This window comes from Hakea prostrata, chromosome 5 (assembly GCF_041222555.1).
Source record: "Hakea prostrata isolate BN-2017 chromosome 5, UWA_Hpros_2, whole genome shotgun sequence".
Classification (NCBI taxonomy): Eukaryota; Viridiplantae; Streptophyta; class Magnoliopsida; order Proteales; family Proteaceae; genus Hakea; species Hakea prostrata.
Window position 1 is genome coordinate 1,524,087 of NC_142604.1, and position 60,948 is coordinate 1,585,034.

Consider the following 60,948-nt stretch of genomic DNA (forward strand, 5'->3'; position numbering starts at 1 on the left):
ATGCATCAAACTTTCAATTACGAGATAAGGGCCAATTTAGCTAAAAGGGTCCGGATAATAGTTTTCTTAGTACCAACTGATTACTCCAAACATGTTTTACTTGTAGTCCCAAAGTCTTCGCAGATTTGAATCCTTCTTGCAATCCAACTAGTGCAACTTCAAAAGCATCTTCAGTATTAATCATGCCAAAATTGACAGACTGTATATGTCCATATATCTACCGCAATCCATCCAGCCGCATTCACCCGTTTGTTAAAAATCCTTGCACACATTAATACAACATAAATATTTGGTGGGATAAAATGACATATTTGCCTCTGTATTTCATCATGTTGTGTTTCATTATAGTAACAGTCTATTTGACTCTCCCCTTGATTCCCATACACATGTGATTTCGCTTGAAGCAAACCCACCCAATAATTGATATGAGCAATAATCGAAATTGGATCAGGTTTTTTTTTTTTTTTTTGAAAAAACAACGCCATTTCTTTCCTGCCATATGACATAGCAAGAAATGATGAAGACAGACACAATCAACGTGGCTGTTTTATTATCCATTTGAGTATGAATTTTTTGACACATCCTTAAAACTGATGTATCGACCTAGTATTCAGGTCTTAAACTTGCAGGGCCAACCGCGTGGATTCTCTTTGTCCAATCATAAGAAATCAAAGCATGCCAAATAGTTTCCCTTTCCCTCCCGCAAAACACACAATCAGATTGAATATTAGTCCATTGAGCAATTTTTGCTCGCACAGGTAACCCATGATTCAATGTACACCAAAAGAATATGAGGAATTTAGGGTGGATCAGTAATTTCCACATAAATTTCCACCACCTAGATGCCATAGCGTTCATTGTTGGTGATCTCCTTTTTTCTATTGCAGCAAATGCTAATTTGACTATAAAATCCCCCCTTGAGTTCAATCTAGATACCCAGCTATCATCATCGTCAAATAAAATAGGTAGTCGTGGAAATATTGGATTGGGGATAGAAACATTATTCAAATTATTGATGTTGGAAAATACTTCCCTTTCACGCATTTGTGCATTGTTGACGATGTCTGCAACCGTACTCTGCCTAGGCCACAGTGAGAAATCCTAATTAGTTGATAGCATATCATGTTGATGTGGTAACCATGGATCAAATCAAAACGAAGTTTGTGTTCCCTTCCCAACCTTCCGTACAATCATTGATCTTAATTGTGGCAGTATATTGGCGATTCTATTCCACGTCCAAGATCCTCTCTTTCTTCGAACCTGTGGATCAAAATGGATTAGTTCTTGAAATATCTGGCTTTCAGAATTTTCACCCACAATGCTTGTGGTTGGGTAAGCATCGTCCACCCTTATTTGAGTAAAAGTGCAGCATTGTAATCCTCCATCTTCTTAAATCCCAGTCCACCTTGTTCTTTCCGTTGGCAGCATTTCTCCTATGAAATCAAATGCATGTGTCGTTTCTCCCTTGGTTTCGCATTCCAAAATCTCCGGCATATTGCATCAATTTTTGTGCAAATACCTTTTGGGTATCTAATGCTTTGCATTTGATACAAGGCCATTGATTGCAATGCGGATTGCTTAAGAACCCCTCTTCTAGCATATGATAAATTATTTGATTTACATCTCGCCATTTTTTTTTGCCATTCAATCCAAAACTAATTTCAGTATTCTTGTCTTTCCTTTCCCTACTAACAAAGTAGTTCCCAGACAAGTGGTCTCTTTCTTGATTTCTGGCACTCGTAAAATAGCCAATGTACAAGCTCTATCTTCTTGTGAGACACTTCTACTGAAAAAAGCCTTGCTCTTTTCCAGATTAATTTCTTGTCCTGTCATATCTGAAAAAATTTCTAAAACAGCTTTTAAAGCTAGAACTTCCTCCCATCATATATTTAGTTGATGAGGTGAGCATTAGCTGTACAAACCAACCTCAGTTATTTTTTTAACTTTGAAATTCTTACCATCATAACTGCTAAGTTTCAAACAAATCCAGTAAAATTAAGTCTTATATGATCCCAGAAACTACATCCTTGACAAGATTGAATAATTTACCCATAGAAACCACCAAAACTTATACAAGTGTTTTGTTTACTCTGAAAACTACCCCCTTTCAGTTACTAAAGAAAATTAATCTCGGGACCGTTTACTATGAAATAGAAAATGGCCATCATGAAGCAGCTGGTTGATGTTGTATTTATTAATATTACAGTGCTCCCCTTTGATATCACATTGTACAAATTAATAAACAATCTGTAATACCCTCTTACACAAGGACAGCCTCCCAACATAGATTACGTGCAAATAATTTTACACAAGAACTGATCTCCTGGAATAGAAATGTTGCCAAATGCATACTCAAATGATTAATTCTATGTTAACTCTAGTGATTTGCACTTGCAAAGTAGCCACTGGCATTTGCCTTAAAACTGCTTGAATCTTTGGCGTTTTTGGCAGTACTGTTATAAAGACATGGCATATAGCGGCAGCAACAGAAACGGAGAAACCTTATAGTTCTCATCACATGTTAGAACACTGGCTTCTGACGGAACATTCATGAACCAAATTGATCAGTGGTTTTTTTTTTTTTTTCAGAGAAAACTAAGACAAAGGTAAATCAGTTCTAGGTTTATTTCCACTGAGCTCATGAATCCAAAAGGATACAAAGGTTATCTTTCACTAATGGTACTTCAGTAGCAAGGTCTGTATTTCTCATATGGATGTGCTCTATTGTTCCTGAGAGCAATAGTCAATAGAGTACACAATAAAAAAGATTGTCACAAGTGAGAATGGTTAATTTTCTCCAGTCGTTTTGCAAATTGGAAAGTTTTTCTTGGTTGTTGCTTCATATTAGCTGTTACAGCAGGACCTGATTTTGGAATATCCAGAAGGTTGCATTCTCATATGTGAAACCACTGTAAGTAAGAGGTTTGCCTTTACCCAAAAAAAAAAAAGAAAAAGTAGGAGGCTTGCAGCAACGAGACTGAACAATAAAATGACAAGTAAATTTAGAATGAAATTGAAAAGAAAAAAAAAATACACATATTCTTAAAGCAAATCATAAGAATAGAATCACTAACCTGACCCCTCGGTGTCCCTCCCCTCTACATTTCTAAGGGGGCTTACTCTTAACGCTAACAATAAGCTCCCTTTGAATATATGGTGATTGGGGGTCAAAGTAGTGTTATCAAGTAGAGGAACTAGGCTCAAAAGAATAGACCACTAACCATGGTAAGCAAGTATAACAACCATAGTCAGACACCCAAATAAAAAAGAATGTCTAGGCCTTAAAAATTTTACAATACTTTTGTACAATTTTGCTTCAGTGCTGCCAACGGTCCAAATGCAGCCACGAAGTCCAATTGCATAATTAGTGTTGATTTTTCCAATGTGAGTTGTTTCTTGTTTTAAGTGAAGTAACCGGTAGACCGATTTGGCTCAACTCCGTTTTAAATCCAGTTTTGAAGGAACGAACCGAGGGATTTCAAAATAGGCAAATCGAGGGGAAAAGCCTCTTCTTCTTCATTCTCTGAAGTGTGTTTGAACGAGAGAGAGAGCCTGAGAGACACAACGGGAGATGGCTTGGTTCAGAAGCCTCCTTCATGTTTGCTCCATTAAGTCTTCTTCAATTATGCACAGATACTTGAACCCATTTCCTATCATCTCCTCATCTTTGTTACAGCACTTTTGTACTAAATCAACACTTCCAACCCCATCTCCAAATGTGCACCACTGCTCTGGTCTCGGGCCAACTAACCCCCGCGAGAAACCGATTTCCTTATCCATTTCCTGTTTCCTTGTTCTGTGTTGAAATAGAAAGGATCGTTTGTTCTTTCCCTAGCAATTGGTTGGTTTTTTCAGCTTGTAAAAAGGTTCTGGAACAGCTTATTCATCAAGATTGGGTGGTGGATTGGATATGATACTGAACTTTGTCGTCTAATTAATCTTGCTCGCTTTTCTTGAAAGCCTTCTACCTTTATCACTTCGATTGATATCTTGTCCAGGGGATATTGACTGAATCGAGATAAATTTGAAATGGGGGGACTATAAGCCTTTTTTTCTGAAAAAAATATAATTTCTTTATGAAATTGAAGGTGCACTGAGACCCTAAAGGATGGAGAGAATATCCTGAAGCCTTGGATGATAAGTTAGTTATTGCAGCAGGAGCTGAGGCTTGAATTTTTGGAATCCATGGTGTGAAGGAGCATGCCATCTGATGTGTCCAAAATATGTTCAACCTCCAGATCCTTGAAGTTGGCTTGCAAAACAGAGTTAGACGTAGCCCGACCGTATGGTCGGGTGCCACCTCCAAAGGGTAAGTTAGAAAGTGAAGCATTACAGAGCTCTGATGAGTTGCAGAGCTTGAATTGAATATAGTAATGGAGGGAAATGATTCAGATAACTCAACTGTGTATATGCCCACAGTTTATATAGGATTTACCTTTGATTCCCGACCGTTGGATTCGCTCATATCTTCTCTTGGTGGCCATTCAATCTTAGGGTTTTTTCCCCTCTTACGGAATTGAGGGTAGTTACTTGGATTAGAACGATCGCCCACCTCTCGTTGGTGTAGTTACCCATTATGGCCCAATCGCATATCCTGAAATATATGGAACCACGTTTACTTCCTTAAGCGTAGAGTTCCTTCACCCTCACGTAATTGATGGACTTGAATCATGAACCGGTCTCAACCGCAATTGGATCGTACCCGACTGGAGTAAATGACCCGACCATGGTAAATCCCGGTTCGCTGCTATTTTACCCACATCACTATCTTTCTCTTTTCTCTCATTCATAGACTCTCTCTCGTTCAAACACAGTTAAGAGAGAAGAGGGCCTTTTCCCTCGATTTGCCTATTTTGAAATGCATGTCCTTTAAAATTGGTTTGGTTTAAAAAACCAAACCAGTCTACCGGTTACCTAACTTAAAACAACCAAAACTCACATGAAAAATATCAACTGTTATTATGCAATTGCACTTCGTAGCTTAATTTGGACCGTTTGCAGCTCGCATTGCACATTAAATGCGCAACACTGAAGTAAAATTGACTTTTGCATGCTTCTAAGTCTATGCTCAAGAATCACAAAAGATTACTTTCCCAACAAACGAGAAAGAGAGAGAGAGCAATGAAATACTTGCACAGGAGACGAATGTTGTTTGTAGAATTGAGCAGCCTCCTGAAGAACATCATTTCCAATACTCTTACAAACCCGAACATCAGTTAAGCAACTCTTGATACGAACCCAATTACTATCATCAACTACATGTTTCTGCAACCAATTTGAATCTCCTAGCCTATAATCGCTATACCCTGTCCCTACTACAGCTTTCGCAGCCCCCTTGTTTGTTACAACAATGGTGAAAATGGTGAAAGCAAAGAGGCCCCATAAAAGAATACAAGTGAAGAACAGATAAAACCCGAGCAAAAATGAAACACCACAACAGGAACGAACCAACCTAAAATAGACAAGAAAAACATAGCTCCTCCCAAAATCAATAGTGGGGTTTCAATCAATCTATGGCATTCTCGTATTGAGCATTTTCATGCAAACGAAATAATTTTTTGGAAGCATGCCTTTCTTCGTAACCAATCTTAAGAAGTGGTTCAATTACCGAATGGGAAACAAACAAAGGGGTTGTGCGGTGGATTTATAAGATCAAGTACAATAGTGATGGGCCTGTAGAAAGATACAAAGCTAGACTTATTGTCACACCCCACCTGCCGGTATCGGTCCCATTCGACAATCCGTGGGTGCAATCCATCACAGGATCCACAGTTTTATCATCAATAATAATAAATGCAAGCAATAATAATCAAAAGCAAGAATAAATTTAAATATTCAAAAGAAAGGTATTACAAGAGTCCAAATACTCCAAGGAGAAGAATCAAAGATAAAGGAAATAAAGTAATCAAGTTCCAAAATTTAACGAGTTCAGTAGAAGCCAAAATAATGAAGGGACTGGGCAAGGACCTTCTCTTCTAACTTAACAATGAAGGGAGCCATCCAGCTCTCCTCCACCGACTTCTAGAAGTGTCGAGCTATCTGTCTCCTTCTTCCTTCAACGAGTGCTATAACCGCACTCCAAGCATCCACAGAGAGGCTTCAAAACATACACCTTCATCTCCCACCGACGCCGCCACAACATCTTCACAGAGTCGCTCCAATCATATGGAACTTCTCCTGGTCCAAAGATACCCATCTATATAATATAATGTAATATACAAAGAAAATGAATGAGTTCCGACGAACTTAGTAAGGAAACACATCTCACATACATATCAACAAAGATATCAAAATAAGCACATGTATAAAGAATGATATGAAAGCATATGGATGTGGCTAGAATCTAACTATTCAAGTTTCTAAATGGCGGACATGCTTTAAGATATAACACTAGCGCTCCTCTAAGTAGGTCTAGTAACTTTGATCCCTCACATACCGGTTACCTCTCTTGGGATCCTGGGCAAAGGGGTTTAGTCCTCATCAATCAACCATGGTTGGGGTTTAGGTCCACACTCTCTCACCACGACCATTGGTATGAGTACTGGCGCATGCCGAGGTTTCTAATGAAATGCGAGGTCATATGGTGGCATACCACATGTAGTCCAGATACTTCCCCTATGGCACCAACCAACTCGGTTTAGTATCCTTCTCTACCTAGGAATGAGAATCCTCACGGACTGGCTACCAATGTTGGACCCTATTCCCTAACCCTATGGTCATCCACATATTGTTGGAGCGGATGCTCTCATGACCCCTTACAACTCCCGACTGCTTCTTGGATGTTCATGAGACCAAACCCTAACATATGCAACCCTATCAATGCATGATCAATAGTGAACCACTGAATCTCTGTACGGACTAATTACCGTTGTAGGATGAAACAAATTCACGTCCCTATTATCACGAGTCATTTAGCTTCAATTCCCTTGTCGAAAGGGTAATAGCATGTATGGGTACATAGCCATGCAATCTAGACTCCCTAGTTATGTCATCCAGCAACCATGATAGTGCTGAGGACATCAGTAGGTAGTATCCCATACCACAACCCCTGATATCCCAAGCAATGGATACCCAAGAGCGTACGAATACTCTCCACCATATCTAAACATGATCCACATTATATGTTCAACTACCAAACATTAAATCATTCTATTATAGCAGATTATAAGAACAATGAGCATGTAAAGATTAAATAGTTCATCATAGTTCATATCATCGCATATATATAAGAGTGTGTTCTTACCTGTAGATATGTAAAAATTAATGAAATTGCAATTAGACCTCACCCACAACAATTCCAAGAAACCTCAAAGATCACCTAAATATAGATTATAAAGTTACATTAAGTACAAGAGTCAAATCAGAGCAATAACCAACTTCACAAAGCTATTGTGACCCGCCGGTCGCTTGGGGCGCTTGGTTGGCGAAGCGACCACCCATGTTCCAAACTACTTCTAAGTCCCAAATTTTAACATTTGATCCCCCAATTTTAATCCAATTTTGGGATGATCTAAATCCAAATTTCATCTTTAAGGAGCCTACAACACAAGCACAAAACAAAACCCTAGAATTCTAATGATTCGATCTTCACATCATCTCCTTCAATCAGATCTATCATTTATTCGGATGCAAAGATCCATTCTCGGACATGATCTAATCAAGATCACTAATGGGAGAATAGAACCATCTCAATTAACTAACCATCACATCAAGGATAATGGATCCACACCAATCAAAGAGATGATGAAAGAATATACTGATCTGCGAGATCACTTACCTCCACTTGATTCGCAAAACCGACAAAGGATTGAATCTACTTCACAAACCACGCTTTTCTCACCTTCCAAAGACGTATTCCCCGCTCCCTAACGTCCTCAGCCGTGATTCCAAATATAATAATGAGTGAAAAGGTTAGGATTTACTATATAGGAGACTGCAGGAAAATAGGGTTTAAAACCCGCAGCGGGCACTGTGCGGTCGCTGGGGGCAATTGATTGGTCAATCAACCACCTTAAGCAATCGCCCCCTAGTACTTTTCAAGACTTGGGGTGCTTTGCTCAGGGGTTGATCTCCAACTCAAACTTAATCCTACACAACATGTGGGGGATTTCTTACCTTGATTCCGGACATCTTCAACTACATATTGACTCCGACCGGTGATCCACTTTCCCAATCCGTCGTGAGGTTTCTACGCATTCTTCTTCGAATTCCCAATAAAGCTAGTTATTCATCAAGCATAATCCGCATCCATGGACTCAAAGTATGGATCATGGACTTTGATCCAAATACTCCACAACTTATTCTGGCTGGACCTTTGGGTTATCGAACTTGGAATACGGATCCCAAGTTAGGCTTACGGGGTTGTTACACTTATGGCCAAAGGATACACCTCAAACCTATGGTGTTGACTACAAAGAGGCATTTGCTCCTTGTTGTAAAGATGAACACGGTTCCGAGTGTTTATATCTATGGCCGTTAATTGTGGATGGCCAATATTTTAGATGGATGTAAAAAAGGCATTCCTTCATGGAGATTTAGAAGAGAAGGCCTATATGGATCTCCCACCTGGTCATGCCTTGGAACATCAAGATGGAATTGTGTGCAAACTCAAAAGGCCATATATGGTTTCAAGCAATCTCTTCGGCATGGTATGGAAAACTTAGCAATGCTCTTATCAAATTTGGCTTCAAAAAGAGGAGATTTTGATTCTTCAATATTTGTTAAAACTAATGACAAAGGTATTGTGGTTAGTTTAGGTTTATGTTGATGAACTTGACATTACAAGCAATAACCACTCTTGAATCAATACCCTCAAACTTCATTTGAGTAAAGAATTTGACATCAAGGATCTAGGTAAGCTAAGATACTTTCTTGGCATTGAAATTGCTAGCTCTCAAAAAGAGCTCTTCCTCTCTCAATGCATATATGTCTTGGACTTATTGAAAGAAATTGGAAAATTGGGGGCTAAGCCCCGCTAGTGTTCCCATGGAATATAATAGCAAATTCACTATTGATGATGCACCATTGAAAGATATTGGACAACACCAACATCTAATAAGACATCTAATTTATTTAACCATTACTAGACTTGATATTGCGTATGTTGTTAGCTATGTGAGTCAATTTATGTAGACTCTCAAAGGGGCAATTGGAATTGATTGATCATATTATGCGGTATTTAAAGTTGTCACCAAGAAGAAGAATTTTGATGAAGAAACCATCACACTAAAATTTTTGAGTATACTAATGTTGATTGGGTGGAAGCAAGTTTGAAGTATCCCACGATACCATACGATACTAGCCGATACGATCCATATTTGACCCAACCGATACGATACGCCTCTCCATTGAAATATATTAAAAACATTAGTCGCAGCGATACAATACTTCGACACGAGACGATACATCTCTTAAAATCACCTTACCGATACGATACTCGTTCACCGATATTTTAAACCTTGGTGGAAGTCCCCTTGGACAAAGATCTACTAGTGGTTTCCCTATGTTTGTGGGGGATAATATTGTTACTTGGTACAAAAAAAAGAAGAAGTCCAAAATAAAACAATTGGAAACTCCTTATATTCGTAATGAAGACTAGCTAGCAGACATTTTCACAAAGGCCTTGCCCAAGGGTTCATTTCAAAATTTGATGGATCAAGTTGACCTCGAGATGATATCTTCACTCCAATTTGAAGTGGAGTGTTAGTGTTATAATATCTTTTATTTCTAGGGGAGAGATCGGATCTTCTATTTCCTAAAGGGAGTTATTGGAAGAATATTCTAGGAGATATTAGATCTCTTATTCCTAGTAGGAGATATTTAAAGAATATTGCAAGATATTGAAAGACTATTGTAATATAATGTTTATTATTTTATCAGCAATTTGAGTATGATAACTTCATTTTATTTAGGTTTCTTAGGAAGACTGAACCTCGTAAATGGTTGTCTCTCTTTTTTGTGCGCCTATTTATTATTTCATCACACACAATCAAATGAACCACTTGCAAGATCAGGAAACTTCTTTCTCCCTTATAATTCATATCTAATGATTTTTTACTTTAAATTTTAAATTCTAATACTACAACCGTTTTCTTGAATAAAACGGCACTTCTTCTACATTTCACCTAATGAAATGCCCATATATAACCACAAAACAAGAGAAACAACCCCCTCCCTGAAGTTGTACTTGATTACAGAGTGACAGACTGGAACAATCAACCAAGCGCCTTGGTTGAGTTCATCTTGTGCACTCTTCTTAACAGACCAGCACAACTTCAGGGACTGCAGTCTATCAGCACCTACGGCACTTGACCAAGATTTGTATGACTTTCTAGTGGCTCAACCATATCACAGACCAACAAGTACTTTGCATTGTATAATCAACTCAAACGTGAAATATGTAAATATTTTTTTCTAACAAAATTAATGATAAGTAAGAGATTTTGATCATGGCTTTCAGTATCAGTATTGGCCGTGAAAGGGGTTGTATTTGAACTCTTTGCCAATGCAGACTGATATTCAAACATAAATGTATCAACAGTGACTAACACTGGTTCTGATACAGTGTACTAAATACTTGATCCAAGTTTTTCTTCCGCTCCATTGTCCAAACCCGATTTTGCACAAATTCCTCAAAATCCCCGAGCAAGGGTTTAATCATATTCGAAGCATGATGCTTGGTGCCAGATTTTCACCATAGGTTTGAAATGTTAGGTTATTACTACGCCAGTAATACTCATCAGAGGTCTTTCAGAAACGTCTGCAACAGTAATGATAACAAATTTCAACAAAACAACCAAAAAACCTAATATGATCACTCTTAACGAACAAGTAGATTTCAAAACGCCTTAAGATGCACAAACAACAGTCAAAATAATAATGAAACTGACGGAACAAAAGAAGAAGATCAAATACTAACTAACAAAGAGAACAAGAAGCAACATCATAAGGGGAAATAAATAAATAGCAATGAAAGCAAAGCATTATTCACCTGCGAGATGATCACAGACCGGTTCAACATGCAGGAGGAAGAAACCCGCCAATCATAAGTATGGAAATCGACAAGTCTTAAACCCACAAAAGCTAGGGTTTTGGGGGGAATGTAGAAGTACTTATCTAAATCAAAATCAAGCGCGAAAAGCCGTAGTACACTAGAAAATGCTGGCATAATTTGTGCTGAAAATACATACTTCTCTCTTCTAACTAAACAGAACCAACCCCATTAACAGAAGAAAAAATATAGAAGATCAATGAAGAAGTGATCGATCAAATGAGAGGGAAGCGTGAATAAATTTTAGGTTACCTGCAAGAGTAAGAGATGAAGGAGACGAAATTTATGGATACTACTAGAAGAAATGCTTGTCTGGTAAGTGATAATCACTCAAATGCAGCGAAGCCATCTACACGTCTCTCTACCGGTGCTGCTACACTTCTGCTACGGACTCTGGAGTCCTGAAGCAATCTCTCTTCGAAAACTTGGCAACAGTGATTGGATATGGAATTAGGAGCTGCGTTATTGTACATCGCGGTATATCCTTGTTTGATATTTCGGATTTTTTGAACGGTGATTTTGTCACACGTGACAAAATACAATGCCGATTGCCTTATCAGCTTCTCTATTCAGATACCGATCGTGTGGCCCCGGTGCAAATGTATACTAATTACTAAGTACACTGTTTGATCGGCGATTTTGTCACACGTGGCAAAATACAATGCCGATTGCCTTATCAGCTTCTCCATTCAGATACCGATCGTGTGGCCCCGGTGCAAATGTATACTGCGTACACTGTCCTATATTTACAACTCTTCTAGAATCTAGAATAATATGACCTACGAATTTATTCTGCTCTAACTACTTTTCAGATTCCCAAAAAAATTGGATTTTTTATTTTTTATTATATTGTATCTGGGGTTCATCCGGACCAGCTTGCGCGCACCTTGATTACATCCTCAAGGGGATGTTTGTCGTCCGCAAGGTTGAACCCATGACCTCTCCACTGAGAAGTATGGATCTTACAACTCTACCAACCATGCATTTACCAGTGTCCCCATATTTCCATAGTAAAGATTGGAGGGAGGAGGAGTTGCTGGAGTGTGGATCATCACTTCGACGGGGTTACAAACACAAGTTATGTGGGCCAACTAGCAGTGCCCCGGATTTTTTTTATATTTTAAATTATACTTATTATATTTTGGTTATTTTTCTCACTTTACATGTGAAATACCACTAGTTGGCCCTTCCAAAAATTAAAAATAAAAATTTAAGATAAAAATAATGGGTACAAATGTCATTCTTAATCTTTATCTAATGGTTTCATTAAATCACTAGTTTTAAGTAATACAATATTAAATTCTAATTAAAAACTAACTCACGATCCATGAATTTCTCCCTATATATTCTCATATATTTTCATTCCTATTTATTCTCTCATGAATCTCCTCTTTTATTCCTATTTTTTCTCTCTTTTTTTCTCACACGTCTCACAAAATAGTAGAGTAGTTAGCAGACATTTGAATTTTAGGTTAGAGTAGTTAGCAGACATTTGAATTTTCCTAAATCTTTTCCACAGTTATTAGGTATTCACTCTCTCTTTCTCAAATTATTCCTCTCTCTCTCTCACACACTCACGATTTTTCTAGTATTATTTTCATAAAAAATATAATTTTTTTCCATTGTTATTTCTTTCTCCTAAATTTTTTATTATACTAATAGCAATTTAAATCTCATTAGAATTTATCATATCTAATGATAATCATTGATTTATTTTTTAATCCTAAATTTTTCTCCTAAAATTTCATTTCCTATTAATGGAAATTTAAATCTCGTTTAGGATTTCAACCATCAGTTTTATCATATCTAATCCTAATCATTTAATTTCATTTTTGAATCCTAAAACTTTCTCATAAAGTTTCATTCTTACTAATAGCAATTTAAATTTTAAGATTTTTCAAAGTTTTTCTCCCACAATTTTAGTCCTTACTTTATTTTAATTTTTTTTATAATTTACTTATAATTGTGGGACTCATCGTTGGCCCACATATATTCGGCCCCCCCAACATTCAATCCTGGCTCCGCCCCTGCCAACTAGTAAAAATAATAAAATATTTATAAATAAAAAATAAAATAAAAAAACTCCATCACCCTAATTTTGTAGATTCTCCTGTAATTTGTGGTCAACAGCTATCGGAGAGCACTGTCGAAGTAAGCTCCAAACTCGAGTTGGTGAGTCTAAAGAGAAGTCTTGGTTATGACTCTTGTTGAATTTGTGATTATGGAGGCACCGGGGACCATATGTTGGTAGTTATTGGATCTTAAAAATACCATGTAACATAATTTACGAATCACAATAGATGCCTTTTTTTGGACAGCAAACATAAATTTCATCTCCCCCTTCTTAATTAGTTAAATGCAAATAACCTGTACTTTTTCTAGATGGTGACATTGAAGTTTAGATCCTCTCCTTTGAGAGGCTCTCCCAATAAATACTAAATAAGTAGTGATATTCAACCATGTGTAATATTATAATTCAAGGTTTAGACTAAACCCAATGAATGTCATTTGATATTATACGTGACTAGATCTTATAATTCACTGGACACTCGTTGGGAGATTCTCTACAATGAGAGTAGTCACATATATGATATGTATCGTGCTCTCTTGTTTTTTAATTATCATGTTAATCTAATGCATCCCATGAAAATTACCCATCAAGTGATCAATGTGATGTTTGTGTTTTCATTTAAACCCTAAATTGCGATTCCCTCACATCGTAGAGGTAGGTGGAGAAGTGCCCCTTCACTCATTCCCAATAGCATCATTTAGTCTTTTTTTGTTGTTAGATAAATGAATATATCTTTAACCAAAGCCCCATAGAGGGGATAAAGAATGAACAAAAGAATAAGCACACTGAAGGAAATGGAGGGTGAGATTACAACCTACTAGCTAGGAAGAAATAAGAGCTTAAACCCAACAACAATAGTCTTGTTCCTTGGGACGTCACGAATTGTGGGGTTGGAAAGCATTGAACTATTGCTAATACACCAAATCAAATGGCTCTCCCGACCATGTATATAGATATGGATTTGAAGGTCCATTTCCTGAGGTCCCATTCCCACCACAAGTGAGGGATCATTATATTGAACACCAATTTGCCAACCATGTCACAAAAGACAGTACCAAATAAGTGCCTTGAGAACCAATCCCAAATCTTTGGAAAACCCAAACGAGCATCTAAAATATGCTAAATGGAGACAATGGCTTTCTCCCACAATGAGCAAAAGAAGGGGTAGGAGAATAAGAGGCGGTCTATGTCTTAAGGGCCATTATAGAATAGGATGCAATTGGTTTCACATTTAAGTGTCGGTGAATGGTGAAGGATTAGGTTTGGAGACATGTTAAATGCTCTTTCGGTATTGAAGGCGTGGCAGGGAATGTGACATTTGAATCAAACCCGGGAAGGCTAAGCAATTGGAGGGGGGGAGAGGGAGGTGAATGAAATTCCATGCGAACGAGGTGGAGAAGGTGCCAGAGGGGGAGGGGAGCCAATTGACAATCATGGGGGAGGGAGAGAATTTTTTTTTTTTGGGGGCGGGGGATATTAAACCATATTTGAGTGATACTCAAAAGGAAATGAAGAGGGGACCAAGAATTGCAAAGATGAAATCCGATAAGAGGTTGTTTTTGGGGATTCTCGAGGCACAGAGCTAACGAGGTCCCTAGAGGTTGTAAATAATCCCCAAGGGGTGCCAATGGACTGGCTATAAAAGTGTAAATGATATACTAGCAATGAGAGTGGTTAAGGCAAGAAGGAAGGGCAAGGGGCCTGAGAAGGAGCAACTTCCTCTAGACCCAAGAAGGGTTTGGAGGAAGAGATATAGTCCAGGTGGAGTCATTGTGGAGACGATACAAGTAGACCCAATTGACATAGGTAGAATAATGCTTGGGAGAGATTTTTCAGATGAGCTTTAAAAGCAAGTTATTACAATTGTAGTCACACATCTTATAAAATTGAATATCACTTTTAGAGTTAGGTTGAGGACCAACTAATTGGATGGAGGAAAATGGGTGAGCTTTGACCTTTCCAAATAATAGCATAAAGCAGGGATTCCATGACACAAATTATAGCTTCGGAGAAGGAGAATATGCTAACTAAATAGAGGCAGGAGGATTAGAGGACCAGTTTGATTTAGGAGAGATCTGCCTTGAGGGGGGGAGGGCACCAGGGGACAGAATTTTTTGGCCAACATGATCCGGCTTTGCACCCGACTAATCCGGGATTTGCCTGGGGGGGTTTGTTACATCCACAACGTTTCGATACCGGAACCTTGCTTAAGCGTACCAAGCTACTTGCCACTTAGACCAACCCCCGTTGGTTGGATAAACTTTTTTTAAAAGTAGAAGAAAACTCTACCACACAACGAGAAACTAAGTTTGTGTGATCAGGATAATATCATACTATTAATAGAATAAATCAATACGTTTAAGTTGACAAAAATTTCTTTACAACAATTCCATTTAGATATAATATACAAGTTTCCACATTAATATATCTAAATTAATTTTCTACGACAATTTTTTTTTTCTTTCTACGACAATTATAACAAAGGAAAGTGAACTATGAATCCTATTAATAAATATGTGGGTGTCCTATTAATAAATATACGGGTATTGAACTATGTTACATAAATTAGATTAATAGTCTAAGTATTCCCCTCTGGGATTGAAGTATCCTAATGTTTCTTTAATAATATTTTTCAAAGATCAAGGTTGATGGACATCAATGATATCCAACATAAGAAATCGTGTTTATTCCCACTCAAATCATATAAGGTATCTAGTACATAAGTTTTAGAACATTATGTAGAAAAAAATAAAATAAAATAAATAAGAGGAGATACAAATATTAATCAATTTATATATATAAGATTTATCGGAAGATTACTTAGAGGTATGTGCAAATTAGGTCGAACATCTTAGACTTTTGTTTTTTTTTGGGAGGGTGAGGGGGGGGTACTTGAGTTAGGAGATTTCAAATATCTAGAAATTTCAAATTTATGAAGTCATGATTCATAAAATTAGCTGTCACCTGGATTTGTGGAATGAAAACCCTAGAGAGTTCTTAGTCATGTTTGAAAGCCATATTGTTTTGTTGAAATATTTAGCCTTTTAAAGTAGAGATCACCGCGATACCTGTTTTTGTGTAAAAGATGAATCTCTAGCTCATTTATAATTGTAGAGATTTCACCTTGAACCGATTTCACAATCTCTAGATTCGTGTAACCAAACAAGTTAATTCTGGAGGTTGGACAACTAGAACCAACAAGAAAGCAGGTGGTTAAGACTACCATCAAAATCTTGAAATGTTAAAACATCCTGCTGCCTTTTGCCAGATAATCAGCATTCGCATTTTCAATTATAGGAATATATACAAAACAAACATAAGAAAATGGAGGATGGAAAGCACAGATCTCTGCCACTAATGTTTTACTTGCTCAATCAAGTGATAGTGACTGCCCTTGAAGGGCCAAAACAACTAAATGGCAATATGAATATAGCTAAAGGTTTAAAAAGTTTAAAAACTCTACTACTACTAAAGATTCTCTAATAACTTTCAACTCTCATGGCTGAAAGTGTTGAAAATATGTTTAAAATTTTATGTATATTATTTTTTACTTAAATATATGTTTTAATCATATCTTTTATCTTATGATTTTTATAAGGAAACTTTAGTCCACATCGGGTAGAAAGGAGTTGATTATCTCGTTTATATATATAGTAAGGACCTATGTAATATATCTTTCAGACTAATGATCAAACTTTGTGCGTAGCCTTAATATTTAATTAATATTAATATTAATAATTCTATATGACTTGGGACTTGAGACGTGGGTCATATGCCTTGATCCAGAAGACCCATTTTGTCATGAGCCCTAATCCTAAAAGCCCACTGCTAAGTGAAAGTGTGAACTGAATAGAAATTCTCACAAAATAAAGTGACCTTACTTTTTCACCTACAACCTTTGGGGTTCTATAAGAATTCATTTTTCTTTTTGTTATTTTATTAAACAGTAAACATAACCTAATTATACCTTAAATAAACTTTTATGAGGTACAACCTTAAATGTTTGGGCTGACTTATCTTTGGGTGAGAGACACATTTAGTACCAATATTGTACAATTCGGAGTGTCTAGATACCTTAAAGAAAGTTCATTGGGTACGTTTCAACTGTAACAAAATATCGTTATGGGCTGACTTATCTTTGGGTGAGAGACACATTTAGTACCAATATTGTACAATTCGGAGTGTCTAGATACCTTAAAGAAAGTTCATTGGGTACATTTCAACTGTAACAAAATATCGTTATTACTACAATCTTTCAAGTGTTTATGCTGATTCTTCTACATGTTCTCAACAAAAACACCCCTGTAAGTTCTTGATGTTGTTACAACAAATCTCCCCAAACTATAGGCATTTTAAGTCATAATTATGTATCTAGAATCATTGAAATCTGCCCTTCTACCTAGAGAAATTATCATTTGAAGAACCAAATTAGGATCAGAGAAACAATGGCACAAATCGATTGAGAAAACACAACCCTCAATAGAACATGGAGATGATGTTCAGACTTTCCTATTGGATTTAAAGAGAGTAGCAAAACAAGCATATCCATCAAATCTGACACCAGAGCTTTAATAAATAACGGCAAGATAACATTCCACGTGGACGGCTAGTGTATTCTCTCACCAAAAGCTAACGATCCGTGTGAGCCTAAATTGGCCAATCAGAATTCGAATTCTCATTCTGGACTAATCCAGGGCCCTCGTATAAATAGCCACAATTATAGCATTCGTGTTCATCGTGAGAAGTAAAAAGACTTCGCGTTTTAGTCTCTTTGTTAGCGTCGTAATCTCCAGATAATGATGGCTTCTGAAGGTGAAAAGCTAGACATAGCGACGGAGCCGGCTCCGGCACCGGCGCCGGTGGATTCAGCGGCAGAGGAACAACCGGAGAAAGTTGAGAAGCCGGTTAAGGAGAAGAAAGCAAAGGTTCAGAAAGAGAAGAAACCTCGATCGACCAAGGCTTCTCAGCCTGCTCATCCTCCTTATTTCCAGGTAACAAATAATTACGGATCTTAAAGAATATTATGATTCTTCGTAGAATTTGATCGATTTTGACGGTTTATGCTTGTTTTTTGTAGATGATTAAGGAAGCGTTAACATCACTGCAAGAAAAAAGTGGTTCGAGTCCATACGCCATAGCGAAGTACATGGAGGAGAAGCACAAGGACGTCTTGCCTGCAAATTTCAGGAAAATTTTGGCTCTTCAATTGAAGAACTGTGTGATCAAGGGAAAGCTCATCAAGATCAAGGCGTCTTTCAAGCTTTCAGAATCCGGAAAGAAGGAAAAGCTGGTGAAAGGTGTGAAGTCCGTTGCAGAGAAGAAATCTAAGGTTGCTAAACCTAGGTCAGGTGTTGCTGCTCCTAAAAGTTCTAAAACAGTGAAGAAAACTGTGAATCCGAAGAAGAAAGAGGCAGCGAAGCCTGCGAAGAAGGTTGCTCCAAAGAAGACGAAAAGATCAGCTACAGCAAAACCGAAACTTCCGAAGTCGATAAAATCGCCAGTTGCAAAGAAAGCTAAGAAGGCAACGGCTGCTTGATGTAAATGAGGGAATGAATTAATCCTGTTCAACTGACTAATCTTAGATGGTTTGTAAATATGCTGGACAGATAGATGGGTTTGTAGTTTTTGTTTTGCTTCTCCTTGGGGAAGTTTAGTTTATGGAAATGTCCGAATGATGTGGTTAAGAGGTTATGAAACGAGAATAACCCCTGAAAGTAGAAATAAAAGTTCTTACCAGAAAAGGAGTCTTGCTTTAATTTCTTCTCCCCGTTCTTGTTCTTGTTAATTTTATTATTTTTTTTTGGGAATTTATATACATTAAAGCGTAATTTCTTTTAAAGGGATTCGAATCAAACTGGTTTTGATAACTATAAATTTCTGCAGAGTTGAAGCTTTGTAGCATTATGTTATACTTATTTCTGTGTGCTTCTCTCTTGCTCGGCAAACTGTTGCCTCTTTTACTGCGACTTAGCTGCTTCAATAAAATTCTCATGTACTAAAAAAAAAATAAGTGTTAAAAAAATCAGTCTATTGGTTATATCCTTCGAGTTAAAGATAATATTAATGACTTGTTTTTACCTAATTTTAACTGCGGACGTTTTGGTGGTGTTTGTCGAGATTCTTCACATAAGATGTTTTGTTTGTTGGAAACAAGGGAGTTCAAAATTCTTTAGTTTAGAGGCTGGTAATTGGTTTCTACAATATGCTTCTAGAGAGTTGATATTTTCGTTTAGCTTCCTCAAGGCTCTTCATGTGTTTGGCAATGCTAGCAACGTATTTGACAAGTTTACAAGTTTCTATTATGCAGCAACCAAATCACTATTTAATTTTACAATCTTATCCCCCCATTTATATATATATATATATATATATATTAGTGAATAAAGAATTATATTGAACTCAAACCAAAGAAAAATACAAAGAGAAAAGGGGAGCAATTCATCTCTTTCATTTTTCTACAATTCTTTTCTAGGGTTGTGTCAGGTGGTATTAAGTAATTTAACATTATCCAATTCAAATTTAGTTTGAATTAGTAACTATTGAATTACTTAATGCTACATGGCATAATCTTATAAGGGAATTATATGGCATAATCTTATAAGGGAATTATAGGAAAATGAATTACAGAGGATGTGAATCCCCAATCAAGAGGACCGGATAGGGGAGACGAGTTTTCAAGAATTAACAATTAATCTATTCCTTGAATAGTCAATAACAGGGAGATGGAGAAAAGAGAAAAGTCTAGATGAAACATCACAATGGATGGCATTTCAAATCCCAAATTGGGGTCACGATTTAGAAGTCCATTTCCTTATGTTGTGTTCCCACCACAGATGGTGGATGGTAGCAGCAACGACAAGCTTCCCAACTTGGTTGCATACTGTGGAATCAGAAAAATTTCTCAAGATTCAATTCCAATCACGGGCAAACCAAAAATAACATCTTGATTTAGTAGATAATGGCAAGAGTTAGGGTCCATATGGATCGGAAAAAGGGCAAGAAAAAAAAATGTGATCAAGATCCTCAGAGCCATTCTAACAAAGAATGCAATTGGGGTTGGCAGGTACATGACGACTAATAAGAAATGATTGTGAAATTGTGTGGGAAAGATAAAGTTGAGTGCTCTCCAGAGAGTAAGGGAATGCGGGGCATATGACATTTGAATCAGACAAGCAAGGGTCAAGGGACAGGGTACCTAGGGAGGTTTTAAATAGAAGTGGTGATGAAGGCTTTGGTATATGAGGGGAGCGAAATGGTGATGTCAGAAGGAGAGGGGCATTTGGGGGGGGGGGGGGGGGAGTTCCAAATTTATATTATTGATCTCTTTTAGTAGGTATTAGGTAATTTAAGTTGCATATTTCTTAGGAGTTTTAAATTTCAATAAATTATAGCAAAAAGAAAGGAGGTTGTTTCTCCAATTGATGTACTTCAAGGAAAAATCAATATGAAAACTGATACAAGTAGAATATCACCAATGACTAAGAGTTATAGCTGTGTTGGTACAATTGGAACAAAAGGTGTAATCTTGTAGGTTGAGAGAAATGGGTTAAGATGGATTGCACCTCCAAGGTTCTTTGCTTCTATTGCATTGATAGACATAGCTAAAGAGAAATAACATCTTCTAGCGGTGAAGAATCCTCTACCTCCTTTTGATGTGGGGTTTGATCAAACACTATTATACATGATATGATACTCTTAAGTTAAATTGAGAGTTATATTGTTGGCTGACGATGTATTTAAACCAAGTTGATCTTGAGGTTGATAGGCAGTGTCAACCTAGATTTTGTTTGGATTCAACGTCTTAAATGCGTTAAATAATTAGGCGAATTTTTCAGCCGTTAAATCAAGATTTTGATTTAGATTTTCAATTCAACTATTGAAAACCAACACTTAACGGTTTAACATATTTAGCGCTCGAACCTAAGCAAAATCGTGACAATTCTACCGTTTATCTTACAAGATATGTCTGTCGTGGTTTGCAAGACAGAGAGGACATGTAGCACATACTTGCTCTTTCTCAAAATCATATATCCCATGCCTTAGAAAGGGGAAGTTCACAAATTGGTAACATTTTTAGTGAAGGCCATGGGAGTTTTATTTTTAACCTTCCAACTTGATAAGTATGAATTGAATTATGAAAATTTTTGATATCTCCACCTTTTAGAAGGGGTATGTTGAAAAGTATTATTAATTACCAAAAAAAAATAAAAATGTTGATAAGTATTATTACGTTTTTTCGGGGTAAAGCGGTAAACCCTAAAATAAATAAAGGCGTGGAATTTACAACGTGGAAATATATCAATCCGTGCCTCATCAAAATGGACCAATCAGAGTGAAGCACACGGATCGTGTGCTTTTTCGAACCTCTCCCTTTCCCGTTGTAAGTCCACTTTCTCTCTCCAAGAAAAACCAAAAACCATCCTTCCCACGCATATATATAAACCATAGCCGTCAGCTTTGTCTATTCACGAAAGCTTCTTGTTCTGTTTTGCCAGGTTCGTTCATTGTCAAACCCTACTTTCCGAATCGGTTTTCTCTGTTCTGTCTCTTCTTCTCTGCTGCTACTTCCGGCAAATTCGTAAGAATTATGGCTCGTACAAAGCAAACTGCTCGCAAATCTACTGGAGGCAAGGCTCCAAGAAAGCAACTGGCTACAAAGGTATGTCTATATGGATTTTGTGTTTGGAAAAATTTCCCAGTTGAAATCTAGGGTTTCGGAACTTTCATTCTTTTCAATTCTTTCCCGTTGTTTGTCGTCGATCCTCTGTATCTCATTTGAGAATCTCTTTAATTCTTGTTTAGGCTGCAAGGAAATCTGCTCCGACAACCGGTGGAGTCAAGAAGCCTCACAGATACCGCCCTGGAACGGTCGCTCTTAGGTTTGTGCACTGAACAGGATTTTTAAATTTTATTATTTTTTGGACTTTCTGCGGAAGCCCTAATTTGTTATTTTCTTTGTACGATGGCAGGGAGATCCGCAAGTACCAGAAAAGCACGGAGCTTTTGATCCGTAAGCTTCCATTCCAGCGTCTGGTTCGTGAGATCGCTCAGGACTTCAAGACGGATTTGAGGTTTCAAAGCCACGCAGTTCTTGCGCTTCAGGAGGCCGCGGAAGCTTATCTCGTGGGGTTGTTCGAGGACACCAATCTCTGCGCGATCCATGCCAAGAGGGTTACCATTATGCCGAAAGACATCCAACTTGCGAGGAGAATCCGTGGTGAACGCGCTTAGAAAGATGACGAATTAGGAACATAGGATTGCTTAATCCCCTCCCTTTTTTTTTTGTTGGAACATTTTGGAGACGATTAGGGTTTCTTGTATATTCTTGTTATCGTCTTCTAACTACTGTTTGAGGACGACTCATTCTCTTCCTTTTTGGGATTGCAAATTGTCAGTGGGTTTAAAGAAATAGAATAATTTGATTAGTTGTTAGTTTTGTTCTTCGATTTCTTAAGTTTCTTTTGCCTTATTTGTTAGTCTTTGGTTTTTTAGGCACATACCTCTTGTAAAATTTCATCCTAATTAACCTGTTCGAGTTGCTTCGTGATTTTTTTTGGTTTTGGAAAATCCGTCAAGAGTGTTATACGGTAATGCAATTAATGTCATATTAAGGGATCATTACACATTAATCTCGAAACTCGGATAGGATAAAATGGGTCACCCGTATTCTAGCCCGGAACTGGGCGTGGATGGTTCCCAAGTTATTCTTTGCGTGGCACAGCCTAGGTTAGTTGCTTAAATAGTTAAATGCCGAGTTGAGTGATAGTTATCGAATCAAAAATATTAGTATTATGTCTTTATTCTCCTTCCAAGCCCAACTAGACTCTTTTTTACCAGAGAGAAGAAAAAAGAAAATGACTCTTTAGTCTCAACGCGGCATTGGTCAGAGACTTAATAACATATAATTAAGTTTGTCTGGGTCAAAAGTCTAATTAATCTAAATAATACTGTGATTAAATTCGAACTAAGGTGAATGTGGGCTCTAATTCCTTGAATTATTAGACATGCCTGGAGATGGGCTTTTGTCAAAATCAATGTGGATAAATGATGGAATGGTTAGGCCCATTAAAAGGGTAATGATCCTGGCCCAAGTTTGAATATGTTTTAGAAGGCGAAATTTTGACGTTAAGAGAGGGCGTCTTGGATAGTGATATAAGTTTTGGACTATATTTTAATAGAAAATATAGAAAAAATAGAAAAATAGTTATGTATTATAGGTAAAATTTAAAAAATTAAATTTATTAAAATAAGGATAATAAATCTAAATAAGTAACTTAAATCGGATAATTTTGTTGGCACTGATAATAATCAGTAAGAAAGGAGTATATCCTATCCACATTCTACTAATAATCGGACCGGATTCGGATACTCCTAAACGGATGCGGATGTGAATTCGGAAGTGTATTTTGTTTATCTATTTACACCATTATTTGCTGATGAGGAGGGGTTTTTGATTCGGCAGACGATATTAAGTTCTTGACCATGATGGAGTTGATTCCGGTGGACATCCAAAACTTAAATTATTAATCGTTGTAAATATTCTTGACTATGAGTGTGAAGAATTTTAAGATTTGGAATTTCTAATGCTATTCACTAGGACCGCGTTTATTTGGTGGAACAACGAATAAAGGTGGGATGGGAAAATTTTTGAAAAAAATGTTGATTTTTTATTTTTTTATTAAATAAAAAATTATAAATTTTTTGGTTGCTTGGAGTGGGAAAGTGAGTCTGGTGATGTGATAACTCAACTTTTCACCTCAAGATATTTTAAAATTACAAAATTTAGTGGGGGACTTTGTAAGAAAGTTTGGAAAAAGTAAAAAGTGGGACCAACTAGGCAACTAGTATCATTTTTTTATAAAACCCTTTTTTTTTTTCTTTTTTCCTTTTTGCTTTCTATGAGGCCATGTTTCTTTTCATCTTATCCAGAATGATTTGTAGTATCTTCGTTTTAGTTCTGCAATGAAACAGATTTGTGCCTAGGTAGGTTGCATCTTTTTTTATTTATGAGACACCTATGGTTGACAAAGTGATGTTCTTGTCTTACTGTCTCACATTTCTATTAAAGAAAGTTTCACTTTTTTCAAAGTTGATTTCTTGTTCTGTGATATCTAAAAATAGCTCTAAGATTGCTTTTAGAGCAAGTACATCATCTTCTTCTGCCCAACAAAAGAGAAAGGTATTGTTAAAAAACAAGGGGTGAGAGACCTCTAATGCTCTTTTCAACCCCTTGATTCCTTGAAACAAATTAAGAGATGTATACTTATTCAAGAGTGTTGACAAGATTTCCATGATTATCAAGAACATATAAGGACTGAAAGGACATCCCTGTCTTAACCCTCGGGACTAACGAATCAAAAGAAAGGATTGCCATTAAGCTTTATTGAGAAGGATGTCGATAAAATGAGATGGCTTATGTTATAAGAGAAATTTGGAGTCTCACCTCTTAAGTTACCCCTTAATATTAATGCCACCCACTTATCCAATTTATTAGTCAGATAACATCGTTGGTATCAAATTTTTATTCATTTATTTTCAATATTACCTTCAATTAATTTTTAGTTATTTATTTCTAATATTACTCTCATAGGAGAGGGAGACAAAGAAATAGTTTGAACATAGGGTTTTCATTCATGGTTATTCTTCTTTTTTTGATATATTTTACTTGCTTACATAAGCATTTTACTATGATTTCCTAGTAGTAGGGAGTATTTTTGATATATTTAAACCCTATAAGAAATCTGATTGCCAGGGATGGCACACACTACAGAGGATTTAATAATAAATTGGATAACTCAAAGGGTGACATTTATTTTAGTGGGTAATTCAGGTGGCGTTGAAAATTTTCCATCTAATAATTCAGCCCATCCTCTAAGATAAGGTTACAATTCGGACAAAAAAAGAAAAGAAAATTGTTACTCTCGAGTAAATAATAACATCCTACAAATCTCCTCGGAGGACAAAGCTAGCCCTCGGTATATAAAATAGTTTTCTCTTCATAATAAGAGGTCAAAAGTTGTTTAAATCAATAAGATCATGTGGATCCAAGAAGGTGTTGAATTTGATTTTTATCTTTTCACACTTTCAACCCTTTCTAAAGCCTCTGGGCTGGACTTGCTTCGTTGTGTTTTGCGCATGCTGTCTGATATCATTTCGTCCGTCGGATCGAAATCTCAACCATTGAAATTCAACATTGGAGATTGAAATCTCGTTCCAAATTTCGGATCCGACGGCCTAAAATTTTGCTTGACCATCATGACTGAAGCAATTTCGCTCTGGGCTTATGGGACAGTTTTTTTTTTTTTTGACTTAAAACAAATGAAAGACAGAGAGAGAAGAGAGCAAGACCATGGGCGCATGTTGCCATGCTAACCCAGCGATGGTCGGGCGTGGGAACTGTCTAGTCCTGTTAAAACACAACAACAAACAGTAACCTCTCACTCTCTCTCTCTCTCTCTATATATATATATACATGCTCCCATGCCAGGTCGGGAAACCATGATTAAATCACTATGTCACGGGTCAAACCAGCTCTCATGCTTTAGACTTCAAATCCCAGTTTTAGAGAATATCTTAATCCACCAGATTGGCTGGTTGATGGATTTCCAAAAGCCTTATCCAGTTCTCTGAGACTTCTTAATTAGATTTAACTCAAAAAGAGTTTGGGAAAATGTTCTCTGCTTAGCCCATTAATGGCTTATGTCTTATTTCTCTCCCTCAAAAGAAATAACATCTCTCTTGTTTCTACTCAAGATGAAAAATAGGTTCAGGAGTGCTAGCAAGAGCCTCAACACTCTCTATTTTAGTCCCAGTTGTAAATGTTGCATGCCTTACAGGAATGATTTCTTGGAAATTTTTTGCTGTTTAAAGGATATAAACCATTGTAGCTGTTGATGCAGTTTGTTGGTCTAGACAAGGAGCTGGATCATGCATTCATCTCTAGCCTAAGTTACCTATGATAATTGATAATCATGCCTTCTAATCCTGTTGGTGCCTTAGTTGGGTTTTTCCATAACTAGGTTAATAATAGCCACATTTATTATCTCTCCCTCCTTTTAATGGATGCTTTGTTATTTCGGTTAAAACTATTATGGATGTTTCATTAGTTTTACAAAAAGCCAAAAAGATTTCTAAAACTAATTCATTTAAGGGAAATTTTCCGTGCCAACCCCTAAGCTCCCCTAATATTACTGTCATCCCCTGAGTTACTCAGTTATTACTGAAACTGTTAGTTTTATTTAATTTTAATTATTAATTTTTAATATTATCCCTACATCTTAAGTTTATTAAAAACACTACCAATGTATCATAACTCTCAAACTTTGTGAGGATCTACGGTTTTTTAAATAAAAGCGTCTAAACAAACTGGCCTAGAAAAAAAAGTAAGGATCTACAAAAAACAGAGGAAGAAGTCGCATACGATATAGAAAGATGAAGAAATGAGTGGCTCGTAAAGTTTTTGTTAAAGCATAAAGATTTACGATTGAAGAAATGAGTCGAGTGTATAGTTTTTGTTCAAGCATAAGGATTTACAATTGGGAGAGGAAGAAGCTGCATACGGTAAAACAAGATAGAGAAATTAGTCGAGCGTAAAGTTTTTGTTCGAGGTTATTCTCGTCTTTTTGAAATGTTTAACTTACTTAACATTAGCATTTAACTATGATTTCTTAACGGTAACGAGTGTCATTAATTTATACGTTTTGACCATGCAACGAGTCTAAATGATTCATTGAATAACTCAGGAGATGGCTTTAAGGGATAACTCACGGGGTGGTGCTGAAAATTTTCCTTTATTTAAAAATAAATTATTATGTTAATTAAAATAAAATAGTAATCATAAAAAAACTAATAATTAAAATAAGTTCAAAAGATCATGTGAGGGAAAACTAAGGTTGCATTTGATATGCGTTATGGGTAAATCTTGCATTCTCAATGGTTAGGATTTTTTAAATTTTTTTTTATCGTGAAATGAACTTAGAAGTTAAAATGCATATCAAACACAGCTCAAGTATACCTGTAATTAAATTTCTTGGAATACATTATCAATGCTTAATTAGACAAAATAAGAGTGATAGGGTTAGATGGTTCCTCCAATGTTACATCCTTCAAAGGTACATATATATAATTTCCCCACACCCCCACCCAGACACACCCAGAGAGAGATATGAGTTCTTCTACTTCTTCCACACATGCATAAACCATATTTTACAGAATTATAGGTTTCCAAAAATCGAAAAATAGTGATTTGAACAAAGAAAAAGAATACAGTAAGATAAAAACAACACATCTCCAGTCTCCAATCTTCTCCTTTCTCTTCATTTGTCGAATATGCAAATTCCAATATCAGAATCTGCATTAGAACTCAAGAACCCATCCAGCTTGTTCCCTTCCTCATTTGCACTCTGCAACAGAAGCAATGCCATATCCGAATTCTCTTGTTCTCCGAGGCTTGAGATCCCTTCACCATCATATCTATCTTCTTGACTCAATTGGGAAGCAACAAACCTGTCTAAGGCCCTCCAATCTGTTACTCTTTCTGTGTTATTGCACCCTCTCCCAGCTTCTTCATCTTCATTGTTATTTTCAGGTGACTTCATTGGTATCAGATTTGGCCTCTTTGCTAGTGGTAGAGTTGGGCTTTCAAGCTGGGGAAGCTGTACAAAGCCATGAGAACGCAAGAAGTTCATATTATCTGCTTCAGTCTCTTGCTTACATAGGAAATTAGGGGGTTGCCTTGGAATGTAATCCGTTGGATCAACAATGGAACTGATCCCACTCGGTTCTTCGTAAAAATAACTTGAATCCCATCCTTCATTGCCTCTTGTTTGGCAGGTTGTTCTTTTCCTGAATGCTCGGCAAACAACCCATCCTTCTTCCTGCAAAATCAAAGAAAACAGCAATGAGGTGTAGTTCTAAGAGCAATCAGCCTGTCTTGTATCTCTCACATGCATGGTAGATATGGTTATATATTATTTCAGCACAATGGCTATGGATCTTCATCTATGAAATTAAGGACAGATTTTTCAAAACAAGAAGAGGTGCCAGGAAAAGTGATTGTAAATTTGTAACCCTATTCTACATTGTTTGTCAAACTGGTTCAGCAATTTTGTAGAACCATATAAATCAGTGTTTCAAGTTTCAACTACTTCATGATTTTTTATTTTTTTTTTCACTGGGATTTTGCTCGCTTGCATCTTGACTGGGTTCATAACATAGAAATCAGTTCCCCCCTTTTATTTGTTTTGTTTCGTGGTCTTTCTTATCCCCTCTAAAGTTTTCTTTCTTAGTTCAAGCTTTTTGTTTAGTAAAGGTTAGTGGTAGAAGTGTAGAACCATTGCTTAAATTATTAAGGGAGATTATTTAGAAATATTCTTTCGACCAGTATGGTTTTTATAGAAAGAGATAGCCAGGGAGCTAGGGACAGTATAGGTGGCATCTCATCATATATAATTGGACAAACTCTTGATCTTTCCAAACAAATTAATACTGTACTTTAAATAGTGTTAAAATATCAGAAAGAAAGTATGTCTTTTGAGATGTTGAGGGTTAATATTTCTAAATAGGGAAAAGAAAATTTGATAACTTGATTTGTTGTATTGATTAACTGGGAATTTAAGAAATTCCGTGTTGGCCTCTCCAAAGCTGATAATGAGACCAGAACAGCTAATACCCAGAAATAAGAAAAAAAACCAATGATATGATAATGCTTTCTAAACTTGTTGGATAGGCGTCAAGATTCATATAAACCAAAACTAATGCATTCAGTAGCTCCAAACACTTGCATATATGATGTATATAGAGAGATGATGGTGAGGAAGCAATTCAAAACTTTGGGCCAAAGATAGAAAATCAAAGATGATGCCATAGTTCTTGATCTGTTAACTATAATAATGGGTTTTGCAGTAAACTGAAAGAGTTTGAGTTGCTTGCCTGAGGAGGATTGTTCTCTTCAGATTCAAGCCTGTATTCATGCATGATCCAGTCAGATTTCTGTCCATTAGGAGCTCTTCCTTTGTAGAAGACCAGAGTTTTCCTCATGCCTATGAGTTTCATCTTGTCATATACTGCCTTATCTCTCCCAGTTGCCTTCCAAAACCCAGCCATGGTTGCCCTGTTTGTCCTTGTTCCTGTTGGGTACTTCTTGTCTTTGTGGCTAAAGAAATACCACTCGTTCCTTTCTTCATACCCTATTCTGCATCTCTCTGTTAAAAAACCCCAACCGTCATGGGTTATGCTTAAAATCCATAGATTCTGAATTATTCAAAATATAAGTCTGAATTGAAGGGAAAAGAATTTTAAGATCCAAAAAGGGAGAAGTTTTGATCTACCTATCTATCACAGAAGCATTAAGTAAACATGCATTGGACATAGAGGAAAAAAACTAAAATTTTTAGGAGTCAATTGAGTTGATTTACCTTGGAGGTCCCATGGTTCGATTCTGTATAGATCGACATCTCTAATAACATCAAGATCAATCTTCTGAGATGCCACCTTCTTCTTCAGATAGTACCCAACAAGTTCTTCATCAGTGGGATGAAACCTGAAACCTGGTGGAACGCAGGATTCCATGGCCTCCATAACCACCTTTTTGAACAAAGAGAACCCAAAGGAAGAAAACCCAATACCAGAGAGAGATCAGCTCCTGCACCACCACCAGCAACAACAACAGAAGTAGTACTGCATCAAATTTATCACCAAAACTCTTTGTTTCATCATCTTTAAATCATAACAAAGACAAAGAAAAGAGAAAACCCAATACCAGAAGGAAGGGAAGATAGAGAGAAAAAAGTAAGATAGAAGATGAGGACAAGGTTGGCAAATGTAGTCATGACATCTGGTGTGAAAGATAATCATAACCTCACTAGGGTTACCACCGACACTCACCATTTTTGTCTGAAAGGAAATAAGAGCGTGTGATTAACAAAACCCAGTTTTTATTTCTCAACAGAAGAGGAGGAAGGATATAGAATCATGAGTTGGTTTGTTTTTGATAAGATCCAACTATAAGTTTGAAAAGCTGAGGGTCATGGTATGCATACTGAAGAAAAGACAAGCAGCTGTCGTTCCCAATAATGTTGTCTTGTGAAGGTGAATGGTGTAAATGATTCATCATCAGGAGTCTGCATTCTTATTATAGTAAAATAGTATTAGAAAAGAATGGCTATTAACGCTAATTTTCACTCTTCTTCGGTTGGAGCAGTTCTGTTGCATTTTGAAGGAGTTCAGTGAAGAAAGTGACCCTTTGATTGGAGCAAGCATGCAGCCCAGAAAACCGAAAGAAAGGGCTAGAGACTTGTAGCGAGGGAAGAAGAGGTGAGAAACTGAGCAGCAGGAGAATGATTGTGACTCTGCTGTTGTCTGTTTGTCTAGAATTTTAGAGGCAATCTCTGATCTCTTTCTTCCATTCAGTCTGAAAATGCCGACTTCATAAAAAGGAATTCTTGGGAAGTGCTCCTTCCATTACTTCTTTTCATTAAGTTATTCCTTTAGTTATCAGTTAGGTTCTAGGTAGAGAGAGAGAGAGAGAGAGAGAGAGAGGGGGGGGGGGGGTTAGAGAGATCTGGTGGGTCTTTGGGAACCATTACTTGAATTTTAAGGAATTCAATTCATCCATAGAAAAAAAGACGTTTTTCTCTATGATTTGCAGATAACCCATTTCGGTGTCTCTGTGTATCTGCTTGAGAAAGAGGAATGAATATGAAGGATATTTTCTTAGATTTAGATCATCTGGAGAGAGTAAAATTTGCAAAATCGGTATTGAAGAAGACCTAGAGTCTGTACTACAGGTAACATGGTTAAGTAAACGAAATAATAGTTTGTCAGCAAAGATAGGTTTTTATCCATGCATCTCCGGGTGCTATTAGATCTTCACTTTATCAGTTCATATGCAGACATAAAGCTGTGTATGTTGGAGAGAGAGAAAGAGAGAGATCCAACTCGTTGATGAGAATTTGATGTTATTAGATTTCCATGTAAATGATCTATTCAGTTATCAGCTGAGCATCTGTTATATCTGATCAAAACCATGAATGCATCAGAAGCACTGGAGCAGAAGAGCATACCATAAAATGAAAAATAAAAATAAAACAGTGAAGCTAGAGCTATGGATGAAGACTAAGACAATAGAAACCCATTAGTCGAAGTAGTTGTTCTGCAAATGTGATTTTGTTAGCGGAGCTTTTCTAAGATTACTTACTGCATGAAGCTCTGTATACCTGAGATTGATAGAATGGCACTGTCACACACCCACTCTTCGCTTGTTTGGCCACACAAGATGACGAAGAACAAGGAGAATGAGAGAAAATTAATATCAAGAAGAAGAAGAAGAAGAAGAAGAAGAAGACAAGAAGGAGTTGAAGCTGGAGAGAGAGAGAGAAGTTTATATAAAGAGAGAGTTCTTTTACTTCTTTGGGTGTGAGGACCGCTTGATTGCGCGTGGGTCGAGGGAATGAGGGACTATCTCCCCCAGCTCCCAGTGGATGACGTCACCTTTTCTTTAATTCTTGTAACCCTATTTCTTTAATCATATTCTACCAAAAAAATATAATTGTTTAATTGTCTTATAAACTAATATTTTTTTTCACTATAACAGCACTGTGAGACATTATGCAAGGATCAAGGAGGTTTGGGATACAAATTAACTACGTGTTAAAACAAATACCTTGAAATAATGAATAGAAAAGAGACAAACGAAGTCATAGGGACATGCATTTAATATCGTTCACATATTCATGTAGTGTGCTATATCTATGGGCGAAGAGGAAGATCTTTTTACTATAAAATGACATTATAAGAACTCTCACCAAAAACCTTAACTGAAATATCTTAAATTTCTCAATAATGTGGTAAGTGAATATATATATATATATATATATATATATATATATTCAATCAATTAAATGGGTCGACCTTCAATTTGGGTTGTACTGCACTACGAAAGCTATGCCACTGCAACCCCTCTATAAACCAAGATCAATAGTGGGCTCCAGACTTAAGCCTATAGACCAAAACCCTTTGTTTTTCATCACAGATCTCCAAAAATGAATCATTTATGTCGCCCAATTAATTATGTCAATGCGGGTCTATCTTCGAAATCAGGTAAACCTTGCTTAAGAGTATAGATTTTAATATAAATTAAATATAAGACGAGACTTTGCTACTGGCTTCGAGAGAATTTAAATTCTTGAACTCATAATAGAATCTTCTTAATCGTATTACGTCTATGTAAAAAGTTATAATCAATCTACAAAATGCAAAATGATTTTAGACCTTCCACCTGTCACCGCCGAACAGATCTCCTCCTCACCCTTACAGTTCTCCATCGTACTTGGCCTGAATTTACCAAAAACTCCCCAAAAGGATGAGAAGTCGATTTAAACGTAACAATCAACGCCACCTCTCCCAAAAGGGCCAAAACTCCCATTGAAATGACTACAGTAACCTCATTGTACAGAACTCCTGTGGCACAGCGTTCAGGGTGTTTTACGTCCTTTTAGGTTGTGGTATCGTGATGATTTCTCGACAGTATTGTGGAGAAAGAATAGTAGACGCGATGTGGGGCCGTGGACACGTGTAAGACAAGGGTTGGTGGAGGAAACGTAGTACTTTACGTAGAAGATAAACAAAGGGAATATATATATTTATATATATAATTATACTTGATTATAACAAGGAGGGTGGTCACTGGTCAAGCGTCCACAGTTTCATCCTGTAAAACAGGCAAATGGTGGGCCCTGACTTTCATCAGAAGTGTATGTATAAATCTGATTCAATACCAAACTCATATATTTATATATATTTTTTAATTTTTTAATTTTATTTTTTTGGGTTAGTAGGGTTATTTTGGGCAGTGTATGGAGAGTCAAGATCCTCTTCATCTGGGAAGGCGGTTCGTCCATTCCTCCTCTCTCGATGGACAACACGTGGCCTGTCCATGGTACACGGGCAGTCAAACCCACCAGAGAGGGTAGGGGGACCGACAAATGCCCTACCCAAGTGGAGAGGATCTGGATTAGTGTTTAGGGTATTTTCGTCTGTCTGGTCCATTCGATCTTCAGATGATTGATATGGATTGATAGTACATGAAATGGCTGGAATAGATCAATCTATTTTCAAAAGGTGTGATTCTTCTTCTAAAAAGATTGATTCCGTTTCAACCTTTCCATTCACTGGTTGCCATCCTTTCTGTCTAGGCATTGCCCATCTGACAATTGGATAGACTGAACGAATGAAAGACTTAGACGAAGAGAATCCAAATTCTATAACATTGAAACACATTGTAGGTAATTACCAAAAAAAAAAAAAAAAAAAAAAAACACATTGTAGGTAGAGTTTGTATTTTGAGAACACTGAACATATACTGATGATGCTTTGTTAAATACAATAACTGATTCAATCCAACCAAATTGACCACCTGAAATTGCCATACTTAACCATGTCTATAGCTACAGGATTAAAAGAGGATCTTGGCCCTCCAAATAGACTCTGCCTCTCTCTCTCTACCTACTGTTAAAAGTCCCAAAGAAGAATGCCATATGAGACTTCCAAAGACTTGCATGTATGTATGTATGTATGTATGTGTGTATTATTTTATCGATGATGGAGGTTGGTGGAAGCCTAATACAAAGACTGGATGGAATAATTTTGAACTGCATATGCAATCTTTCATTTCACTCCACTTATTCGATTCTAAGCTAGGTTTAAAATATCGGCATTGAGTATCGTATCAATCAGGTGACTTTAAAAGATGTATCGTCCTGTATCAAGTATTGTGTCACTCCGACAAATGTATTTTAGTATAATTCAATGGAGAGACGTATCAAGATGTATTCAATTAGATCAAATATTACTAGTGTCGTATGGTATCACAAAATACTTTTTTTTTGTTAAAAATCACCGAAATACTTTAAACCTTGATTGCAAATCTTTTTTGACATCAAAGTCCAAAATTGATTACAATCCTCCTTTCAAAGCCCATGAAGCATCATTCATTGCTCTTACCAAAAAAAAAAAGCATTATTCACTGCTCCCACTCCTGGCCTCTAATAATTGACTGGCGAAAATCCCCTCCCCTTTCAAATATAAACTTTCCTTCCACGGGTTTTGCGTGTGGTGGATCCATCCACAGGGCCCTGGTTTCTCTATCCAGTGTCACCTTAGCTTCAGCTAAAGTCTTTACTTTTATTCGAAAAAATACAAAAAATAAGATTTAATACATAAAAGCCATATCATTTAAATGATAGAACAAAATCGATAAAGTTGGCTGCATCTTGATTGGAGTGCAAGTTTTGTTTTGAGTATCTTGACACTCAAGAGAGCCTGTCCTCAATTGGAATAAGATTCAAGTTGACACAATCCAACAAAGATTTAAAGTATCCCACAATACAATATGATACTAACCGATACGTATCTATAATAGACATAATCGATACAATATATCTCTTTATTGAATTGTACAAAAATTCATCAACCAGTACGATACAATAATCGATAGGGGATGATTGTCTCTTAAAATCACATTGATCTGACCATAAAAACAGATTAAGGTTCAAAGCGTTTGTCACCGATTGGACGAGATAGGTTAGGGTTCACACCATACATCTCTAATTTTGAATCTTGTTTCTCCACCCTTGAGGGTGCAAGATACCACTACTTTGAACCATCATCACCACGCATTAAGAGAGAGGAAGAAGGGTCCATCGTATTAGCGTTCAGAGGTAGATTTCCCTCTTAAATGTGTAGTGGCAGAAGTGTGTAATGACAATGATATCCTTTACCCTCCGGACCCTCCTATTTTCTTGTTTCCATTCCTTGACCTTTCTTTCTCACCAGCCCAAAACCTGCATCAATAGAGGGGTGGTGGGAGAGTAATGATTGTTCATCATGCCCGTTGGAGTGGGCATTCAGTAGCTAATCGATGATCAATCGCCTGTAGAATGGCTGCATATTGTAGTAATTACAATTTTTTTTTATATATATATCCTTACAAGGCAAAAGAACAAGAAAAAAGAAGAGCTAGTTTTAGTCCAGCACCTCTATATTGACAAGTGAATGAATAGAGAAGCATGATGAGAGTGGAAAAAGAAGCAAAAGCAATTTGAAAGCTACTGGTTAAGATGATAACTTCAAAGGGTCAGTGTAACGCTTCAGTCCCCAGCGATCAGCTTTCAAACAAATGGTAGGATGTGTTGAGAAGAGAAAGGTTGACAAAGAAAAGAATGAAACAGATATGCTATAATGGGTACAAGGTGGGCTGAGGTGCTCATTGAGAGGTATTCTAGGGTTTGTGGAGGTGTCTTTACTCATTTCATGTATGTGATGATGTGCCTGGTAATTGAAATTGACAAGCTCAGCATTTTGTTGATTTGAGACAGTTTTGGGTTCGATTTTAGATATTACATGTATATATCAATAATCAAGGCAGGTCCCATCTAGAAAAAACCCACTAATATGAACCTTCACCAACTTATCAGATGAAAGCATTATGGCATCACAGGACCACTGCAATCATGTTCCTGTAACACTAATTCCAAATCAGCAGAAATGAAAATGCCTCCTTCATGGCTAATAATACAGTTAATGAAATGATCATCAAAATGCTTACCAAGGTTATCACCCCATTACCATACAAAATTTGAAATGTAAGATACACAGAGATCAGCATCAAGTGCTTTCATTTACATTCTCAAAAGTTAGACAGCAGAAGGAAGATGATATCAATTACCAAAGAGAAAGGATCCCAAATGAATGAGCTGAGGCAGCAAGGAGGCCCTTTAATTCAAATGTACCACATGAGGTCAACATTCGAGTGCAGGATAGACATTTCATCACTTGAAGCTGCAAGCTGGGCAATACCATTGTAGGTCAGAGTACTATCACCCCAAGAAAAGGGAGCTCCATGCTAAGCTCTAGGAGGGTAGAGTTCCCACAGTGCCACAGTAGTGTCTTCCGAAGAGGAGGCCATAAGCTTACAATCAGTGGAGAATGATACAGCATTACACTGTCAAAAATCATCTCTGTCAATATATATTCTTGACTTAACCCATAACGGAAAAGGAATATGCCAATCTAATCCAGAAAGCCCAAAATGCTGTGGAATTCTAGAAAATGTATAATAATCGGGAAAATATACTGCAGATAACACTTGAAGCAATCTGCAACTGGGAGTCTATCCTGTAAAAACATGCTCGATTAACAGGACTGATTCCACTTTGATAGCCAACTAATGTTCAGGCCTACAAAATTAAACTTGGGCTAGACTTCGTTTTCAGGTGACACAAAATATACATTAAAGTGGGAAGAGAAGAGACACTGAGGGGAGTACAAGGGAGCGCAGAAAACCCAGAGCAACCTAATATTTATGCAAGGTCTGGCTCCCTTTTTGAATCTACCGTGAAACACTCCTCCAACCCCCCCCCCCCCCCCAAAAAAAAAAAAAATATCCCAAAGACGTGCATAGAAAATTTGAAGCAAAGTTTTGAGATCATACACCGGTAGAGGGCATTGAAAGTCATGCACAAAAATAGAAATTTAAAAAAGATGGATAAAATGCTTTCATCTTATTCTCTTTTGGGTGTTGGTCATTCACGCTAATGTAGACTTGAAACCTATTGAGCATATTAATATGAATTTGGTGCGAACATTAAGCATAGAGTCAGAAAAGAAGGAACATTCTAGGAAAAAAAAAAGCAGCATCATTTGACATCCATAGATACACAAGAAAATCTAAGGTAGTGCTTGTGCATCTGCAACAAAGACAAATGAATACTACGCAGAATATCCAGGTTAAAAAGGCATTAAATGGAGAAATGGAAGGCCGATACAACCTGTTTTCAACTAGACAAGACAACAGTAACTTATGATTGAGGCATTTAGCAGAAGAAAGGGCCCTAGATTATGGACAGCAGAACAGGCCTAAACAAAGGATTTTGTTGACATCAATTGAAATAATAGAAGAGGCAAACATGTCTGGCTATGAGGTGTTTTTGTGTACAAGCACTGGGGGAGAGGCCGTAGGTATGTCTATAAGTCCCTACTCTTTTTATTTTTTAGTTCTTGTCTTATATTTTTTTATTGTGAGGTTTTTTTTTGGGGGGGGGGGGGGGGAAGGCGTGTTTGGGTTGGGAGGTGACTCCCACTTAAGCCTTCATTCATGGATGATTAGAAAACTGTACAAATATAAAATAAAAATGTGAAATTTGAAGATTGATCTTGAAGAATAAGAATTAAGTACTTGCATACCGTGGCACTGTGATACTTTAAGATGGCTAAAGGACTTCCTTTACGATAATTGTATATTCTTAGCCTGACAACATAACAGAATATTAAAGAAAAGCCGGAAAAACAACAAAATTAAGTTTACAATTTGACAGCACACTTTAACGCAAAATACCATAAGTACATAACAGGAGTCTTTGATATCTAAATGAGTTGGTAGAATTACATTACATACTAAAAACCAAATTCATATCATTCTTTCTACATATTTGATAGGTTAGCATATAAGACAAAATCAAGCAATTTTACAATAAAACGTTATATCCTACAGGATTTAGAAAACAAATATATCATACAACAAACAAGCAGATAATGATGATGCTGTACCTATGCAACAAATAACATAGATAAATACCCACCCATACACAAACAAAAAGAGGGATAAATGAAGAATACTCAGTTTTGATTGCTGACATTCTGAAACATGATTTTGAGGAATGGCAGATGCCAATCCACATTTTCCTATCTGAATTGGTAACAGATCTTCCATGTCTATGTGGTTGGTTAGATACTAGATTCCAATACATACTAAAATCCAATTCATATCATTCTCTACATAAATTTGAAAGGTTAAAATACAAAATGGCATCGGAGATCTATTTTTGCTCCAGTTCTTTTCATAGATCCTCAATAGTAAGCTACCAATACAACCCACTCTAAAATAGGAAAAAGATTCATATATGACTTCTCTCTATGGTTCTACTGGATTGACTAAAGCATTGATTTTACCTGCAACATTCAACATTCTATGAATTACAAATAGAGGTCATCATCCTGTTATCAATGAGGACATTACTTTGGTACATAGTATTGCACCAAGCAAGTTCACTCAGAATCGTTTAGTTTGTCATTAATTGAATTGTGGAGGATTTATTCACCTTCTTTTAATTAGAGCACTGTGAAGGAGTTAACAGGTAACACAGCAACCATGACCATGAGTCCATGACAAGTTAGGTTGTGCAATCCTATTCAACAAATTTGGTCTACCTATGAAAGAGCTTCAGCTTTGATTGTGTTCCAAACATGTGGTTTCAGAGTTGGTCCCTCCAAAAGAGATCCTTTGTTTCAGTACATGTTGAATGACTTGAAAGCTGAAATATTTTTGTTTGATATCAAATTCCAGACTTTCCAGTGAAAGAGGAAATTTAAAAAACTCGAGCTAAAAAAGGGTATCAGCATCGTACAACACATTCATTGGACCAACATTTTGTCTGTTTTGAGTATTACCATGTAAAGGTAATAATACTGCCACATCAAGAGACCAACATTCATTTCACCACAAATATTTCAGAAACCTCCTTAGTTTAAAACAAATATAAAAAGGTATACTTTGAGTGTGCAAAGGCATGAAACTGGTTATTTATTTAGAAAGCAAACACATCCAAGCATTTTTTTTTAGTCTGCAGAAGAGAGCACCCCCTGTTCATAAACTCTTCCCATAAAACCACAGAAGATTTTCCAAATGGAGAAAATAAAGCAGTTTATCCAAAGGATGGCATCCCCATTACATTTACTTTGTGATCTACCAAAACCATGAGTGGCCACTCGAGTATTTTAATTGCACTTGTCGTTCAAATTCTGAATGGCTTGTGAATGTCGTTCATTCATTCAGTTTTAACTAAGACACAATTTTCTAGGTCAACCAAAAAGGAAACAATAAGAGCCTTTCTGCAAAATCTTCTCAGGGTCACTTTTTAATCTTCCTCAAGGAATTGTGAGCCACTAAAAAACTCAAGAAAATCAAGATGTATGCAGACCAAGAAAGAAACTACAACAGCAAAATTATAAATTTTTTTCATCCTCTCCAGTGGCAAACAAGCAAATGATAATAAGTAGTTGATGAAACAAACATCAAAGCAGTGATAATAAGTAGTTGATGAAACAAACATCAACATAGAGATGGACATGCAGCACCATGACAATGCAACAAAGTAAATTGCTGAAAGCATGAACCTGTGATCCCAGCCAGCAGTTGCAGCAATTTTTCTGTCAGTTCGAATAGCAGTGGCTGCTATGCCAGGATGTTGCAAACCGATTTCTTTCTTGACCAGACAACAACCCTATGCCAAAAAAAAAAAGAATCAAATTTAGCTGAGACCCCAGGAAATAAAATCTGGAATACCAAGAAGGAAATTGAATGCATAAGCCCAAAAACAGTTTGGGTTTCAGACCCAGCTATACAGATTGCTTCAGAGTGGCACTGATTTCTGAATTATTCTTCAACTAATTACAACAACACTCAGCCTTATTACAACTAAATGGGTTAACTACATGGATCCTTGCCTTTCAATCAGCTCTATTCAAGATCATACTGGATACAAGGCCTAAGCCATTCATGTCTTTACTCACCACTTCTTCTAAGGTTTAGACCTGCTTCTTGCTCTTTTTGTTCCTTCAATCCAGATTAAATCACTCGTCTATACTGGGGCATTTAAAGGGCCCCCCCCATTGAACATAGCCATTATATTGATTAATTACGCCATCCCTAATTCAACTAAAGCTGCATACTACATATTCCTGGTTCTGTTTACATTAGTCTTACTCAAGTGACTGAAAATTACATCACATGAAACCATCTTTCCCCACTCATAGTATGCTGAGACTAGCAAAATTTTCTTGATGGAAAATATAGGATATTAGACAACAATAATTTTGGCTCTAGGCAAGGAATGATGTACTAAGTAAAATAATCATGGTATGTTTAAGAAGTAATGATGTAGAGATACCGTCTGATGATCTAGGGTAAAAAGCACAATTTTGTCATCCACAGCTCCAGACATACCACCAGTGCATGGCTCATCAACACTAAGGGTTAAAACTGCAGAGAGTTTACACAACTAACATTACTTACATGTTGAAGAAAGAATAATAAAAAAAAAACACATTTTTTTTGGTAATAATTAAATAACACATTAGCAGCCAAAAAGAGTGATGCAGTAACGCTTAATAGGACTGACTTGAACCGTTGTTGAAGCCTAAAACAAGAACCAGGTTCCTACCTGGTTCCAGTCCAGTAGAATACTTGGGCCTTATTTTGGGATTAATGATTTATTAATTTTATTTTATTTTACTCTGTTTTACGTTAGTAGAAGTTAGATATGTATGAAACTCCAGATTGCCGCCACTTTCTTGTTTCACATAATTTCCTTAAGCATAATTTGTTTCTGTTAAAAGTTTGAAATTTTCTCTTTACATGTTTAACCAACCAATGATGGAACTAGAATAGAATAATTGGATTTTGACTTGGGTGAAGCCTGTGTGGCCTGAGGCAGCAGGTTGACTGATGTGCTCACTTTTCTTCTAGTATGATTGCACTCCCATCTTTGCTCTTATTTTCTTTGTTGTTCCTTCTTCTTACTTCCCTATTTTGCTTGATATTACAGAGAGCCATTCATGTGGTGGCATTAAATCCTTTTGATCCTTTTTCCTTTCCCTCTCAGGTTGTGAGAATAAAACCTTGTCCTAGAGTGATTTAAATAATAGAGTTTCATTCCCAATCAATCCTCTTGTTTAGAGACATTGCTCTGAAACCAGGAGGTCTGCATCTACCAACTAGTAGGATATGGAGCTTCATTTGTTGATCTAGACATCCATATTGCCTGTTCACCGTGTGTGAATGGTAGGTCCTCAATACTCTGACCTTGAGGAGTTTCATCCATATTGGATCAGTAACTAATCAGTTATGTGGTCAAGAATAAATTGGTTGGCCACAGCAACAGCCCATTGTGAGGTAGAAGTTTACCTGAGTCTTATATTCTCTTATTTTATTATTTCTAAAATTACTCCTCATGTCATATTAACTATGTTTTTATCCTTTTATTTGTGTTAATGCCTAGTCTACCCCTTCTTAAATATGATTTCCTATTGTATCCCAGCTCCTAGTTATCTATTTTCTGCCAAGTTTAGACCTTAATGTTCTGTTTAATTACAAATCTGCCACTCCCTTTGTAAACTTTGAGTTCCAAAATTATTGTCTTTACATCTATTGGCTATTATTCCCTCGGATGGGCCTATGAGAGATCTGAACCAGGGTTCTAGACCCTGTATTGCATAAAAAAGCTAACATGGATTGAAAGATCACCTCTTCCAAGTGCAGAATGCTGATTCATTAGGAAAGCTGAGACAACCCAATTGATATAAGTGAACATCCAATCCACAAACAAACTGAACCCTTATCATGATAAATGAAACATTGAGTAGTAGAGCACAACTAGCCCCCCCGCCCCCCCCCCCCCCCCCCAAAAAAAAAAAAAAAGAGGAAGAGGAAAGCATACTGCACCATTAGTACTTGCGGAAATATGCCAGAAGCTGTTTCACTTACCTGGCTCCGAATGAAATTTCACAGAAGTTACTGGAACCCCAGGATTCCTCAGATCCCACCAAAGCATGCTCCCATCTTCATATCTGCCATTTGCAGGAGATAAAAATTAGAAGAAAGACCATAACTCCACCTACAATCACACATTGCAAATAAAAAATAAATAATAAAAAGATGCATTTTAAAATTTTTCATTTTTGACATTGGGTTTTGCTTCAGAAACCTTAATCATATTCATTAGTCTAATATACAAGGCATTTATGCACAACTAAATTCGTTGTAGACAGTCTGGTCTGAATTTGTAAATCATTTATATGTAGTCTCATTTAAAGATGGTAATTGAGCGTACATTTTTTTTTATATTTGGCTATTAATTGGATATGGTTCTAAAGCACCTAGATCATAAATGCACATGCTGTGAACCAGAACCAGGGCCAAAATAGGGCCTAGGGTGATATCCCCACACCCTACAGCCCTCTAGTAAAACCAGGCGTATTTTGCTAATTGTGCACCAATCCAGTAAAGTCAACTTAGGGTTTGTTGCAGATCCAAATCCATTTTTATTTTTTATATGAGTCCTTGGTTGTCAAGTTATTGAAGGGTCCTAGTTAGGGTAGGAATCCCAAGTAGAGAGGGATCCCATTAGTTAGACTCCACTTCTTACAAGGAGCTTAGATCTACTTTTATTTTACAATTTGGATCATTCTAGGTTGAGTTATGATAGATTCCTTGTTTGAATGTGAGTCTTTAGTCCAAGTAGAAGTCCTAGTTTGTTTACTTTCTAGGTTTGAGTCCTAGTGTGAGTTCCTTCTTAAAGGCTATAAATATACCATTACTTGTAAAAAATCATATTATGAAATTAATAAAATTTGAGATTTGAAGGAGCAAAGCTAGGGAGCAGTCCCAAGGGGAACGCGGCTGCGTTGTGCGGACGCGGAGCCCTTGACCCCTTGCCTTCTTCAGTGTAAAAACCCCCATCTCGCCCCCCTTCCCCTTTCCCTCTCTCTGCGCCTTCCCCTCCCCAACCCTAAACCTGCACTCGCCCTCACCCCCATTGCCTCCTCTCCCCTCTCTCCCCCTGTGGCGCCCCCCCCCTCCCTTGCGCCTTTCCCTTCCCCTCCCTCCCCGCCCTGCCTCCTTCCGGTCCCTCTCTTCTCTTTTTGCCCTTTTTCTTCTTCCTTCTTTCTTGTGGCAGTTCTGGGTTTCCAGAATTCATACCAGTTTCACCAGGCGTATCCTTGTCTCCCTTCTCTACCTCATCCCCCCCCATTGGCTGCTCCCCTTCCTCTCCCTCCTTCTCCCCGTTCGCCCTTTCCTTTCCCCTCCCTGGTCTTATTACCGCCACCCTTTCCACCTTGCCTCCCCTTTCACCCATCTCTCTCCATTCACCCCCTCCCTATTGGTTATCTTCCCTGCCTTCCTGCCTTCGCTTCCCTAGCCTCCCTTTCCAGCCTTATTTTCCCCTGGTTTTGGATTCTGGACATTAAAATTCAGTTAAATCAGATTTAACTCTCTCATCTCCTAACCCTAATTCAGCCTGTTCGAATCCTATCCTCCTTTCCCCTCAACCTATTTCACCCTAGGCCTTTAGAAACCCTAACTGCAGGTGTACTAAGCCCTAAACAGCTGCTGTAAACCTTTGATGGACCTCACTGCAAGTTGGTCAAACCCTAGTTTTACTGCTGCAATTGAGTAAAATCCTGATGGTGAACCTTAGATTTAGGGCTTGCATCCATCCTTAAACCCTAGATCCCTGGTTCACATCAGCACAGAAGAAGAACAAAAAACCCCAGTAAACAAATGCCTTTGTAAGAATTTATGACAGAAAAAAAAAAAAAAAAAGAAGAGACTAGCAAAATAAAACTAAACAAAAGGGAATGGCAGTTACTCATAACTGAAAGGAACACAGTTAGATATGATGATCATGATGAATATATAACCCACCCGGCCAAAACACTCAGGAACCCCTGCAGCTCTGGTGGTAAAAATGCCTGAACAGCCATGCACATTCCTGCAATGGAAGCACACGCTAAAGTTCATCCTCATTCATGAAAAAGGATTTGATTTGGAAAGGCACCAATGCTCCAAGTATCGATCTTACTAAGTAATAATGTAATATACATAGCATTTTCATAGGGAAAGAATCTCAACTCAACTCATGTCAGCCTTATCCCTACTTAACGGGGTCAGGCTACATGGATCCACTTACGCCAATCAGCGCTATTTGAAGAATGCTAGTTACCAACCCTAACGCCCAATCTATGTTTTACTCAATTTCATAAGAAGTTGTAACACTAATATAATAAATAATAGTTTAAACACCCAGCCTTCTTCGTCCAATTACTTTGAAAAGAAAAGTGGTCCAACGATTGATGTACCAAAGGGAGAAAAAAATGGCTGCAGAACAATTGAATTCAGGAAAAGGATAACTCTCACACTGTACATTTTCAGTTCCTTTAGCAATGCATTTCTGGGTCTGTTTCAGCTTCTTAAATTAGATCTTCCCCTTTTATTTTTTCTATTACGAGCGAAAAAGATTGCCACCAGGCATCAAAATGCTTGTATTTTATCAGCGATCCTTTCCAGGCCTTGGTTTGTCACATGAATTTGACTTTCATATTACTGTAGGTGAAAATCACTATAAGTAACTACATATGCTGGAAGCTTGCTAATGAGAACTGCATCATCAAAATTATAACCTTCCCATGCAATAGGCTAACAATGTGTTTTTTTTTCCCCAAAGTGTGTTTGCCACCATAAACAAAGAAGGGGAACAATATCCAGTTGTATTAGACTATTAGCAGATAGTGCACTGGCCATAGGAGATATAGAAGATGTGTCACTCCAACATGGTTCCAATGGTGTCTACACAAGCAAGGTGTACGGGGGGGGGGGAGGTGAAAAAAGCAGGGCAGCACCAAGCAATGCGATAAGCATTGCCCAAGTGACAAGGAGACAGCTGGACATGTAGGTGGCACCAAAGCGCCTGGTCACCTAGGTCACACCACACACACTCTTAAATTGTATTACAGAGAAAGAACCCCCGCTACAAATTCATAGCAAAGTTTATGCAGGAATTTTACCGAAATATCCATAGAGCCCTAAACAAGTTTCCTCCAGGCCACTTAACACTGCAGAAGAATTAACCTACTAAAACAAGTAACAAAATAAAAATATTGTACACTTGAAGTCCATCACAGAGAAAACTAGTTAATGATGTTATTACAATCAGGCTTGAGCTTCCCTAAAGGCAATCAAGCCTAGGCTAGCCACTGGCCTAGTTGAAGATGTCAGCAGGTCAGACTTCAAACCTGCAAAAAGTAATTGAAGCCCTGGACACAGAATGTGGTCCTTGCACTTAGTATCCATTGTCAAAAGCAGGTTTGTTCAAAGAAGAGTGCATCCTGATGTGGTTGAAAATGACGCAGTCACCCCCAAGCAAGAGTAAAATTTAATGAACTACTTTTACCATCCACATGATTCATTATTAATATGCATCTAGGTATTGCCGTTCTTCTTGCATTCAAATAGAAGACTTAATTAAGAAGAAAAAAATTCAGACATGAACTCTCCTATAAACACGTAATGAGCTCCAAAAGAAGAATCCAACCAGATCAATTTAAAGAAATGATCCTTAATTCAGGTCCCCGCAACTACTTATCAGGAACACAATTAAGAGCTACAACATTACTGCACAGAGGGCAAAAATAGAGCAGATGACAGTGAAATCCACCAACGGATCCACATTATAATCCATTGCATTAAGGGCTACAATATTACTGCCGAGAGAGGAAAAAACAGAGGAGAAAATGTTCTTGATGATGGTAAAATCCACAGGCAAGACTAGAGATGAATGTCACCTTGTGAGTTTTAATTGGGTGAAGATAATTGTAGAACTCACTAATCATTAATATGTAGATAATAAATCCCAAGGTGACAAAACTACATTCTGGGTCAAAAGATGATACAAATATCAGAAACAAACCTCTTGCCTTTGTTGAATGACTTGGGGAGCTTTCATTACAGATCTGAGGCAAGTGTGTTAACCTTTCTGCAGTATTGAGATCCCAAATCTCAACCTTTTTCAAATCCATCACTTTGTAAGGTAAGGCAATAAATAGGAGTAAATGAAAACAAGAAAACCATGATGAACAAATCAATCACCTCAGAAGACTGTTCCCCTGCTATAGCCACAAATTTTGGTCCTTCAGTAGAAACAGAATCTGTCAAATAATTAATATTGTTAATCGCCTACGCTACTGTGTCTGACAAAACATTTTAAAAGAGACAAACAACAAGCGAACCACATATAAATTAACTAGAGCGACTGATATAGGCAAATTGAAAAGCTAAAAAGGATAAAGCAGTGAACACTACTAGAAGAAAAGAAAAGGAAAATGAGTGAAAATTATAGTTTGGACACTATCAAGTCTTAAAATTGAACAATTTGCACGGAAGCACGTACTTTAAATCTTACGCATCTTGGTTCAAGTAAATTATAACTCTAAGCTTTAGGCTCATATAATCTAAAAATAATTGGGCAAAGTGGAAATTGACTGCAAGAAAACCCAACCCCCCACCCCTTTTTTCTTTCAGATAGGTAACTGTAAAAAAAATTGGACCTATTTGATCTGACCCAGCATGATCCACTAGTAAGGCAGGAAGCACTTGGGAATGGAACAGGATAAGAGAAAAATCAAGTGAGAGATACTATAAGTGGACAAATTATAAGATTTCAAACATATTGGTGCAACCCAACCTGACATAGGTTCATTTTTCTAAATTCAAACATGATCAGGCCATTCAAAACCAAACCACAAGGAGCATAAAAAGCATTCTTTTGGATTTAAATTATAACTCTAAGCTTTAGGCTCATATGATCTAAAAATAATTAGGCCAAGTGGAAATTGACTACAAGCAACCCCATTTCAGATAGGTAACTACAAGAAAAATTGGAACTATTTGATCTGACCCAGCATGGTCCAATAGTATGGCAGGGAGCACTTGGGAATGGGACAGGATTTGAAGAAGAAAAAACCTAATCAAATAGGAGATACTGTAAGTGGACAATTATAACATTTTAAACATAAATTGGTGTAAACCAACCTGACATGGGGTCATTTTCCTACATCCAAACATGATCAGGAACATTCAAAACCAAACTACAGCGAGCATAAAAAGCATTCTTTTGGAATTTTGATCCTAATAGTGCAGATCCAGGCCTACAATACCATATACCTAAAGACAACTCCATAGAAATTCAGAAAATATGATTTAAGCTACATCTATTAAACTGTGGAATGCTTAATTGTCAAGATCCAGAATTATCCAACCAAAGCTGAACTAATACTAAGATGCTAAGGCAAGTGTATGATTAACCTCTAACAGTCAACCAGAGTGACATTTAAGCAATGTTCTCTGTTTTAGCTCTGTATGCCAACATCATCTCAAGACCATCTGTCTCTTAGTATAAAATGTTAAACTAATTTAGTCAAACTTGACTTGATCAGATGATCATGCATCTATACATGGTTCTAACAATGCGAACTTCATATTAAAAGGCAGGGTTATGATAGGTTTCAATCACAAATACAATGGAGAAGACCTAAAAATTAATTAGAAAAAAGTACATAATTATGGGCACCAATGAGAGAACAATGCACCCAGAATATGCGTAATATTATAAACGCATTCGATCAAAATAGTTTCCATCATGAAATATTTTTTGCTCTCAAATAGATAGATGTTGGGGGTGGAATTTTCCATCATACCTCCTGGGATCTTTCCTCCATCAACTCCATCTAGCATTGCTGCATTATCAGCCCTAGATTCAATATCACATAAATTCTTAGGTTGTACTGTTGTAATGCCTGATTTATCAACAGAAGCATTGACAGACGAAGCATCTTCAGTTTGCACCAAGCAAGTAAAAGGTTTCTTCACCAAGGATAGTTTGCAGAAATGATAAGAATTTGTTTTGATGACAAGTGATGGTTTCCTGCCAACAGTAAAAAGTGCAAGGGTTTAGAACCCACAAAGGAAGGTCCCATTTGATCTAGGACCAGCAAAAAATCCGTAACAGTGAAAATTCAGGTAAATTTCTCTCTCCCACCCACACCTTTTTTTTTTTTTTTTGGGGGGGGGGGGGGGGTTGGGGTGTTGGACTGCACCTGCAGTAGTGGGTGTGGCATACAAGACATCTACGGTATAAGAAATCACACAGAAGTCCCAATCTAATAGTTATACCTAACTTCCATTGAAACACATAAGTTTTAGGACCACCCTATTACTCCCCGAAGCACCAATTGCAAGTGTTCTCAACATTTTCATAAGAATCCAACTTTCTAAGCGGGTAGCAATAATAGCATACATTTGTTGCCTTTCTAGAATCATTTTTAAGGAGAGTCACGAATTAGTCCTCCTGAACCTGGAATCACTCTGACTAAGGCTCCAATTCTATTATAGATTAAGTAAAAAGGGGGAACTATTCCAGGACCTCATCTATTTGCATACCTATATTTTTTATATTCAACAAATATTAGGCCACTAAGTGACTTCCTATGATCTAAGCCCCCAAATCACATTTGTCTGACATTCCTCATATCTCCAAGGTTCTTCAATCAGTAAAACTCACTCTTTCCTGTGCTCACTGCTCAGCTTTTTCCAAAGAAAACTTTAAAATTTAATAGGAAGAAAAATTGGGGATGGGGTGCAGAATGGGGTTGAGCAGGTAAAAGGATAGTACCTGGAAAGGCCTCCGTCTTCAATATCCCAACATTTAACAGTCCCATCCCTTCCCTGGCTACACACATTCAAGGCACAAACTATGAGTTATAAATATGACAAGAACCTAGTAAATAAAAAATATAAATAAAAGAAAGAAGGATAAAGCGATTCTACTGTATACATCAGAGGTACCAGGCACAGATTTTTAAGCTAAATACGCAGGGAACTTATAAGGAATGACCTAACAACTTTATTTTCTCCGATCAAAGGACTTGCAGCAACACCGATGATCCCATGTGGAGCGCTGTGCACCCTGTAGTCCATTTCATACGTACGATCGACACGTTAAACGCATAACATTGGAAATTAGGGAATTAAATGAAGAAAACATTTCTTGCTACTGAAGGCGATAAATTTTACCACGAAGAAGATACCGTGCGGTGTTGAACTGTATCCCATATCCGCAACTCACCATCGCTTGAACTGTTTCACCAACCACCAATAGACATCAATGTACGAATAATAGAACATCTACTTCTTCTTACATCTCCAGCTGAAAACTTTGAAGTTAAACAAAGAATTTCTAACTAGCTTTTGTCTAATATGTCCAGGTGATTAGAAAACTACCCAGTAAACAACAGAGGCTTTGAAGAATGGAAACAAACATCCGTAACAGAAGCTCGATGACCTCTCAGCACCGCAACTGGGTCAGGGGGGCGGCGTTTTGTGTCCATTCTGCAATCGCGACTCTAGTTCTGCCACTAGGAAAATTGTTAAAGAAAAAACCAAACTCGGTTATTGGGAGATTAAATAAAAAAACCAACTTCTGTAAACCCTAACTCAGAGAAGGAGGAGAAGAAGAAGAGAAGGAGCTCTCACCTTTACAAGTCTTTCTAACTGTTCCCGCGAAGTTTTAATTTTTGTTCTTGCGTTTCTTATTAATCTTTTCCCTGCAATTGGAAAAATAAAAATGTGTTTCTGTTCTAATTTGATTTCCCGAACAGTCGCATAATCACTTCAAAGCAGCGTTACCAAACAGAACCTCACAATAACCAATAAGTACAAACAATTTATTACATATAAACCCCTCGACGTTACAGGACATTCTATAAAACCCTTTCAATCTCCAAAATTACACCCCTAACCCTAAGAACTGACACCGAATCACCGTTTCGACTCTCACCGAATCTTTATACCCTTCTCTTCTTCTCCTTCTTCTCCTTCTTCGTCTTCTGCATCTTGTTGGACGTTCGATCTCAGAACTCAAAACTAGGGTTTATGCAAGGAACTCTGGTCTGATGGATATCGGACTAGCATGGCTACTGAGATCTGCATGGATCGCAGGAATCTTGCCCTATTCTTGTTGCCTCTGTCCCTTGTGCCCGTCTTACTTCCTTCAGTGGACTTGTATTGACATTTGCTAGCAGAGGGAAGTTCATGGCACCTTCTTCACGAATGAATGTGAGAAAAACTTTACCAACTACTTTCTCAATGCGGGCAACTTCTGTGCTTTGAATTCTGTTGATGTTCGACCAATGAAAAACTGTAGCTGTAAAACTACACAAGAAAACCACATAAGTGTTAAGATACGAAAGCATCGATTCATATTCAGTTTAGTTTGTTGTTTCTAAGTAGAGGTTACTGAAGTGTGTCCAGTCTTTCTTTGATGGCATTGAGACACCAACTGCAGAGGCCTGGATTGAAGTCCTCTAAGCCATGAAACAGAGAAAAAACTGGTGGAGGGATGACACTTATAACCCCTAGATACTGATGTAATGCTTTAGAAGCTACATACCATCTAAACATGTTTGTGATCACTCACTTGATCAGCATCTGGGAAGAATATATATTTCTCCGAAGTTGGATAAAGCAGAGATTGATTCCTGAATTATAGAGATTACAACTTTTCAATCTATAGATAAATCTTGGAATTGTAAGTGAGGAATTAAGTTTTGTGAAAAAAAGAAATTGGAAATGGTTGAATTACAAATGGTTAATATTTCAAAGCGACTAGCATGGGGTGTTTTGTCTGGATTTTTACATGTTAATTACCATCATGAGATGGTTAACAATTCTGCATTTATTATTGTAGTGTGTCTTGCATGTGCTGTGCTTGTCTTGTTTAGAATTCTCATATCCTGATGCTTCAGAGATATCAGCCGCTGCCAAAAAGTGTCAGCAAAAAGTTATCTGATGCGAAATTTTGGATTGACATTTCTGTTGCCAGAACTGGAGAAGCTTCAGATGCCCCCATTTCAAAGCAACCCCCCCCCCCCCCACCCAAAAAAAAACCACTCCCAAAAGAAAAATAATTCTGGATTCTGCTTCTCAGCAAGAATCTTGCACAATTGTCTCCTCCGTGCTCCAATTGAGGAAACTGCAGCTCACTAGGTTTAAGTATGCTAAAACTTTAAAGATTTATTATAGCAATCGCTTTCAGGGTAGTTGTACCAAGGGTGCTTTAGATTTGTTTCTGTCAATCACTTCACCAATGACTGGTTTTAGCAATCATCTGAGGGCATAGGAAAGTTGAAGGCTGTTTATTCCAAAGGTAAATAATAGTATGAGCATAACTAATACTAAGATATTGAGCTTATAACGTAGTTCCTTTCCATACCTAGCTCTTATTCCTCAACTATAACTCGTTGCTGTTGATGAATGAATTGAGAAACAAAACTGAAATGGCAAACTTCCTTCATATTAGAAGATTGATTTTTGTAAGTATTAGCTAAATTCACTATATGGAACCTTCTCTAATGTTCGTTTTGTTGAACTGTAGAAATTTACTGTTCCACAAAGGTTCTTCCTGCATTTTTACGTGGTGGCTGTGACGTTGACAACTGTTTTGTTACTTATGACTTGGTTGTATTCGTTTGGCATGGCACCATTCAGTTCCAAATCTTTTCATTTTTCTCCAGTTGCAAGCCACTTCAATGGAGGTTCACATATCTTGTCCAAGCTCAAGTCTCCTTCAACTCCGGAACTGGAAGACCACAGATACAAGGTTTTCAAAACCTTATTTTTGCTTTTTCTAATGGAAGTTCAAGTCCTAAGACGCCTCTATGAGACCCTAAATCTTTTTAACTACAGCCCTTCAGCTCAGATGCATATTTTTGGCTACTTGACTGGACTTTAGTGAGTTTCTGGAATCTTTCCTATTTTTTACCTTCCTGCCACACTGCTGATTTTCTGTATCTATTTTGCTTTTAAATATATCTGTTTACAGGTTTTGGAAGTATGCTCCTAACCCCCAATTTTCCATTTTGTGTTTTCCTCCTTGTTAGTGTATCTGTTGAGTTCTCCAAGGAGCAGCAACTTATCATTGCCTTTGTCTGAATAGGTGGAAAGTAGCCACCTCAAGGCAATGGCTAATTCAAATCATCTACATGAGAGAAGTTGACAACTTAGTGTGGGTGCTATATCATTCTACGAGCCTTGGCACAAACAAACATATTGTTGCTTTTTGTCTGAATAGGTAGGCAGTATAGCCACCTCAACTCAATTCAACCTTATCCAAGAAAATAAGTATTATCACTGGTTATTATCAGGTCTACTATATGATTAGAAACAAAATTTTCTCTTAGCTGCTATTTGTCTTCCACACTTCTGTCTGGAACTTTTACTTTCCAACAGTCCTCTTGGGGACTGTCAATAAGGTGGGATTGATTTCTTCTATTGGGCTTGGAACTATATCTTTCAAACCCTCACCGTATTTGACTGAAACTGAAATTATTGGATTTCCAGACACAGTTCCACACTCCTCCATAATGTACTTCTTAATTGTAAAACTAGCTTTGACAAGAAATCATGGTTCTAGATTTTGGTCTCAGAAGGCCTTGTCAGCCAAAACCTGAATTGGACCAAGATCTAGCCTGTACATGCACTTCTTTTTGGTTGAATCAAAGCCAGGTTTTGGTGGGAGATACACAGTTACTATAAAATTTCCAATATCTTATACCAAGATATCACTGAGATATCTCAAAAATGAGATATTGCAGATATATGCTCGAAATCAGATAGACCAGTTTGGATGAGGCTCTGATGTAGTCTGGTTTGCTTTTGATTCACTATTACGTGAAGCTTATGATATACAGGTCTTATTTATCTTCTTCTCACTCGTATGACAGTAAGTAGTCAAATTTTTAGGTTTTGCTGATTCATTATCCTTTATCTTGACAAAAAATGCTAGTTTCTATGCAACAACTACCAATTTTGTAGTCTGGTTTGCTTTTGATACACTATTAGATGAAGCTTATTATCGACATTTCTTGTTTTTATCTTCTTCGCACTGGTATGACAGTAAGTAGTTACATTTTTGGTTTTGCTGATTCATTATCCCATCCCTTGACAAAAAATGTTAGTTTCTATGCAGCAGCACCACTATGCTTTTGTAGCACCTGTGCACAAGAGGTGTTTAGCTTTACTGTTCATCAAGTGGATGAGTTCATTTCTAAAGGTTGGGATCACCTGCTTGACATTGAATTTGGTTGGTGGAGATGCATGGAGCCTCTCAAAAATCTTGGATGGTGCCAGTGGATTGGTGCAACTATTTTTGTATGGGGTTGGATTCATCAGAGTCATTGCCATTCAATTCTTGTAAGTGTTACATCATGGTATGATTGTTTTCTATCTTTGGCTTTGAGTTATTTTTAGGCCCCAGCTTTGCATCCTGGTTGAATAGAGGTTTTAGAGAATCTAGGTGTTTCTTGTCCATGGACAAGCCTGTGTGTCTCCATGTTTGTGTGCATTTGCTAGTTCACTGTAGGTGAGACATGAAATTGGCAATTGGACGGCTGATTTATCTTTGTGGGCCAAGTCAAGAGAAACTTTTTTGTATATAGTGTTATTCTTCAACCAAGATTACCATCATCTTCCTTGGTGGTTTGAGGAGAGTTCAAAATTCTAGTTGCAGCCACTGTTTGAAGTTATTCAGAGGTTTAAGCATAATAGGCTCAAACTACATGTATTAATCAAACTGTTTTGATATGTCCTTTCTATTCTTGATCTCAAAACCCTTATAAATCCAATAAATGGTGTGTGATATCTAATAATCATTATATGTTTGTTGTGACCCTGTATATTGACCACAATGATCATCCAGTTGGCACCTCTTATTTGCCCTTATTTAAATACAATATTAATATTACATTACTGTCCTCGTTATTTGCCATTTGAGGAGGATGATGAGTTGGCTTATAACTATCCATTTTCAGTCTTTGGCCTTACTGTTTCATTTTCAAGTCATACTCTAACTGGTTCACATGAATTTTCTCTTTTGACCAGGGTTCATTGCGGGAACACGGTGCAAAGTCAGATGAATATTTGATCCCCTATGGCGATTGGTTTGAATTTGTTTCTTGTCCACATTATCTGTCAGAAATTGTAACTCTCTCTTCCTTATTCTTGCTCTTTTGACTTCCACCTTCTCCCCCCCAGCACAAACCCTCACCCCCATCCCCATACAAAAAAAAAGAAGGGGGATCTTACTCTCTTGTTTTAGCATGAGCTCCCCAATGGAAATCCAAAAGAAATATGTGAGAGAATTCCAAGAAGGCAGCAGGCAGTGGCCAATATCAGCACATGGAAGCATCAACAACAGCAGGATTTCCACCTTTAATAGGGTCAGGCAGTGATTTTTGGCCCTGTCATGTGTCAGGTTGGAGGGGCTACTCTGCCTTTCAGCCTTGTTTTTCCTGGAAATATAATCTGAATTCAAAAGAAACCAGAAACCTCTTAATTTATGCATCTGAAGAGATTACAGTAAAAAATGTCAATGGAATTTGGTACCTCTCTGCTAAACCGTTCATAATGTTCACATCCTTTTCTGCTGCCATGTAGGTCATTTACGCTGGTCTTCTGGTTGCCAGTGGAGGTTCAGATTCAACAATCTGGCTACTTTTTGTCTTTGTGGTATTTCTGCTGTCCATACCTGACAGTGCTTTGCACCTTCATTTGATTGCTACTGTATCAATGCACTCCATCTTCAATAATTCTGTGAAACAAATAGCTTGTGTTGAATGTCACAGGTAGCAAATCTCACCTTTGCAGCAGCAGAGACTCATAGGTGGTACCTCCAAAAATTTGATAACTACCCACGGCGTGCCATTATTCCCTATATTTACTAGAGATGATATTTATTTCTACTGCATGGGTGCATGCTTTTATTCCATGGATCGTAGATCTTGTTAATTTTGCATCCATGTGTTGCACATTGAATAAAGTTTAGACAGCTTCTTCCCAGAAAAGCTGTTTTTCATTTGCTTTGCTACCTTATTTGTTATGTGAACAGCCTTGTCAAGAAAGGTGAAACCGTGAAGGTTAACAATAAATTTTCCCTTTGTGGTCCTGACGGCCTCTGCGTAGCAGCTCAATATGGGTTCTCATTGAAGTGACTTTCTGATCGATTTGTTTTATGTACAGATGAGGCACAGACTTCAGAGTTGGGATTGATTCTTCATCAAATATTTAGGAAGGCATCATAAATATCATACCATTACATTTTTTTTAGGGAGAGCAACGCATGTACAGACGCCCTATCCTGGCAGGCGCTATCTTCTTCAAGCGAGATAGTTTGGCCTAATTCCACTCCTTGGATCCTTTCTCTTATAGAATTGGACTCCTCGGTTGTAGTTCGCAATGTTCTTCTATAAATGAAGTTCTTTACCCAAAAAAAAAAACTGTTCATGGAGACTAGAATGTAGTTTTCTTTTGGGTTGGAGATCATAATAATAGGTGGACTAAGGACTTCACATGGATGCTCCACCGTTTCAATGGCTACCTAGAATATGGAATAATCTCACTATTGTATTGGTAGTTGGTTTTGGTTGGACCACAGTCTCAATATCACTAAGGCACCGTTTATTTGCAAAGGTGGGTGGAAAAAAGGTGGAAAAAAACGTATAGACTATATTATAGGTAATGGGGTGAGGGAGGAAGAAGAGAAAAAAAAGAAAGGAATGAATTTTGTGAAAAAATATTAATATAGACTATATAGTTTTTACTTTATTATTTTTTATACATTTTCACAAAATTTCACTTATTTTGTGAGAGATTTTGAAAAAGGCAAAGGGTAAAAAAGTTAACATGTCATTTTACAAGACAAACTATTTTACAAAATTTCACTTATTTTGTGGCAGATTTTGAAAAGGCATGAGATAGAAAAGTTAACATGTCACGTCACTAGACAAACGGTGCCAGTTTTTCCACCCCATTTTTATTCCAGCAAACATGCCTATGGATATGGCGAACCAATCAGCATTAACCATGAACGGGGTCAAGCTGATTACTTGCCAATTTCGATCCAAAAGTGTGAACTGAAGATTTCAAAGCCAGTCATAATGAATCCCATGTAGGCATAAACCCTAGAATGGACCCCCCTTTCTTTGAAAACCTAAAAGTCCAATATCAGGAACCTTTGAATCGGCACCTCCAGAGACCAACAATGGCCGATTCAAACGATCCAATCCTGAATTGTTAACGTGATCGGAATTGACTGATACGCTACACGATACAATGATTTAAAAACCAATATAGAAAGGAAGAAAAATGAAAATTCATGATCCATTCAGGGATGATATTTCAACATATGCAAGATGGATTCGAAAAACCAAGCTCTCCATATTTTTGAAAGGTTCAGACATACTCTTAGCATGTTCAGAATTTTGATAGATTATTAGGCATCCAATAATAAGACCAAAAGTTTTAGGTTTAGAAACAGCATTCCCCAAATTTAAACCTGCTTTTAAAGCAAATGGGGTTCCATCAATTCATCACATGCTTATAGAATGCAAGAGATACTTATGCATAGAGATCAATGTTCCAAAACCTGGATGGTTGGTTGGTTCTATACTTCCTGTCCAAACTCTTTACCAACTCCATGTCCTCTTTAGTCAGCTCAAAATCAGCCACTGCAAAATTCTCTTGCAATCTCTCTAGTTTTGATGACTTTGGGATGACAACTGTGTTTCGCTGAATGCCCCATTGTAGAACCACCTGAGCTACAGTTTTCTTATATTTCTCAGCCAGACCCTGAACATACAGATCGAGCTCCAATTAAATTCAAGTAAAATGCTTCTGAAAAGTTTTTGGCTATGTAAAAATAAATCTACTAATATGAATCTGTGCAAGAAAAGATTATCTAAGATACCTTGAGAGCTGGGTCATCCAAACAAGAGACTGAACCAAACCATTCTGTGTTGGCAGCAGCACCACCAAGAGGAGTGTGTGCGGTAACACATATGCCATGCTTTTGACAGAACTTGACAAGAGATTCACGTTGGAAATAGGGGTGTGTTTCAATTTGATTGACCGCCGGCTTCACTTTGGAGTAGGCTAGGCAATCTCTTGTGAGAAAGATGTCGTAATTACTGCAAATAAATAATTATGATCAGTGCAACAATACTCATAATTAATACTGCCTGAAGTCAGTCGATAGCGAGCAGGCATGAATGATCATACATGCCAGATCGGTTGAAATCTTTAGCACTATTAAAACAGCACTCTTAAACAATAATAACCCAAGGTATTGGACTAATTGGGAGGCTCATATCACCTGATTTTATAATAAAAGAGAAAATATTGAGGATTCTCACAAAGTGATGTTCTCTACTTGCCTGCTTTTGGTTTAATTTAACCTTACAATTGCCGTTTCTATATACTTAACAAAGTAAAGTATGTAGATTCATGATGCCAATTTTTTCATGTGTCTTTTCCTCCCTCCTTTCTATCTTTTCTTCCTTTTTTTTTTTTTTTTTTTTTGGGGGGGGGGGGGGTGGTTTTCTTTTCCCCCTTCCCTTTATAGGATTTTGTCTCTGATTACCAGGTACTGGGGCCACAAAAAATAAAAAAATTGCAATATAACCATCATATCAAATTGCTAAATGCCAGTAAGGATGTGGTTGGATACGCCCAAAGGTCAATGTACCTGATACCAATACTGCGAACCAAGCCCAGAGAGACCAGCTCTTCCATAGCATGCCATGTAGTCTCCAAGGAAATCGTAGTGTCTATGTCCAGCACTCCATCTTCCCCAAGAGCGCTGTCAGTTGTACCCACACCTGTGTGTAGATAACCAATGCAAAGAAACAATTTCATAATCATCAACCATCATAACTTCAGAAACAAATTCAATTGGAACTACACTGGATTGATAGGAGAAAAAAAGATTCCAACAGAAAACACCGAGAAAAGTGGTTCGAGGATTGTCTTTTTAGGACTAGTTGAGGAAGGTGTTTCAGAGAAGCAGAGTTGATGGCACCGATAAAGGTTCAGGCAGAACTGCTAAAGGAATTCTGCCATGCTATAGCAAGTGATTCATCCAATGTTATGAAAAATTCAGCAAAGTTATACTACCAGACCCCCCCCCTTGCTACCATTTCCTTGAAAGTGTTGCTTGTATTAGTGGTCAGACCATAATCAGTTTTCTATTTTGAAAACCTCATTATTAGTTTCAATAGAAAAGCTCTCTTTTCTGGGATTTAACAACAGAAGACACCCTCAGTTTTGGGACAACAAACGTAGCTTCAAGGTAGATAAATATATATCTGAGCCACACAAATGCACAACATAAGCCTAATCCTTTCCAAACTCTAGGGATCGCAATATCCCATTTTAACAATATTCTCACTTAATTTCTAGGGTAAAATGCCTTGTAATAGGATTCCAGCAACTAGAATCTATGCTTGAAGCCTGAAAGCCTTGTCATCAAGCCAATCAACGGTGCATCCCAGGTGGTGAACCATAAAACGTCATGCATACACATTGCTGCAAAATTTAGTAGCCTATATAGTTGAAAAGGCCACAAGTGAAAACCAGCCCAATCAAAAACTCTCCACCCATCTTGTGTGAATTCTCTAAATTATCTCTATACTTTCCTCCGCCAGAATGATTAGATAATCAGAACTGCTGATCACTCTTAAGTGAATATTAGAAGTACACAAAATGGCTTGACAGTAGATCCAATGTATAAATCGTGTGAAATGAACTAGGCTTATAGCTACTCCCCACCCCCCGGTTGTTGACTCCCCAAGGAACAGGCTCATTGTTGTTGTCTGGGGTCTCAACTCCCATTTCCATCCTCCTCTCTGATCCTTCCCTTTGTGGATCCTCTTGTATTTTGGTCTTTCGCCTTGTTTATTTAATTATTTATTCATCCCAAAAAAATATATATAATTTATGGAAAAACTGGGAACTTACCAGTGTGCTTTGTGGCAACTGGGAAGTGAACAAGGTATAAATCAAGATATTCTAGCTGAAGCTTCTTCAAACTGTCTTTACAAGCCTCAAGAACATGCCCGTGGTCTGAGTTCCAAAGCTGTAACCGGAGAGCAACAGAAAAAAGAATCCACCATTGGTTTAGCTAAAGCTGAAATTTTGACAACATAAAAACAAGCAATCTGTAGACAATTTCCTGTGCTGCAATTAAACTGACCTTGGTGGTGATGAAAAGATCCTCCCGCTTAACAAGGCCAGTCTTAAAAGCTTCCTTAAGTGCCTCTCCAACTTCTGCTTCATTCTTATAATCAGCTGCAAGAAACAATATCATACATTTGTTACTAAGCAATTGCACCTCAGAAGGTAATACACCTGGCATGGGGAAGGGGCAGGGGAATGCCTGACTATTCACAGGCGTTGCCACCTTACTAAGTTTTAGCATGCAAAATTGCTCCATTGGGTGTACATTAAATGTTCAACAGTCTCACTGTTAAGAGTGGATCCATACTTTTGACTCGGTAAAGTGAAATTAGGATAAAAAAAATCTATGAGTAATAGATGAGCAATTTACACTCCCAAAGTGTTTTCTTTTTTTCAAGTGCCTTGGACTACATAGCCAGCTGTAGAGCAGGGTCGCTACTTAAAGAGGATTTTTGAGTTTCTTAAATGGAAGGAGATATAGTGCAGGAACATTTGTTGTGCAGAAGGAGACCACAAAAAAAGGTGAGGAAGGATTGACTAAGCACAAATATTGATAGCTGGGTTTTAGTTTTCTTTCTCATGATCAAAAGTAGCTTACTGGTTATCAATTTCTAAAATGCTCACCAATGTATACATCTGTTCACAATTCAGGATTTAGGCTTCAAAAAACCATAAAAATATCCTGGCATTAGAAGACTGTGTTTCCATGCCTCCATCATACACTTTACAAAGATCTATTTAGTTAACACCATTAAATTCCACCAGGCAGTGCTGTCCCAGCTCAAGAGCTCATATTACGAAATAGAAGCAGCATCCTATCTCGGCTAAGTGCTGAACACAAATGAAAATTAATGTCTGTAATGAGCAGATAACGAAATTAGCCTGACACAGTTTATGCCACTCATCAAGGTGCCGAAACTTTTGGAGGTCTACTTTCACAGACGAACCGATTGGCCTATGCTATCTCCTTATCACACTGTTCTGCTCATGACAAGATGTAGTGGTGTCATGACAAACCAACTGATGATGATAGTGTCGGTGGTGATATTTTCGATAACTTTCGCAAATGAACACAAATTTTTTTAAATCAAACTTCAGAAGACTAACCAATACCAATCAGGTACTACAAGAAAATGCTTGATATGACGATCAAGCAGATTCCACAGACTTAACAGAATTTGATGCATCCTTGTTACTGAAGGAGCCAGTTCACCCTATTCAACATAATTCTGAAATCTGGCTGGCGATAAACAAATTAAACCCTCCCAAACACGAAAACGAGAACCCCAGAAAAACAGGGGAGGAAAAAAAAAGGATTCCATTGCCACTGCATGCTCCATGTCTTCCAAGTTCTAAAAGATAAAAATCCGTACTACTACAAACTAATTTAGAGAATTACTGGCTAAGAAAACTTGGATAACGAGACTAAAGAATCATCGGAAACAAAATGTAAAGAATATCCCGTTAGGAGAATCGAGTTACCAGCACAATCGAAATGGCGATATCCGATCTTAATGGCAGTGGTAAGAAGGTCTTTGATGGATTTCCCCTCCATCCGCCACACACCGAGACCGATCAAGGGCATCTTGAAGCCATTGTTAAGGGTAATCGCCATTGATTTCTCAGATTTCGATCAAACTTTCTGTAGATTGAGAGAGAAAGAGAGACAGCTGCAGAGTAACCAGTGATCTCTGGTTTCTCTTTTTATAGCAGAATATGTCTCGGATACGATACTCATTAAGGTTCAAATGATTCTTTTTTTAAGGACACGTGTACGACTCAGATGACACGGCATTCACAGCAAACCTTGTCCATGGTCGGTCCAAGGGTGTTAATTTGACTGAACCGGTGACTAATATTAGTAGTTGGTCAAACCAAAATCAAATTGTCAAGCTGTAATCTGGATTTGAACTTATCGTTTTGATCCGATTCGACTCCACTATTTCAGAAAGAAATCCAAATCCACTTAAATTCGGTCTGAATTGGTTTCATTTGATTTTGTTCATCCGGTTCTAATGGTTCAACCGATTCGAGTTGGATTTTGATTCCCGGTCGAGCATCACCCCTGCGGCCGGTTCAACAAATGTGGTGAGA

General features: G+C 37.4%; 5 protein-coding genes and 1 pseudogene across 8 annotated transcripts; 3 read left to right on the forward strand and 3 right to left on the reverse strand.

Moving 5' to 3' along the window:
• Positions 1-17,870: 17,870 nt before the first annotated feature.
• LOC149014300 (histone H1-like) lies at positions 17,871-18,877 on the forward strand. Its single transcript, XM_089155856.1, has 2 exons — positions 17,871-18,112; positions 18,199-18,877. Exons 1-2 carry the CDS (start codon positions 17,918-17,920, stop codon positions 18,655-18,657), a joined length of 654 nt encoding a protein of 217 aa, XP_089011982.1. The 5' UTR covers positions 17,871-17,917; the 3' UTR covers positions 18,658-18,877.
• Positions 18,878-21,571: 2,694 nt separating this feature from the next.
• On the forward strand, positions 21,572-22,553 carry LOC149014301 (histone H3.3). The gene is made up of 3 exons (XM_089155400.1): positions 21,572-21,780; positions 21,924-22,000; positions 22,091-22,553. The coding sequence occupies exons 1-3, from the start codon at positions 21,709-21,711 to the stop codon at positions 22,350-22,352; spliced, it is 411 nt and encodes a 136-aa protein (XP_089011526.1). The 5' UTR covers positions 21,572-21,708; the 3' UTR covers positions 22,353-22,553.
• A 4,588-nt stretch (positions 22,554-27,141) lies between these two features.
• LOC149014302 (NAC domain-containing protein 37-like) lies at positions 27,142-31,445 on the reverse strand. Of its 2 annotated transcripts, none has more exons than XM_089155748.1 (4): positions 31,337-31,445; positions 29,537-29,763; positions 29,052-29,323; positions 27,142-27,997 (listed from the first exon to the last, which is right to left on the reverse strand). In XM_089155748.1, exons 2-4 carry the CDS (start codon positions 29,697-29,699, stop codon positions 27,437-27,439), a joined length of 996 nt encoding a protein of 331 aa, XP_089011874.1. In that variant the 5' UTR covers positions 29,700-29,763; positions 31,337-31,445; the 3' UTR covers positions 27,142-27,436. The 2 variants fall into 2 exon arrangements, with proteins under 2 accessions (XP_089011874.1, XP_089011875.1); XM_089155749.1 differs by having other exon boundaries at positions 31,318-31,445.
• Positions 31,446-35,084: 3,639 nt separating this feature from the next.
• Positions 35,085-49,452, reverse strand: EMB2757 (Transducin/WD40 repeat-like superfamily protein). Of its 2 annotated transcripts, none has more exons than XM_089155646.1 (14): positions 49,321-49,452; positions 49,069-49,196; positions 48,862-48,924; positions 48,683-48,754; positions 48,461-48,517; positions 47,487-47,713; positions 45,880-45,938; positions 45,701-45,794; positions 43,660-43,726; positions 41,719-41,801; positions 40,124-40,215; positions 39,351-39,457; positions 37,362-37,425; positions 35,085-36,120 (listed from the first exon to the last, which is right to left on the reverse strand). In XM_089155646.1, the coding sequence occupies exons 2-14, from the start codon at positions 49,173-49,175 to the stop codon at positions 36,022-36,024; spliced, it is 1,191 nt and encodes a 396-aa protein (XP_089011772.1). In that variant the 5' UTR covers positions 49,176-49,196; positions 49,321-49,452; the 3' UTR covers positions 35,085-36,021. The 2 variants fall into 2 exon arrangements, with proteins under 2 accessions (XP_089011772.1, XP_089011771.1); XM_089155645.1 differs by having other exon boundaries at positions 35,086-36,120; positions 49,069-49,202.
• Positions 49,453-49,679: 227 nt separating this feature from the next.
• On the forward strand, positions 49,680-54,919 carry LOC149014304 (polyprenal reductase 2-like; annotated as a pseudogene). Its single transcript, XR_016173455.1, has 6 exons — positions 49,680-49,902; positions 51,221-51,576; positions 52,803-53,037; positions 53,725-53,823; positions 54,280-54,351; positions 54,468-54,919. The product of XR_016173455.1 is annotated as a polyprenal reductase 2-like (transcript).
• Positions 54,920-56,006: 1,087 nt separating this feature from the next.
• Positions 56,007-60,547, reverse strand: LOC149014305 (NADP-dependent D-sorbitol-6-phosphate dehydrogenase-like). The gene is made up of 6 exons (XM_089156259.1): positions 60,337-60,547; positions 58,871-58,965; positions 58,636-58,753; positions 57,365-57,497; positions 56,588-56,807; positions 56,007-56,469 (listed from the first exon to the last, which is right to left on the reverse strand). Exons 1-6 carry the CDS (start codon positions 60,467-60,469, stop codon positions 56,239-56,241), a joined length of 930 nt encoding a protein of 309 aa, XP_089012385.1. The 5' UTR covers positions 60,470-60,547; the 3' UTR covers positions 56,007-56,238.
• Between the last annotated feature and the right edge of the window lie 401 nt (positions 60,548-60,948).

What these genes read in the sequence shown, in the direction of transcription:
- LOC149014301 (XM_089155400.1), top strand. Translation starts at nt 21,709, where the DNA reads ATGGCTCGTACAAAGCAAACTGCTCGCAAATCTACTGGAGGCAAGGCT. An exon ending in GAAAGCAACTGGCTACAAAG is followed by an intron (nt 21,781 to 21,923) that starts GTATGTCTATAT and finishes ATTCTTGTTTAG; the next exon opens with GCTGCAAGGAAATCTGCTCC. An exon ending in CCTGGAACGGTCGCTCTTAG is followed by an intron (nt 22,001 to 22,090) that starts GTTTGTGCACTG and finishes GTACGATGGCAG; the next exon opens with GGAGATCCGCAAGTACCAGA.
- LOC149014300 (XM_089155856.1), top strand. Translation starts at nt 17,918, where the DNA reads ATGATGGCTTCTGAAGGTGAAAAGCTAGACATAGCGACGGAGCCGGCT. An exon ending in CTCATCCTCCTTATTTCCAG is followed by an intron (nt 18,113 to 18,198) that starts GTAACAAATAAT and finishes TGTTTTTTGTAG; the next exon opens with ATGATTAAGGAAGCGTTAAC.
- LOC149014302 (XM_089155748.1), bottom strand. Translation starts at nt 29,699, where the DNA reads ATGGAGGCCATGGAATCCTGCGTTCCACCAGGTTTCAGGTTTCATCCC. An exon ending in CGAACCATGGGACCTCCAAG is followed by an intron (nt 29,324 to 29,536) that starts GTAAATCAACTC and finishes GTTTTTTAACAG; the next exon opens with AGAGATGCAGAATAGGGTAT. An exon ending in AAGAGAACAATCCTCCTCAG is followed by an intron (nt 27,998 to 29,051) that starts GCAAGCAACTCA and finishes TTGATTTTGCAG; the next exon opens with GAAGAAGGATGGGTTGTTTG.
- EMB2757 (XM_089155646.1), bottom strand. Translation starts at nt 49,175, where the DNA reads ATGGACACAAAACGCCGCCCCCCTGACCCAGTTGCGGTGCTGAGAGGT. An exon ending in CGCACGGTATCTTCTTCGTG is followed by an intron (nt 48,755 to 48,861) that starts GTAAAATTTATC and finishes AATGGACTACAG; the next exon opens with GGTGCACAGCGCTCCACATG. An exon ending in TTACCCTAGATCATCAGACG is followed by an intron (nt 39,458 to 40,123) that starts GTATCTCTACAT and finishes TTTTTGGCATAG; the next exon opens with GGTTGTTGTCTGGTCAAGAA.
- LOC149014305 (XM_089156259.1), bottom strand. Translation starts at nt 60,469, where the DNA reads ATGGCGATTACCCTTAACAATGGCTTCAAGATGCCCTTGATCGGTCTC. An exon ending in TCGCCATTTCGATTGTGCTG is followed by an intron (nt 58,966 to 60,336) that starts GTAACTCGATTC and finishes TGTTTCTTGCAG; the next exon opens with CTGATTATAAGAATGAAGCA. An exon ending in AGTTGCCACAAAGCACACTG is followed by an intron (nt 57,498 to 58,635) that starts GTAAGTTCCCAG and finishes ATCTACACACAG; the next exon opens with GTGTGGGTACAACTGACAGC.